This window comes from Papio anubis, chromosome 18 (genome assembly GCF_008728515.1).
Source record: "Papio anubis isolate 15944 chromosome 18, Panubis1.0, whole genome shotgun sequence".
Classification (NCBI taxonomy): Eukaryota; Metazoa; Chordata; class Mammalia; order Primates; family Cercopithecidae; genus Papio; species Papio anubis.
The window spans coordinates 45,911,048-45,980,911 of record NC_044993.1 but is presented as its reverse complement, the minus strand read 5'-3'; the positions used below and the strand labels follow the sequence as shown (position 1 = coordinate 45,980,911).

At 48.4% G+C, this 69,864-nt stretch overlaps 4 protein-coding genes across 7 annotated transcripts in view; all 4 read right to left on the bottom strand.

Annotated features, from left to right (window-relative positions):
• Positions 1-351, bottom strand: part of LOC116271303 (zinc finger protein 764) — a 9,085-nt gene extending 8,734 nt beyond the window's left edge. For 2 of the 3 annotated variants that reach the window (XR_004179809.1, XM_031658307.1), the window contains exon 1: positions 1-351. This exon is cut by the window's left edge and continues 163 nt beyond it. Coding sequence is in view for 2 of the 3 variants with exons in the window: in XM_031658307.1 (XP_031514167.1) it covers positions 1-33 (33 nt within the window). In the remaining variant the exon portion in view is untranslated. The other variant, XM_031658308.1, reaches the window with a different exon arrangement.
• A 12,224-nt stretch (positions 352-12,575) lies between these two features.
• On the bottom strand, positions 12,576-16,439 carry ZNF688 (zinc finger protein 688). Of its 2 annotated transcripts, XM_003916766.5 has the most exons (3): positions 15,081-16,439; positions 14,657-14,770; positions 12,576-13,337 (listed from the first exon to the last, which is right to left on the bottom strand). In XM_003916766.5, exons 1-3 carry the CDS (start codon positions 15,274-15,276, stop codon positions 12,817-12,819), a joined length of 831 nt encoding a protein of 276 aa, XP_003916815.2. In that variant the 5' UTR covers positions 15,277-16,439; the 3' UTR covers positions 12,576-12,816. The 2 variants fall into 2 exon arrangements, with proteins under 2 accessions (XP_003916815.2, XP_009194533.2); XM_009196269.4 differs by lacking the exon at positions 14,657-14,770.
• A 7,242-nt stretch (positions 16,440-23,681) lies between these two features.
• Positions 23,682-23,870, bottom strand: LOC110741980 (small integral membrane protein 30-like; the record flags this gene model as incomplete). Its single annotated transcript, XM_021931567.2, has 1 exon — positions 23,682-23,870. A coding segment is annotated over one exon (189 nt), but the record flags the coding sequence as incomplete, so codon positions are not given.
• Positions 23,871-35,994: 12,124 nt separating this feature from the next.
• Positions 35,995-44,910, bottom strand: ZNF689 (zinc finger protein 689). Its single transcript, XM_031658306.1, has 3 exons — positions 44,049-44,910; positions 43,737-43,850; positions 35,995-38,865 (listed from the first exon to the last, which is right to left on the bottom strand). The coding sequence occupies exons 1-3, from the start codon at positions 44,251-44,253 to the stop codon at positions 37,682-37,684; spliced, it is 1,503 nt and encodes a 500-aa protein (XP_031514166.1). The 5' UTR covers positions 44,254-44,910; the 3' UTR covers positions 35,995-37,681.
• Positions 44,911-69,864: the final 24,954 nt, after the last annotated feature.

Genomic DNA, 69,864 nt, shown 5'->3' with positions numbered 1-69,864 from the left:
CCGGGGAGGGAGCGGTGCCAGAGGCGGCACCATGGTGACTGTCAACCCCGACTAGGATCGGCTGCCTCCCCTTGGCCTGGCCTGGGCCTTCGGAACCTCCTGCGTCCGAGAAAGCCTACGCGGCCGGGCCCAAGGGAAGGAGGAAGGTCTCTAGGGCCCCCCGAGGGCGCACTAGAGAGCATGGAAACTAACGGTGCCGATGGCAGCGGGTGTATAATCAGAAATGGAATATGCCCTCATAAAAAATGGCGGCGGTGCGGGTACTCGACCTTTGCCCCTACGCAATCGTGCCCAAGACAACGCCCCCGGTATGTACAGGCCGCGTTCTCTCCCTACCCTCATCCAAAATGGCCGCGGTGGCTACAGGGGCCGGCCTTGAAAACTAGTCGCGTTTGTTTAGTCCCCCGCCCAGCGAGGCGGTGCAGCAGAGAGCTCCGCCCCGGTCTGCAAGAACAAGAAAGCGCCTCCTGGGAGGGAGCTGGCCTCTCGGCCTTACTGAACTCAGGCATTAGTTTTCGTCTCTAGACCGTTTTATAATTGGTCTCCAGCTCATTACTCTCTCGTTTTGTCCTTGTTATCTCAGAAACAGGGCGACAGCAGTCTCTTCCTAATGTTGAGTGTAAAAACCAATGGAGTGGGCGTGGCGCAGTGGCTCACGCTTGTAATCAGCAGTTTGGGAGGCCGAGGCCGGAGGAACTGAGGTCAGGACTTCGAGACCAGCCTCACCAACATGGTGAAACCCCGTCTCCACTAAATAATCCAAGTAACTGGGGAGGCTGAGGCAGGAGAATCGCTTGAACGCAGAAGGCGGAGTTTGCAGTGGGCCAAGATTGCGCCACGGCACTCCAGCCTGGGCGACAGAGCGAAACTCCGACTCAAAAATAGAAAAGAAAGAAACAAAGAAAAAGGAGTGGATACAGGAGAACCTCCTCTCTTGTAGGCTTCTTGGAGCCTGAAATTCTGGAATCTTCCTGATGGCAGAGGCAGTGGGGAAAGTACGGTAAGGTTGAGAAAGTCAGAGGGTCCTCTCTTCTAGGAGCCTCTCCCATTTACTGTGCAGGACGTCTCCCAGTTGCCGGTCTCCCTCTAGCTGCAGCCGGGCTCTCAGCTCCCCTCACATCCTGCCGCTGGGTGGATGGCCCAAGGCTCCTCTGCTCAAGCCCAACTCATCCCTTTCTTGCCCCAAACTGCTTCCCCTGGGGTCTTTATCTCAGTAAATGTTGCCAACTCTCCCCCAGACCACCCTCTCACTTCCTGATGACCTATTCTGTGCTCCATTTGACTTCATACATGTCCTGTTGTAGCAGGAGGAGCTGCAGACAAAACCCCTCAGACACCGAGTTGAAGAAGGAAGGGCTTTATTCGGCCAGGAGCATCAGCAAGACTCACATCTCAAAAACCAAGTTCCCCGAGTGTGCAATTCCTGTCCCTTTTAAGGGCTCACAACTCAAAGGGGGATCAGGGAACCAAGAAATGTAGCAGGATGAGCTGCAGACAAAACCCCTCAGACACTAAGTTAAAGAAGGAAGGGCTTTTTTTTTTTTTTTTTTTTTTTGAGATGGAGTGCAGTGGCCGGATCTCAGCTCACTGCAAGCTCCGCCTCCCGGGTTTAAGCCATTCTCCTGCCTCAGCCTCCCGAGTAGCTGAGACTACAGGCACCCGCCACCTCACCCGGCTAGTTTTTTTGTATTTTTTAGTAGAGACGGGGTTTCTACTAAACCCCGTGTTCGCCAGGATGGTCTAGATCTCCTGACCTCGTGATCCTCCCATCTCGGACTCCCAAAGTGCTGGGAGCCACCGCGTCCGGCCCAGAAGGCTTGAGCCACCGCGCCCGGCCCAGAAGGAAGGGCTTTATTCGGCCAGGAGCATCAGCAAGACTCAGGTATCAAAAACCAAGCTCCCTGAGTGAGCAATTCCTGTCCCTTTTAAGGGCTCACAACTCTAAGGGGGTCCCCGTGAGAAGGTCATGATCAATTGAGCAAGCAGTGGGTACATGACTGGGGGCTGCATGCACCGGTAATTAGAATGGAACAGAACAGGACAGGGATTTTCACAGTGCTTTTCTATACAATGTCTGTAATCTATAGATAACATAACCAATTAGATCAGGGGTCGATCTTTAACTGCCAGGCCCAGGGTCTGGTGCCGGGCTGTCTGCTTATGGATTTCATTTCTGCCTTTTAGTTTTTACTTCTTCATTCTTTGGAGGCAGAAATTGGGCATAAGACAGTATGAGGGGTGGTCTCCTCCCTCACTGTGTATGGGAGTAAGAGTCACCTCTAACTGCCTTTTAGCTCTTAGTGGGCTCTTTAGTTGAATCTAGGCCCAGATTGAGAATCGCTTGTAATCCTAGCTACTGGGAGGTAAAGGCAGGAGGATCCCTTGAGCCCAGGAGTATGAGATCAGCCTGGGCAAGTTAGTGAAACCCTATCTTCAAAAATAAATAAATAAATAATAAAGTAAAATAAGAAAAAATGAATTGACAGTGGACAAACGAGAAAATTATACAAATTGTATTAGTTTTACATGTACATGGGGATCTTCACAAGAGAGGGAAGTCAGAAAAAGTGCCCAAAGCCAGGTGCTTTTATGTTTCTTAGACAAAGAACAATAAAATTTAAGTGGGCAGATGTGGTGGCTCATGCCTGTAATCCCATCACTTTGGGAGGCCGAGGTGGGTGGATCACTTGAGGTCAGGAAACCCCGTGCTTACTAATAATAATTTTATTTATTTATTTATTTTTGAGACGGAGTCTCGCTCTGTCGCCCAGGCTGGAGTGCAGTGGCCGGATCTCAGCTCACTGCAAGCTCCTCCTCCCGGGTTTACACCATTCTCCTTTCTCAGCCTCCCGAGTAGCTGGGACTACAGGCGCCCGCCACCTTGCCCGGCTAGTTTTTTGTATTTTTTAGTAGAGGCGGGGTTTCACCGTGTTAGCCAGGATGGTCTCGATCTCCTGACCTCGTGATCCGCCCGTCTCGGCCTCCCAAAGTGCTGGGATTACAGGCTTGAGCCACCGCGCCCGGCCCTACTAATAATAATTTTAAAAAGGTTAGCTGGGGCGGGGGGCGGGGTGGGGGGGGGTGGGGGTGGTGGTGGGTGCCTGTAATCCCGGCTACTCGGGAGGCTGAGGCAGGAGACTCACTTGAACCTGGGCGGCAGAGGTGGCAGTGAGCCGAGATCACGCCACTACACTCCAGCCTGGGTGGGAGAGAGACTTCGTTTGAAAAAAAAGAAAAGAGGGCCAGCCCGGTGGCTCACACCTGTAATCCCGGCACTTTGGGAGGCGGAGGCGGGCGGATCATGAGTGGTCAAGAGATCGAGACCATCCTGGCCAACATGGTGAAACCCCATCTCTACTGAAAATACAAAAATTAGCCAGGCGTGGTGGCCCGTGCCTGTAGTCCCACCTACTTAGGAGGCTGAGGTAGAATAGCCTGAACCCAGCAGGCAGAGGTTGTAGTGAGCCGAGATCCTGCCACTGCACTCCAGCCTGGGCTACAGAGCCAGACTCCCTCTCAGAAGAAAGAAGGAATAAAAGGAAAAAAATAAATGACAGGACAAAGAAAATTTAGCTAGGGCAGTGAGTAGCTAGAATATGTATAGGGGGGTGTCAAGTAGGTGCAACATACAGACTACTTTGTTACGTATGTTTATTCTGGTCCCTTGTGGCCTCTGAAGTCTGTTTTCTTGCCCTGGTACAGAAGGATATTCCCCCAGAGTAAGGTTTCTGGCATGCTGCATGCAGAAGAAACAGGTCGGATTGCTCCGTCTGAAACTACAATTTCTCTGTTTTTAACTCAGAATATATCAGTATACCAGGCTGTGAACGTTTTACAGGAGGTCCGGGGGAGGCCCTGTGGAGGAGCCTGGAGGGATGGTGATCTGGCGGGGATCTCAAGAAACAGGTTAACCTGCCCCATAAGTGAGGAGAGCCACTTCTTTCCCTTTTCGGGGATCCGGGTGGGGCGGGCGCCGCTGAGCGCGGCATCGCATCCCGGATCAGGACGCAAACATCCCTATACCGCAGACACCGCCACTGCGCCAGGAAGAGGCAGTCGGCCGTTTCCGCAGAGCTCTCGGCCCGCAGACTCTTTCCCAGTCTCCGTCCCTTCCGCCTCCCCAGGTACATTGGCTTGGAGCCATGAGCGCGGCCAGTGACTGGGCGGTTCCTGGAGGGACACTGGGAATTTGCCCTGGGAGTGGGGTGCAGGGGGCTCCACGGACGCCTCGACGACCGGAAGTAGCTTCGGGTGGGGACTAGAGAGGACAGCGAGCAACTCCGTGGTTCCAGAGTCCAGAAAAATGAAGGCCCTCTTAGAAGAGATGGCTGTCGATAGTCCAGCTTCTCTTCATTTTAGAGAAAGGCATTGAATAGCTTGAATATCGATCTGGTGTTGCTGACCTGGTTTGTTCCTGCTGGAAACGTCTCCTCTTGCTGTTCCTCTCAGGCGGCCTTGGCAGAGCCTCTTGCCGTAGTTAAGATGGATGCAGCCGCTTCGACCTGGGCTCAGGCAGTTGTCAGCAAGGGCTGCAGGGGAGGGGAAACCGGTCCAAGATTCTCGACCAAGGGCTTGACGTCCCCTTCCCAGTCCCTTAGAGGAGGCCCTTCGAGGAGGCCCACTCAGTGACCCAGTCTTTATTTTATTATTGTGTTTTATTTATTATATTTTTAATTTTTTCTATTCTATTCTATTCCACTCTACACTCTCTCGCTCTCTTTTTTTCTTTTTCTTTTTTTTGAGACAGAGTTTAGCTCTTGTTGTCCAGGCTGGAGTGCAATGGCGCGATCTTGACTCACTGCAACCTCTGCCTCCCGGGTTCAAGCGATTCTTCTGCCTCAGCCTCTTGAGTAGCTGGGAATACGGCGCCTGCCGCCATGCCCGGCTAATTTTTTGTATCTTTAGTAGAGACAGGGTTTCACCATGTTGGCGAAGCTGGTCTCGAGCTCCTGACCTCAGGAGATCCACCTGCCTGGGCCTCCCAGAGTGCTGGGATTACAGGCATAAGCCACTGCACCTGGCCTCTACTCTCTACTCTTATTTTTATTATTATTATTTTTTTTTTGAGACGGAGTCTCGCTCTGTCACCCAGGCTGGAGTGCTGTGGCCGGATCTCAGCTCACTGCAAGCTCCGCCTCCCGGGTTCCCGCCATTCTCCTGCCTCAGCCTCCCGAGTAGCCGGGACTACAGGCGCCCGCCACCTCGCCTGGCTAGTTTTTTTTTGTATTTTTTAGTAGAGACGGGGTTTCACCGTGTTAGCCAGGATGGTCTAGATCTCCTGACCTCGTGATCCACCGGTCTGGGCCTCCCAAAGTGCTGGGATTACAGGCTTGAGCCACCGCGCCCGGCTACTCTCTATTCTTGAGAGAGAGTCTCGCTCTTGTCCCCCAGGCCAGAGTGCAATGGCGCGATCTCAGCTTACTGACCCCAGAAGCCAGGCTGGAATGCCTCAAATTATTGAAGGCAAAACCTCATCAACTAGAGAGGTAGGATTTTAGGGTAGGTTACCACACTGCCATATAAATGTACCGAGGATAAATGTACACTTTGAGAGGCCGAGGCAGGCAGATAACTTGAGGTCAGGAGTTTGAGACCAGCCTGACCAACATGATGAAACACTGTCTCTACTAAAAATACAAAAATTAGATGGGCATGGTGTCATGTGTCTGTAGTACCAGCTACTCAGGACACTGAGGCAGGAGAATCGCTTGACCCTGGGAGGCAGAGGTTGCAGTGAGCGGAGATTGCACACTGCACTCCAGCCTGGGCCACAGAGTGAGACTCCATCTCAAAAAACAATAATAATAAATAAGGCCAGTCACAGTGGGTCACACCTGTAATCCCAGCACTTTGGGAGGCCGAGGCCAGTGGATCACCTGAGGTTGGGAGTTTGAGACCAGCCTGAGGAATATGATGAAACCCCGTCTATACGAAAAATACGAAAATTTTTTTCGGACATTGTGACATACACCTGTTATCCCAGCCACTCAGGAGGCTGAGACAGGAGAATTGCTTGAACCTGGGAGGCGGAGGTTGCAGTGAGCCGAGATTGTGCCATTGCACTTCAGCCTGGTCAACAAGAGTGAAATTCAGTCTCTAAATAAATAAATAAATAAATGTAAAGAAGAAAAATATAAATGACAGATGATGGTAAGTACTAAACATAAGTAAGAAGGTTGTTTAGAGGTCATGTAATGGGGGGTCGTTCAGGTATCTAGGAAGTGTATGAAATTGTCCAGAATGGGTGACAGGCATTTCACAAACGGTTCCCTGTAGCATCTCTCACCGCTGTCCGCTCTTGCTCAGGCCCTTGCTGAGTTAGGCCGGGGGCCTCCTAGCTGCCCTGTGGGGCTCCAGCCTTTTGCCTTTGCCGTCCATCTGTCACTGCAGCCTGGTGTAGTGTAAACAGGAAGGGCAGTGCCTGGGAAATAGGATATTTGGGTTCCAGGTCTACTTCTGCCACTGACTCAGCTTCATGATCTTAATTATGTTCCTCCTTGGGTCAGGTGCTGTGGCTCATGCCTGTAATCCCAGCACTTTGGGAGACTGAGGTGGGTGGATCAAGGTCAGGAATTCAAGACCAGCCTGGCCAACACTGCACTCTGGCTAACCGTGTGTTTCACCGTGTGTTAGCCATGAGTGCAGTGATGGGGTTTAATAGAAACCCCGTCTCTACTAAAAATACAAAAATTAGCTGGGCGTGGTGCTGTGCGTTTGTAATCCCAGCTACTCTGAAGGCTGAGGCAGGATAATTGCTTAAATCTGGGAGGCAGAGGTTGCAGTGAGCCAAGATCATGCCACTGCACTCCAGCCTGGGTGACAGAGCAAGACTCTGTCTTGGGAAAAAAAAAAATTATGTCCCCTCATCTGTCTGGCTTCAGCATTCTCAGAGTGTATTCTGCAGAACAGTATTCCCATGAAACGCTCTATGGGGGAAAAAAAAAGCAGCATTCTCTATTCCCCTTGACGGTCCCCTTTGGCAAATTTAAGGTTCAGGGCAGCCTTCAATAAAGAAATGTAGGCCGGACGCGGTGGCTCAAGCCTGTAATCCCAGCACTTTGGGAGGCCGAGATGGGCGGATCACAAGGTCAGGAGATCGAGACCATCCTGGCGAACACGGGGTTTAGTAGAAACCCCGTCTCTACTAAAAAATCGAAAAACTAGCCAGGCGAGGTGGTGGGCGCCTGTAGTCCCAGCTACTCAGGAGGCTGAGGCAGGAGAATGGCGTGAACCCGGGAGGCGGAGCTTGCAGTGAGCTGAGATCCGGCCACTGCACACCCCCCTGGGTGACAGAGCGAGACTCCGTCTCAAAAAAAAAAAAAAAAAATGTAGTCCGCCTGGTGCGGTAGCGCATGTCTGTACCACATGTCTGTAGTCCTAGTGCTTTGGGAGGCTGAGGCAGGAGGATTGCCTGAGCCCAGGTGTTTGAGGCTGCAGTGAGCTACGATCATGCCATTGCACTCCAGCCTGGGTGACAGTGAGACCCCATCTCTAAAAAACTTTTTCACATTTAAAAAATCTTTCCGGGCCAGACAGTATCTCACGCCTGTAATCCCAGCACTTTGGGAGGCCGAGGCAGGTGGATCACAAGGTCAGGAGATGGAGACTAGCCTGGCCTACATGGTGAAACCTTGTCTCTACTAAAAATGCAAAAAATTAGCTGGGCATGGTGGCGAGCGCCTGTAATCCCAGCTACTCAGGAGGCTGAGGCAGGAGAATTGCTTGAACCCAGGAGGCAGAGGTTGCAGTGACCTGAGATGCCAACACTGTATTCCAGCCTAGGTGACAGAGTAAGACTCTTCTGTCTCAGAAAGAAAAAAAAATTGGAGATGAAGGGCTGTGATGGTTCTACAACAGTACTATTACACATTTTGCCACTGAACTGTACTGTATACTCAAAAATAGTCTAAAAGATATATATTTTTTTTGAGATGGAGTCTCACTCAGTCGCCCAGGCTGCAGTGCAGTGGCGTGATCTCAGCTCACTGCAAGCTCCGCCTCCCAGGTTCAAGCGATTGTCCTGCCTCAGCCTCCCAAGTAGCTGAGACTACAGGCACCCACCACCACACTCGGCTATTTTTTTTGTATTTTTAGTAGAGACAGGGTTTTACCATGTGTTTGCCAGGGTAGTCTCGATCTCCTGACCTCATGATCCGCCTACCTCAGCCTCCCAAAGTGCTGGGATTACAGGTGTGAGCCACCATGCCTGGCCAATAAATTTTATATTATGTATATTTGACCACAAAACAAAAACAAAGACAACCCAGTGATGTCCCAACATACTGAGAATCATGGAGCCGGGTGTGGTGGCTCACACCTGTAATCCCAGCACTTTGGGAGGCCGAGGCAGGGGGACTTCTTGAGCCCAGGAGTTTGAGACCAGCCTGGGCAACACAGTGAGACCCTGTCTGGAAAAAAAATTAGCTGAGTGCGGTGGTGTGCACCTGTAGTCCTAGCTACTTGGGAGGCTGAAGTGGGAGGATGACTTGAGCCTGGGAGATCAAGCCTGCAGTGAGCCATGATTGCACCATTGCACTCCAGCCCAGAAAACAGAGCGAGACCCTATCAGAAAGAAAGAAGATGTGGTGTGGGGTCAGGGGTTAGAAAGAGAAGAAAGTAAAGAAACTTAGCATCATGGGAAGCGAGAGGCCTTGTGGAAGCTCCTCCCTCTCCCTAAGCCCATCTGTCAATCTTCTCCACTTGGTGTCTCTGCACAGCCACAGATGTCCTATCTGCACCTTGAGGGAACTCATCCCTAGCTTGGAGCATCCCACTTGCTGTTTCCTCTCTTTGGAAACGTCTCTACCCCCTACTGTCCCCAACCCCAGCCCCAAGCCTCTGAACCCTGCCTTTCCCCACTCCCTGTCCCCTAACTTTGTTCCCTGTGGCTCTTTCTCAACATGGCGCAGCCTCAGCGTCCATCCGCAGCAGGCTTTTTCTGCACGTCGCTGTTCGGGTTCCTTCATACGCCTCAGTATTTGCATTTGCAGTCCCTTGTTTCCTTTGTGTTCTGGTTTATCACCTGTCTCTCCCTCCCAGAAAGTAAGCTCCAAGAGGGTTCCTGTGTCTGTCCCCTGCTGTGTTCTGGCATGGAGAATAACAGCTAGTGCATGGTAAATGCTTAGCAGCTATTTATAAATTTGTGCCAGTGAGAAAGAGAAATAGTAGACAGCACTTGCCCTGTGCCCAGCACCAGCGCTGGGACTGCCCGGTGCAGCTCTATGCTTGACACACTTCGCCTGGTTCTGCTCCTCCCTCACTGGCAGGGCCTCCTCTCTCCAGCTGCACCTTCTCCTTGGCCTCACTGCTCCCCAGAACGGGTCACCCTTGGCCTTCACCCTGATAGCCCCTTGGTGGGCACCGGAGCCCCCTGGCTCCGGCTCTCCATACTGGAACCTCTGAGTCTTACTGGCTCATATTGTCAGTCACTGAGCTGCAGATTCTATGTCAGAAGGCTCTCATGAGTATCTTTCTTCCTAATTCCGAGGTCACCACCTTGGTCCCAGCTCCTGATGACCCTCACTTAGGAAAAAATGCCCAACAGATCTCTAGTGTCTAGCTCTGTCCCCCAACCAGGTCACACCCACACTGCTTTGCAAAGATATTTTCTGATGGCACCTGGCAAACAGCACTGCACTTGCTCAAGAACTTTCTGTGGCTCCTCAGTGCTACAGAATGGATCTCAAGCTCCTCTGCTGGAATCTGTGGCCCTCCCATATTTGACCCCACTTCTCGGCTGCATCTGTCTCCCATTCTTTGTTTTTTTGTTTTGCTTTGTTTTCTTTTTGAGACAGAGTGTCTCACTCTGTTGCCCAGGCTGCAGTGCAGTGGCCCGATCTCAGCTCACTGCAACCTCCGCCTCCCGGTTTCAAGCGGTTCTCCTGCCTCAGCCTCCTGAGTAGGTGGGATTTATAGGTGCCCACCACCATGCCCAGATAATTTTTGTATTTTTAGTAGAGACAGGGTTTCACCATGTTAGCTGGGCTGGTCTTGAACTCCTGACCTCAAGTGATCCGCCTGCCTCAGCCTCCCAAAGTGTCTTTTGTTCTATAAAGCAAGATTTCTTTGCTGTTTCCTCTGCCTGAAAATCTCCCTTAACACCAATTTGTAGGCTATGGGAAGCACAGCCATCTCCTCCCAGGAGCATTTCTTGGCATATCACCAACCAGCCTGGGTGAGGTGGTGCCTCTGGGCTTCCTCTGTCATAGCTCCAGTTACTCTCTTCCCACATTGAATGTGGGCCCTGACACAGCTGTATCACTGGAGCCCAGCACAAAAACCCACAGAAGCCTGAAGAGGGTGTTTGCTGAATGAATGAATGAATGAATGAATGCGGTCAGCTTTCCTCATCTTGGAATTCTCTTATTACCTAGCACAGTCCCTTCAACAGAAGGCAGTCAGCACACAGTCACTAACTGCCAATTGTCCTTCTTTTTTTTTCTGTTTGTTTTGAGACAGAGTCTCACTCTGTCGCCCACGTTGGAGTGCAGTGGCGCAATCATGGGTCACTGCAGCCTCAGTCTCCCTGGCTCAAGTGATCCTCCTGCCATAGCCTCTCAAGTAGCTGGGGCTATAGGCACGTGCCACTACACCTGGCTGATTTTTGTTTTTGTAGAGATGGGGGCCTCACTATGTTGCCCAAACTGGTCTCAAACGCCTGAGCTCAAGAGATCCTCCCATCTCGGCCTCCCAAAGTGTTGGGATTACAGGCGTGAGCCACCACACCCAGCCTGACTGTGCCTTCTAAGTAAAAACTGGCCAGGCGAGGTGCCTCACACCTGTAATCCCAGCACTTTGGGAGGCCAAGGTGGGAGGATCGCTTGAACCCAGGAGGTCAAGGCTATAGAGAGCCATGTTAACACCACTGCACTCCAGCCTGGGTGACAGAGTGATACTCTATCTCAAGAAAAGAGAAGGACAGAGAAAAGGAAAGGACAAGAAAAGGGGCACTTGCTGGGACTCTCAGTTTTCTGCTCACACTCCCCCGACCAGGCTGGGCTGGGACCCACATCCTAAGTTCCCAGCCTGTTTTCTGTCAAAATCTGACTTCTCAGAGGAAGTGGTAGAGACATCTGGGCTCTGTTTTCATTTCCAGCCATGCTGCCATATGGCCGTGAAACCTTGAGACTACCACGTCATCTCTCTGAGTCTCAGTTTACTTATCTGCAAATATGGTTATTGATATCCATGCCCTGGCTCCTTGGCAGGCTCTTTACACTTTCTAAAGTGTAGACCATCCACAGTAATTCACTTTTCCAACAAATGTATATTGCACAATTACTATATCATACATCTTGTTAAAATGTCAGCCTCCACGGTAACCCTTTGAGGTAGATATTATTCATCCTCATTTTACAGAGGAGGCACTGAGACTCAGGGAGGTCACGTGTCTTACCAGCTGTGCCTGGGGGAAGTTGCAGAGACTAGTTTTTGTTTTGTTTTGTTTTGTTTTTTTGAGATGGAATCTCACTCAGCTGCCCAGGCTGGAGTGCAGTGGCACAATCTCGGCTCACTGCAACCACCAACTCCCGGGTTCAAGCAATTCTCCCATCTCAGCCTCCTGAGTAGCTAGGATTATAGGCACCCACCATCATGCCCAGCTAATTTTTGTATTTTAGTAGAGATGGGGTTTCACCATGTTGGCCAGGCTGGTCTTGAACTCCTGACCTCAGGTGATCTGCCCACCTCGGCCTCCCAAAGTGCTAGGATGACAGGCATGAGCCACCACGCCAGCTTTTTTTTTTTCTTTTCTTTTAAGAAATGGAGTCTTGACCAGGCGCAGTGGCATATGCCTGTAATCCCAGCACTTTGGAAGGCCAAGGCAGGTGGATCCCCTGAGGTCAGCAGTTTGAGACCAGCCTGGCTAACACGTGAAACCCCGTCTCTATTGAAAATACAAAAATTAGTCGGGCATGATGGCACGCACCTGTAATCCCAGCTACTCAGAAGGCTGAGGCAGGAGAATTGCTTGAACCCAGGAGGCAGAGGTTGCAGTGAGCTGAGATGGCACCACTGTACTCCACTCTGGGTGACAAAGTGAGACCCTGTCTCAAAAAAAAAAAAAAAAAAAGAAATGAAGTCTTACTCTGTTGCCCAGGCTGTAGTACAGTGGCACAATCATAGCTTACTGTAGCCTTGAACTCCTGGGCTCAAGCAGTCTTCCTGCCTCAGCCTCCCAAGTGGCTGGGACCACAGGCACGATGTGCCACTATGCCTGGTTCATTTTTTTTTTTTTTTCTAGAGATAGGATTTCACTATGTTGCTCAGGCTGGTCTGAACTCCTGGCCTCAAGCGATCCTCCCACCTTGGCCTCCCAACAAAGGCTGGACTTGTGCCACCTGCATTTATTCTATTCCCATCCACTCCAGTATCTGGGTCCCCTGCTGATGACAATTAGCCAGGGCTTGACAACGCCCTCCATGTAGGTCCCCTCCCCAGGTCTTGGTCCCCCCTCAGCATCTGCATTTGAAGTAGATAAGGAGTGGCTAGTTCCTGAGATGAGGGAAAGGTCTCTGTTGCACCTGATCTGATCTTCAGATAACACTTTGAAATGAGTCCAGGATCTCACTCTCTTCTTTTTTTTTTTTTTTTTTTTTTTTTTTTTTTTTTTACAAAAGACTGGGGAGAGGGGTGGCAAGTCTAATCTATCGAATCTTTACAGGCACTTTTCTTTTTACAAGTTGGAAACTTGAGGGATCCTTGAGGAAAGTCCAGGGCATGAATTTCAGTTTCGGAGTCCCCGACTCAGTGGCCCACCTCAGGGCTCCGTCAGTCCTTCGTGCCAAGGTCAGGCTCAACTCCAGCCTGCGGTGCTGCTCAGCTGCACTCCTCGAAGATGTCTGGGTAGTGCCGGAAGAGCACAGGCGGGTCCCGGTCACCTCGGACGGGGGCCCGAGGCACAGCCCGGATCCCAGGCCTCCGGCCCCGCCGCCCCCCAGAGCAGGAGCGGTGGATCCACTGGTGCGCTTCCACTGCGAACTTCCTCTTGAAGCGCATGCCACACTCGGGGCAGGGGAAGGGCCGCTCCCCGGAGTGCATGCGCCTGTGGCTGACCAGCAGCGAGGGATAGGTGAAGCGGCGGCCGCAGTCCGTGCACACATGGCGCCGCTGGCCAGCCTGAGCATCCACGCTGGGCATGGGTGCGGGGGGCTGTGCTCCTGTGGTCGGGTCCCAGGCAGCATTTTTGGGTGGCTGTGCCCGTGCCGGGGCAACGCTGATAGCTGGGTCAGGGTTGCATTCCACCAGCACTTCAGGAGTCTCCTTCACAGGAGCCTTTCTAGGCCCTTTGGCTCTTGGAACTTCCTCGGGTTCCTCTTCCTTCCTGTTTGGGGCATCTCCTGGGAAACCGGAATTAAGTTACACTTACAAACACTTCTGCACAGACTGTCTCAGGTTATAGAATGCTTTTCACTTAAGGCAGTGCCAGAGAAGTTCTGTCCAGTGATTAACACACAGGCTTTAGAACAAGGTAAACAGGATTCAGATCTCCTGAAAGTGACTTATCTGAGCCTTGGTTCCTTATGCATCAGATTGGAATAATAACGGCTTTTCACTTCACAGCATTGCTGGATTAGCTGAGTAGATGCATGTTAAGCACTTAGTAAGTGCTCAGGAAGCAGGGGCATTTATTTATTTATTTATTTATTTATTTTTGAGACAGAGTCTCACTCTGTCACCCAGGCTGCCTCAGCCTCCCAAGTAGCTGGGATTACAGGAGCTCACCACCACGCCCAGCTAATTTTTGTATTTTTAGTAAAGACAGAGTTTCACCATGTTGGCTAAGCTGCACTTGAACTCCTGACCTCAGGTGATTCACCCGCCTCAGCCTCCCAAAGTGCTGGGATTACAGGCATGACCCACCGCACCTGGCCAAGCAGAGGCTATTATTAGTGTGGTTTCTCCATTTTTTGTAAGGTAAGACTCTTTTATAGATGAGGAAACATTTGCTCAAGGTCACTCCACTGGGGGATGGTGAAGGGAGAAAAGCCAACTTGTCAATGACTGGGTATTTTTTCTCGTGCCACTTTGCCTCACTTGAGGAATGTGAAAGGTAGACCTGAAGGCACTTCCAATCTTGGGGAGTTTTAGTTATTCCTGAAAGAGAGAGAATGAGCTGGCCTGGCACAGTGGCTCAGGCCTTTAATCCCAGCACTTTGGGAGGCCGAGGCGGGCAGGTCACATGAGATCAGGAGTTCGAGACCACCCTGGCCAACATGGTGAAACCCCGTCTGTACTAAAAATACAAAAATTAGTCGCTCGTGGTGGCGTGTGCCTGTAATTCCAGCTACTCTGGAGGCTGAGGTGGGAGAATCGTTTGAACCCAGGGGACAGAGGTTGCCATGAGCCGAGATAGCACCACTGCACTTCAGCCTGGGCTACAGAGTGAGACTCCCTCTCAAAAAAAAAAAAAAAAAGAGAGAGAGAATGAGAGAAATCTGGAAGCACAAGCATGTTGGACTGGGCTCCCAGTCCCCACAGGACCGCTGTCCTATGTTCTGAAAACTTTGTACCAGGTCTGCCTTCTTTACTCCTCTAGTACCCAACACAGTTGAATTTCTTTAAGGATGCTGGAAGTGGGGGCCTGAAAGGAAACTCTGCTAGACAGGAAGCCTTGGAAAATCAAGTAGGGGGGGGCGGACCCGGGACTATCCCTCACCTCTCCGAGCTCCTCCCAGTCTTTCCCCCTTCTCAGGATCCTGGGCGGCGGGGCTCCAAGCCTCAGTCTCCTGTTCCATCCAAGAGATGAGGGCTGGTTTGGGGCCTGGGAATCCTGGGAGAGAACAGGGATCACAGCACGGGCCTGAGAGGCCATCGTGGGGAGTTGGCATTCCCCTCCAGGCTGAGGGCACCCCCTCGGAGCTTATACTCAACCTGGACCGGGGTGCAGTGCTGCTGCCTGAATGAAGTGGATGCGGGTGAAAACACTCCCGAGGGGGTACCTGAAGCCCTGGGAACGGGAGGTGGCTGCTGGTGTTGGCGCAAGAGTGCGGGGTTAGGGCTCACAGTTCTCTCGGCCCTTCCACATCATCTCCCCTGTGAACCCAGTGAAGGAGGAGGGGGCTCGGACCCGGGGCTCTCACCGAGCGCGCCCAGGTGGCCGTAGGTCTCCCGCATCACGTCCCGGTACAGAGCCCTCTGCGCGGGCCGCAGACAGCCCCACTCCTCCGGGGAGAAGTACACGGCCACGTCCGCGAAGCTCACAGCCCCGGGCTTCCTGCAACCAGGCCGGGTCTCCCCGGGCTTCCGCGCCAGGAGCGGGGCTGGGGGCGGCGCCATGGGGCCTTGCAGCCCCGATCGGCGGCCGCCAGGTCCCTGGGGCCGCCGTCTCCCCGCTCCCGGCCTCAGCTGTCGTTGTCCACAGGAAGGGCGGCCCCGCCCAGCCGTGGCGTCCGAACGCAGCCGAGGCAACCGAATTAGCAGGGACTGGCTGCTAGGGATTCGAGGATTCTGATAGGGACAAATATAATTCCTCAGTGTTTATTCACTTCATGGCCGCTTGGACATAGACACCCGGGTTAAGGGACCCGGAAGGTGCCTTCAGAAAATATGGCGACCACCTAGCTTCAATTGTCACAGGCTGCTCTTAAGGGCGCCATTCTTTTACCATATCAAATATGGAGCCTTTCTGACTTCTCTGGCCTCATCGTCCCACTTGCCCTTAAATAAACCTGCTTCGGATGCTTTTTGTGGTGGGCAAGGCAGGGTGTCTGGGAAGTAGAAGAGAGGCTTCTTGCCTTCAAGAAAGATGGACGGGCCCGAAGCTTCACTTACCCCTCTTTACCAGCAAGACGCAACGGCCGATGATTGGCGACGATCCCGGAAGAATCTGTGCAGTGATTGGACTGGGACTGGCGGGCGTTTGAAAGGACTTCGCGGTCCTGAAGCCTCTGTTGACAGACTGGAGCGCAGCGGGGACCTCGGTATCTGCGGTGCTCAGAATTGTGTCGCCTACGGGCTCTTACCGTGCCTCCCGATGGCAGGAGCTGGAATCTGGTCCCCAGATCCCTTGGGAAGACGCGCACACCCTGGCAAACCATGTGTACATCCGCGGTAGAAGCAGGTGTGTGTTTTACAATAGGAGTTTAGCTGCGGAGTCCACCCAGCCCCTGGCATCCGCAGCTCGGCTCGCTCAGGCTCTAGACCGAAGCTGCAGGCGAAAGAACGTGCTTGGTGAGGATGGAATCGGAATGGCGAAGTTTTAAATTACATTGTAGTTGTTGCTAACATACATAAATTTATTTTTTGTTTGTTTTGAGACAGGGTCTTGTTCTGTGGCCCAGGGTGGAATGCAGCAGTGCGATCCTAGCTCGCTGCAGACTCGACCTCCCGGGCTGAAGCGATCTTCTCACCTCAGCCTCCCGAGTAGCTGGGACCACAGGCGCACACCCCATGCTTGACTAATTTTAAATTTTTAAAACAGAGACAGGGTCTTGCTATGTTGCCCAGGCTGCTTTGGAATTCCTGGCCTCAAGCAATCCTTCTGCCTCGGCCTCCCAAAGTGCTGTGATTACAGGTATGAGCCACCGTTCTCGGCCATTTCTACTTTTTTCTTTTTCTTTTTCTTTTTTTTTTTTTGGGAAGGAGTTTTACTCTTGTTGCCCAGGAGTGCAATGGTGCAATCTCGGCTCACCGCAACCTCCGCCTCCCAGGTTCAAGCGATTCTCCTGCCTCAGCCTCCCAAGTAGCTGGGATTACAGGCATGAGCCACCATGCCCGTCTAATTTTGTATTTTTAGTAGAGACGGGGTTTCTCCATGTTGGTCAGGCTGGTCTTGAACTCCCGACCTCAGGTGATCCTCCCACCTCAGCCTCCCAAAGTGCTGGGATTACAGGCGTGACCCACCGCGCCCGGCCCGCCATTTCTACTTCTTTACGTTGTTCCAGATTACCAAAAATAGCATCAACTTTCGAATCCTAATTTTTTTTGGGAAACCTTCCTCCTTTAGCCTTCAGTCTCCTCTCTAAACTGGATTGGGCCTCAGTTCTTCTCATACGAAGTCTCCCCTTCCTGTTGTCCTGGGTTGTATCCTCTGCTTCCTAGATTTAAGGTATTTATTTTTCAGCCCAGATGGGTCATCGTCATGGCTAGTGGCGTTGGACTATAAGTACTAGTTGCCTTCATCCCCACATTTGGAATATACCTGCAATCACACAGGATGCAGAATACTGTTTGCTAAGCATGGGGCTGCTTGCTGGAGATAACAAGCAAGGCCTACCAGGTCCCTGCTGTCCTTCTGGCCCTGGATCTACTTGCTTGGCTCCCCTGCCCGCCCTAGTATATCAAGCCTTCCTTTTTATTCAATGGTGTTCTTTATTGCTGACTTTCCAGTCAAGATTTCTTTGTATTTTCTGGCTTACCCTTGCTGTTTTTCACCTGAAATACTTTTTTTGAGATCCTGCTGATCTCATATGCACAAATTAATTATTAATTGTTAATAATTAAATATTAATATGCTTATATTATTACTTTGAGTTCTGGAACTGCTTCACTGCACTCCATGTGGTGAATAGTGTAGAAATTGAATAAGGAAAAATATACCCTTAGAAATCAGTATTTTTTAAATTTTGAAAATATTCAATTTAGGCCCAGCCCAGTTGCTCACACCTGTAATCCAGCACTTTGGGAGGCTGAGGTGGGCAGATTGCTTGAGGCCAGAAGTTAGAAACCAGTGTGGCAACATGGTGAAACCCAATCTCTGCTAAAAATACAAACATTGGCCAGGTCTGGTGGTGCCAGCTGGTAGTCCCAGCTACTCAGAAGGCTGAGGCATAATAATTTCTTGAACCCAGGAAGCAAAGGTTGCAGTGAGCAAGATCATGCCACTGCACTCCAACCTGGGCGACAGAGCGAGACCCTGTCCCAAAAAGAAAAAAAAAATTGGGCCAGGCACAGTGACTCACGCCTGTAATCCCAACACTTTGGGAGGTCAAGGTGGGAGGATCACCTGAGGTCAGGAGTTCAAGACCAACCTGGCCAACATGGCAAAACCCCGTCTGTACTAAAAATACAAAAATTAGCTGGGTGTGGAGTTGGAAGCTTGTAATCCCAGCTACTCAGGAGGCTGAGGCACAAGAATGACTTGAACCTGGGAGGCAGAGGTTGCAGTGAGCCGAGATCGCGCCATTGCACTCCAGCCTGGGCGATAGAGCAAGACTCTGTCTCAAAAAAAAAAAGAAAAGAAAAGGAAAACAAAAATAATTAATGTATTGATACACAAAATTTTTACATATTTATGGAGTTCATGTGATGTTTTGCTTTGCTTCATACATAGAATGTACAGTAATCAAGTCAGGATATTTAAGGTATCAATCACCTTGAGTATTTAACATTTCTATGTGTTGGGAAAATTTCAAGTCCTCTCTTCTAGCTATGGAAATTTACAGTACTTTGTTAACTACAGTCACCCTACTCTGCTATTGAACATTACAAGTTATCCCTTCGCCGGGCGCGGTGGCTCAAGCCTGTAATCCCAGCACTTTGGGAGGCCGAGACGGGCGGATCACGAGGTCAGGAGATCGAGACCATCCTGGCTAACACGGTGAAACCCCGTCTCTACTAAAAAATACAAAAAACTAGCCGGGCGAGGTGGCGGGCGCCTGTGGTCCCAGCTACTCCGGAGGCTGAGGCAGGAGAATGGCGTAAACCCGGGAGGCGGAGCTTGCAGTGAGCTGAGATCCGGCCACTGCACTCCAGCCTGGGCGACAGAGCCAGACTCAGTCTCAAAAAAAAAAAAAACAAAAAAAAACAAGTTATCCCTTCTTCCTAAGTATATGTTTGTACCCATTACCCAACTTCTCTTCATCCACCTCTCCCACCCACATACACCCTTGCAATCTCTGATATCGTTCTACTCTCCACATCCGTGAGATCAGCTTTTCTAGCTCCCACATGTAAGTGAGGACATGTGATATTTGCCTTTCTGTGTCTGGCTTATTCACTTAACATAATGACCTCCAGTTCCATCCATGCTGTAAACATGATTTCATTTTTTTATGGCTGAATTCCACTGTGTATATGTATCATGTTTTCTTTATTCATTTGTCCACTGATCAACACTTAGGTTGATTCCATATATTTGCTATTGCAAACATGGCTCTACAGTAAACACGGAGATGCAGGTTATCTTTTTTATATACTGATTTCTTTTCCTTTGGATAAACTCCAGGTAGTGGGATTGCTGGATCACATGGTAGTTCTTTGTTTTTGTTTTTTTGTTTTTTTTTTTTTTTTTTGAGGCTGAGTTTTGCTTATGTTATCCAGGTTGGAGTGCAATGCCCGGGTCTCAGCTCACTGCAACCTCTGCCTCCCAGGTTCAAGTGATTCTCCTGCCTCAGCCTCTCGAGTAGGAACTACCATGTGGGCCTCACCCTCCATCAGGCCCAGCTAAATTTTATATTTTTAGTAGAGACGGGGTTTTACCATGTTGGCCAGGCTGATCGTGAACTTCTGGCCTCTGGTGATCCACCAGCCTCGGCCTCCCAAAGTGCTGGGATTACAGGTGTGAGCCACTGCCCAGCCCACATGGTAGTTCTATTGTAGTTCTATTTTTGGTTTTTTGAGACATCTCCATTTTTTTTTTTTTTTTTTGAGACGGAGTCTCGCTGTGTCTCCCAGGCTGGAGTGCAGTGGCGTGATCTCCTCACTGCAAGCTCCGCCTCCCGGGTTCACGCCATTCTCCCGCCTCAGCCTCCCAAGTAGCTGAGACTACAGGCGCCCGCCACCACGCCCGGCTAGTTTTTTGTATTTTTAGTAGAGACGGGGTTTCACCATGTTAGCCAGGATAGTCTCGATCTCCTGACCTCGTGATCCACCCGCCTCGGCCTCCCAAAGTGCTGGGATTACAGGCTTGAGCCACCGCGCCCGGCCTCCATATTGTTTTCAATAGTGGCTGTACTAACTTACATTCCCACCAACAGTGTGTAGGAGTTCCCTTCTCTCTTTTTTTTTTTTTTTTGAGAAGGAGTTTCACTCTTGTTGCCCAGGTTGCAATGGCACAATCTTGACTCACCGCAGACCCCGCCACCAGGGTTCAAGCGATTCTTCTGCCTTAGCCTCCTGAGTAGCTGGGATTACAGTCATGCACCACCACTCCTGGCTAATTTTGTATCTTTAGTAGAGATGGGGTTTCTCCATGTTGGTCAGGCTGGTCTCGAACTCCCGACCTCAGGTGATCCACCCACCTCAGCCTCCCAAAGTGCTGGGATTATAGGCGTGAGCCACCGCGCCCAATCAACAGTTGCCTTCTCTTAGCATCCTTGCCAATACCTGTCATGTTTTGTCTTCTTAATAACAGCCATTCTAGGCCAGGCGCGGTGGCTCACGCCTGTAATCCCAGCACTTTGGGAGGCCGAGGCGGGCGGATCACGAGGTCAGGAGATCGAGACCATCCTGGCTAACACGGTGAAACCCCGTCTCTACTAAAAATGCAAAAAATTAGCCGGGCGAGGCGGCGGGCGCCTGTAGTCCCAGCTACTCGGGAGGCTGAGGCAGGAGAATGGCGTGAACCCGGGAGGCGGAGCTTGCAGTGAGCCGAGATCGTGCCACTGCACTCCAGCCTGGGCGACTAAGGGAGACCTTGGTTCCAAAAAAAAAAAAAAAAAAAAAAAAACAGCCATTCTAACTAAGGTAAGATAATATCTCATTGTGTGGTTTTTTGTTTTTGAGTCAGAGTCTTGCTCTGTAGCCTAGGCTGGAGTGCAGTGGCACAACCTCAGCTCACTGCAACCTCCCCCTCCTGGGTTCAAGCGATTCTCCTGCCTCAGCTTCCCGAGTAGCTGGGATTACATGCGTGCACCATCATGCCCAGCTAATTTTTGTATTTTTAGTAGAGATGGAGTTTTGCCATGTTGAGAAGGCTGGTCTCAAACTCCTGACCTCAGGTGATCCGCCCACCTCAGCCTCCTAAACTGCTGGGATTACAGGCGTGAGCCACCATGCCAGCTTCCTTGTAGTTCTGATTTGCATTTCCCTGATGATTAGTGGTGTTGAGCAGTTTTTCATGTACCTGTTAACCATTTGCATGTTTTCTTTTGATTCTCCTTATATTATTATTATTATTAATTATCATTATTATTGAGACAGGTTCTCACTCTGTCACACAGGCTGGAGTGCAGTAGTATGATCACAGCTCACTGCAGCCTCAACCTCCCTGGGTTTAGGTGATCCTCCCACCTCAGCCTTTTAAGTCATTGGAACTAGAAGTGTGCAACACCATGCCTGACTAATTTTCATTTTTGTAGAGATGGGGTCTCTCCATGATGCCCAGGCTGGTCTGGAACTCCTGGGCTCAAGTGAGCCTCCCACCTCAGCCTCCCAAAGTGCTAGGATTACAGGTGTGGGCCACCATGCCCAGCCTATTATTGTTATTTTGAAACAGAGTCTCACTCTGTCACCCAGGTTGGGGTGCAGTGGCACGATCAAAGCTCACTGCAGCCTGGAACTCTAGGGCTCAAGTGATCTATACTCCCACCTCCGCCTCCTAAGTAACTAAGACTACAGGTGAGTGGCTATTTGGATTCTCCTTTTAAACAGAGCAGCAACTTGAACCAAAAATACTTTTGTTTCTTCAGATCCTATGTTGTAAATCACTTCTCTTTGAACTAAGTATGCAGCAGAAGACTTTAGAAGATGAAGCTGAACAATAAAAATGTTAACTAAACAGATTGAAAGAAACTTTTTTTTTTTTTTTTTTGAGATTGAGTCTTGCTTTGTCACCAGGCTGGAGTGCAGTAGCGCGATCTCGGCTCACTGCAACCTCCAATTCCCTGGTTCAAGTGATTCTCTTGCCTCAGCCTCCTGAGTAGCTGGGATTACAGGCACATGCCACCACACCCAGCTAGTTTTTGTATTTTTAGCAGAGACAGGGTTTCACCATGTTGGCCAGGATGCTCTTGATCTCCTGACCTTGTGATCCACCTGCCTCGGTCTCCCAAAGTGCTGGGATTACAGGCATGAGCCACCGCGCCTGGCCTGTTTGTTTGTTTTTTTTTTTTAGACAGTCTTACTCTGTGGCCAACGCTGGAGTGCACTGGTACAATCTTGGCTCACTGCAACCTCTGCCTCCTGAGTTCAAGCAATTCTCATGCCTGTCTCCCAAGTAGCTGGGAACACCACAGCCTACTAATTTTTGTATTTTTAGTAAAGATGGAGTTTTGCCATGTTGGCCAGGCTGGTCTCAAACTCCTGGCTTCAGATGATCCACCATCCTCGGCCTCCCAGAGTGCTGGGATTACAGGTATGAGCCATAGTGCCAGGCCTGAAACAAACTTTCAAGTAAGACTAAAACTGTTCCATCCCAAGTAGCTGATGTGTTGTTTTTCCTGCCATTCATTATAAAAATACAAAGATTGGCTGGGCACAGTGGCTGACACCTGTAATCCTACCCACTTTGGGAGGCGGAAGTAGACAGAACATTTGAACCCATGAATTCAAGACCATCCTGGGCAAAACCCCATCTGTACAAAAAATACAAAAATTAGCTGGGCATGGTGGCATGTGCCTATAGTCCCAGTTACTCAAGAGGCTGAGATGAGAAGGAGATACACCTGAGCCCAGGAGGCTGCGGCTACAGTGAGCTGTGACTGTGCCACTGCATTCCAGCCTAGGCTACAGTGAGACCGTGTCTCAAGAAACAACAACAACAAAAAAAACTGCTCTTGGTGTCTTTTTTTTTTTTTAATAACATAATGGGTTTATATTTAATATAGTACTTCTCATCAGGAGGATGTTACTCAGTTAATGTAAAGTTTTTTTCAAAACATTAAATCTCTTCCATGTCAATGTTTATAGTTTTTTTTTTTTAACATTAAATTTTTTCTGCATTTCAGTATTAGATATACTGAATACATTTTTCTAAATATTTTTTCCCCAGAGATAAAAGTTTTCCTTTTTGGCTGACTCTCTGATATCTAAATATAATATTAACTTGGGAGACAACAAAACAACAATCTAATACAAAAAAAAAAAAAGGAGAAAAGACTCCTCAACGATTCAGGAGGCAGTGATTATAACCGAACAGTGGTCATTTCCTAAGATTCTGGGCAAGAACTTCCTTCTTCCTATTTCACATGCTTTGAGAGAATTCTAAGATTATGAAATATTACTTATGTAAATTTCAGCCATTTTACTTCTTTTTTTTTTTTTTTTTTTTTTTTTTTTGAGACAGAGTCTCGCTCTGTCGCCCAGGCTGGAGTGCAGTGGCGCGATCTCGGCTCACTGCAAGCTCCGCCTCCCGGGTTCACGCCATTCTCCTGCCTCAGCCTCCCGAGTAGCTGGGACTACAGGCGCCCACAACCGCGCCCGGCTAATTTTTTGTATTTTTAGTAGAGACGGGGTTTCACCGTGGTCTCGATCTCCTGACCTTGTGATCCGCCTGCCTCGGCCTCCCAAAGTGCTGGGATTACAGGCATGAGCCACCGCGCCCGGCCCCATTTTACTTCTTTGACCTCCTTTCTAACTAGCAAATTATAGGCTGCATTTTTCTGTGCATTATTTGTTGTAAAGAAAACATTTTTTTTTTCCATTTGTAAATGTATGTTTGTTCCCATTTCACGGAAACAATGAAAAATGTGAAACTCCCTTATTTACTGATTCTTGGAACCTTTCACACACCAGAGCTCAAGTTTAGCCTCTACAGCACAAAGGTTTTCAAGGTGAAGTTTGACTCAGTAGGCCTTTCAAAATCACATTCGTCCATTTCTTTTTCGTGCATATACCCGCAAGCAGGCACAAATGCCTGTAATGCTGAGAACCACACCTAACAAAAGGGCGATTGCATCACTGGCTTCTACTGCTTCCACAACAGGCAGCACCAAAAGCAGTGACATGAGGACTAAGGGCAACTGTGTTGAAACTGAGGTAATGATGTTGGTCTCGAACTCCTGACCTCAGGTGATCTGCCTGCCTTGGCCTCCCAAAGTGCTGGGATTACAGGCGTGAACCAGTGCACCCGGCCCACCATCCTATTTTATTAAAGGGAAATTAAGGCACAAGGAAATACAGACCACGACTGGCAGGTTAGAGCCAGTAGATTTCTGTCTGCAGCCACAGATCTTCCTTCCCAGGCATCCACTGCCTGCAGCTAGAGAGTCTAGTTGTTGTGTTCCTCACAACACCATTATCAGGTGGGGTCCCTCAGATGGTGAGATGCACAAGCCACTGGCATGTCACTTAGACTCTGCCCAATTTGGACAAATTTTATCAAACTCTGGTTGTGTTTCATTTGCTGGTTTATTATAAGGATATCACAAAGGATACAGATGAAGAGATGTTGTGGGTGAGATATGGGGGAAGCGGAGCAGAGATTCCATGCCCTCCTTGGGTATGCATGCTACCCCTCCAGGAACCTTCACATGTTCACCTATCTGGAAGCTTTTTTTTTTTTCTTTTCAGATGGAGTTTCGCTCTTGTTGCCCCGGCTAGAGTGCAATGGCACAATCTCGGTTCACCACAACCTCCACCTCCTGGGTTCAATCAATTCTCGTGCCTCAGCCTCCCAAGTAGCTGGGATTACAGGCACACGCCACCATGCCCAGCTAATTTTTGTACTTTTAGTAGAGACAGGGTTTCACCATGTTGGCCAGGCTGGTCTTGAACTCCTGACTTCAGGTGATCCACCCTCCTCAGCCTCCCAAAGTGCTGGGATTACAGGCATGAGCCACCGCGCCCAGCCAGGATGGCCTTTTAAAGTTATTTTGATGTTGGACAATGCCCTTGGCCACTCAGAACCCCATGAGTTCAACACCTTTGGTGTTGAAGTGGCCTACTTACCCCCAAACACAACACTTCCAATTCAGCCTATAGATCAGGTTGTCATAAAGATCTTTAAGACTCATTGCACATGGTGCTCTATGGAAAGGATGGTCAACCCTACGGAAAAGAACCCCATCATGAAAGTCTGGAAGGATTACACCATTGAAGACACCATCATTGTTATAGAAAAAGCTGTGAAAGCCATTAAACCTGAAACAAATTCCTACAGGGGAAAACTATATCCAATAGTGTGACTACTAGAGAAAACTATACCCAGATATTATGCATTACTTCATAGGAAATGATGACAAGAGTCAATCAAGGAAATCACGAAAGAGACTGTGGATATGGAAAAAAAAAAAAAAAAGGCAGAGAGTGAAGGGTTTCAAGACATGGATTTTGGAGAAATTGAAGAGCTAACAGACACCATACCAGAGGAATTAGAATACAACTTGGTAGGGATGAGTGCTTCTGAACCAGTGTCAGATGATGAGGAAGATGGAAAAGGGGCAGTGCCAGAAAACAAATGGACATTAGACAATCTGGCAGGAGGGTTTCCATCATTTGAGACTGCTTTTGACTTCTTTTATGACTTACAGCCTTCTATGATATGGGCACTGAAACTAAAGTAAACAGTAGAAGAAGGATCGGTACTGTATAGAAATGTCTAGAGAAATGAAAAAGCAGCAAAAAAATCAGACAGAAACTATGATGTATTTCCATAAAGTTGTACCAGTGTGCCTGCCTCTTCTGCTCCCCTTCCCCCTTCTCCACCTCTTCTGCCTCTGCCACTCTTGAAACAGCACGACCAACCCTTCCTCCTCTTCCTCCTCAGCCTGCTCAACATGAAGGTGATGAAGAATTTTATGATGATCCATTTCCACTTAATGAATAGTAAATATATTTTCTCTTCCTTATGATTTTCTTAGTAACATTTTCTTTTCTCTAGCTTACTTTATGATGAGAATACACTATATAAGCCAGGCATGGTGGATGCGCCTGTAGTCCTGGCTACTCAGGAGGCTGAGGCAGGAAGATCCCTTGAGCTGAGTTTCAGGCTGCAGTTGAGCTATGGTCACGTCACTGCACTCCAACCTTCGTGACAGAGCAAGACCCATCTCTAAAAAAAAAAAGCAGGGGGAGGAAGGGGAGAGAGTACAGTATATGATGTATATGACATACAAAATATGTTTTTGTTTTTTTCTTTTTGAGACAGGGTCTGGCTCTGTCACCCAGGCTGGAGTGCAGTGGCTACCATCTTGGCAACCTCCACCTCCTGAACTCAAGCCTTCCTCCTACATTAACCTCCCAAATAGCTGGGAATACAGGTACACGCCACCATGCTTGGCTAATTGTTTAATTTTTTGTAGAAACGGGGTTTCACCTTGTTTTCCAGGCTGGTCTTGAACTCCTGAGCTCAAGAAATCCTCTTACCTCAGCCTCCCAAAGTGCTGGGATTACAGGTATGGGCCCCAAAATATATATATATATATATATATTTAAATATTTACTATCTGTTTTTTTTTTTTTTTTTTTCAGAACAGGATCTGACTCTGTCATCCAGGCTGGAGTGCAGTGGTGAGATCTCGGCTCACTGCAACCTCCACCTCCCAAGCTCAAGCAATCCTCCTGCCTCAGCCTTAGCTGGGATTACAGGCATGCGCCATGGTACCCAACCCCAAAATATGTTTTAATTCACTATTGATGTTATTGGTAAGGCTTCCAGTAAACAGTAGACTATTAGTAGTTAAGTTTTGGGGAGTCAAAAGTTAGTGAAGGCCTGGTGTGGTGGCTAATGCCTGTAATCCTAGCACTTTGGGAGGCTGAGGTGGGTGGATCACCTGAGGTCAGGAATTCGAGACCAGCCTGGCCAATATGGTGAAACCCTGTCTCTACTAAAAATACAAAAATTAGCCAGGCGTGGTGGCACATGCCTATAATTCCAGCTACTCAGCCGGCTGAGGCACAAGAATCGCCTGAACCCAGGTGTTGGAGATTGCAGTGAGCCGAGATTGTGCCAGTTCACTCCAGCCAGGGACAAAGAGCAAAACTCCATCTCAAAAAAAAAAAAAAAAAAAAAAAAAAAAAGGCAGAACAAATGCTACCAGAGGCTAGAAAGGGAAGGGTAGGGGCAAGGGTGGGATAGGGAAAAATTTGTTAATGGACACAAAATTATTAGCTCTATTGGAGGAATACGTTCTAGAGTTTTACAGCACTGTAGAATGACTATAGTTAACAATAATACACTATATATTTTCAAATAACTAGAAGAGAAGATATTGAATGTTCCTAACACAAAGAATGATAAATGTTTTAGATGATGGATGCCCCAATTTGACCAGTACACATCGTATGTATAGAAACATCACCATATACCCCATATTTATGTACAGTTATTATGTATGAATTAAGAATAATGGACCCCAAACATTTCATGTCCTAATCTGCAAAACCTGTGATTGTGTTACCTTATATTAGCAAATAGGACTTTGCAGATGTGATTAAACTAAGGATTTTGAGTTAAGAACACTATCCTGTTGAGTCTAGTGTAATCACAATGGTCCTTATAAAAGGGAGGCAAGAAGGTCAAGGTCCGAGAAGGAGATGTGACAACAAAAGCAGAGGTGGGAGTGATGCAGTTGCTGGAGAGGGGCCACTAGCCAAGGAATGTAGGCAGCCTCTAGAAGCTGGAAAAGGCAAGAAACAGATTCTCCCTAGAGCTCTAGAGAGGGAATGTAGCCCTGCCAACACCTTGATTGTCCCATAAGACCTATTTTCAGACTTTAGACCTGAAGAACTATAAGATGATAAATTTGTGTTGTTTTCAGCCACCAGTGTGTAGTAATTTCTTACAGTAACAAATGAACACAGGTAACATTGTTGAGGAGCTATTTCTGAGCTTTGTCAACTACTCTATTGATGTGGGAGCAGTCTCCCAGCTCTGAACTCAAGAAAGTCTAAAAAGAAGCAGGACTCAAAGACATTATGCTGAATAAAAGAAGCTTTAGACAAAAAAAATACACACTGTATGATTCCAATTATATGAAGTTTTATAACAAGAAACACTAATTAGAATAGTAGTTGTCTCTGGTGGAACGGGGATGGGAATTGACTAGGAAGGAGCATGAGGCAATTTTCTTTCTTTTTTTTTTTATTTTTTGAGACAGAATCTTACTCTGTTGCCAGGCTGGAGTACAGTGGCACGATCTTGGCTCACTGCAATCTCCAACTCCCTGATTCAAGTGATTCTTCTGCCTCAGCCTCCCAAGTAGCTGGGATTACAGGTATGTACCACCATGCCCAGCTAATTTTTGTATTTTTAGTAGAGATGGCGTTTCACCATATTGGCCAGGATGGTCTCGAACTCCTGACTTCGTGATCTGCCCACCTCGGCCTCCCAAAGTGCTGGGATAACAGGCGTGAGCCACCGCACCCAGCCACATGAGTGAACTTTCTGGGATGATGGTAATGTTATATATTTTGATAGGGGCTTGAGTTACAGATGTATACATCTTTGTCAACATTCAGCAAATACACACTTAAAGTTTGTCCATTTTATGTACTTTTAACTCAAAAAACATGTAAAATAAATGTGGAGCTCTAATTAATAACATGCATGTTGAAATGTTTACAGGTGAAGTGTACTGATTTCAGCAATTTTTTTTACATGCACCCAGAAACAAAGTATACTGGTAGAGAAACTGATAGTTACATGATAAAGCAGATATACTAAATGTTAATTGTAGAATATAGGTGGTGAGTATATGTGTGTTCTCTGTAAAAGTCCTTTAACTTTACTGTATCTTTCAAAACTTTTAAAATGGATTGTGGCCGGGCGCAGTGGCTCACACCTGTACTCCTAGCACTTTGGGAGGCTGAGGCGGGCGGATCACCTAAGGTCGGGAGTTTGAGACCAACCTGGCCAACATGGTGAAACCCCATCTCTACTAAAATACAGAAATCAGCTGGGCATGGTAGCTTATGCCTGTAATCCCAGCTACTCTGGAGGCTGAGGCCCGAGAATCGCTTGAACCCAGGAAGTGGAGGTTGTAGTGAGCCGAGATCGCACCACTGCACTCCAGCCTGAGCAACAGAGTGAGACTCCATCTCAAAAGATAAAAAACAAAAAAAAAAAAAAAAAAACCACTATTGAGAATGAAAAGACACCCACAGAATGGGAGGAAATATTTGTAAATCATGTGTCTAATAAGGGATTAATATTCAGAATTTATAAAGAACTCCTGTAACTCAACAACCACTAAAAAATAAAAATCCCAATTTAAAAGCAGGCAAAGAGGCTGGGCACGGTGGCTCACACTGTAATCCCAGCACTTTGGGAGGCCAAGATGGGCAGATCACTTGAGGCCAGGAATTCAAGACCAGCCTAACCAACAGAGATGGTGAAACTCCATTTCTGTTAAAAATACAAAAATTAGCCAGGCACTGTGGCACGGACCTGTAATCCCAGCTACTCAGGAGGCTGAGGCAAGAAAATCACTTGAGCCTGGGAGGCGGAGGTTGCAGTGAGCCGAAACGGCGCCACTGCACTCCAGCCTGGGTGACAGAGCAAGACTCCGCTCAAAAAAAAAAAAAAGAATTAAAAAAAAAAAAGATAAAAGCAGACAAAGGCAAAGGACTTATATAGACATTTCTCCAAAGAAGATATACAGATGAGCTGGGTGTGGTGACTCATGCCTGTAATCCCAGCACTCTGGGAGGCTGAGGCAGGTGAATCACCTGAGATCAGGAGTTCAAGACCAGCCTGGCCAACATGGCGAAACCCCATCTCTACTAAAAATACAAAAAAAAAAAAAAAAAAATCAGCTGGGCATGGTGGCGCACGCCTGTAATCCTAGCTACTTGGGAGGCTGAGGCAGAAGAATTGCTTGAACCCAGGAGACAGAGATTGCAGTGAGCTGAGATCTTGCCATTGCACTCCAGTCTGAGTGACAGAGTGAGACTCTATCTCAAAAATAAATAAATAAATGAATAAACAAACAAATGATAAATAATTATCACTTTTCTGCATTTTCCCAATTTCTTTACTGATTATTCTTGGGATTTGGAAAAAACATAAGGCCAGGCGAGGTGGCCCACACCTGTAATCCCAGCACTCTAGGAAGCCAAGGCAGGAGGATTAAAGGGCTTGAGCCCAGGAGTTCAAGACCAGCCTGGGCAACGTGGAGAAGCCTCATCTCTACAAAGAATACAAAAAAATTAGCTGGGTGTAGTGGCGCATGCCTGTGGTCCCAACTACTCAAGAGGCTGAAGTGGGTGGATCACTTGAGCTCAGGGAAGTCGAGGCTGCCGTGAGCCATGATCGCACGACCGCATTCCAGCCTGGGCCACAGAGAAAGACTCATTCTTGCTGGGAAGGAATTCTCACATGTACACACTAGCAGAAGCCACAAGAGGCACCAGGAAGACTAGAAGAATGTGGGGCATGAAAGCTAAGTTAGAAGAGAGTTTAAGTAGGAAAACTCAGGTATATAAGATAAAAACTGAAGCACTGATTTGTTAGGTAGGTAATCAGTTATCTTAAAGGACAGTCTTAGAATAAAACATTGCATAGCAGCTGACTTTACAGTCATCCAGATATGTGATCCTGGACAAGTTATTTATTTATTTATTTTTTAATTTTTTGAGACGGAGTTTCGCTCTTGTTGCCCAGACTGGAGTGCAATGGCACAATCTCAGCTCATTGCAACCTCTGCCACCCGGGTTCAAGCAATTCTCCTGCCTCAGCCTCCCAAGTAGTTGAGATTACAGGTATGTGCCACCATGCCCAGCTAATTTTTTGCATTTAGTAGAGATGGGATTTCACTATGTTGATCAGACCGGTCTTGAACTCCTGACCTCAGGTGATCCACCCACCTCGGCCTCCCAAAGTGCTGGGATTATAGGCCTGCACCCCTGTGCCCAGTCGACAAGCTATTTAATGTCACTGTGCCTGTTTCCTCATCTGGTCAAGGAAAACAATACATACTGTCAGATCTGGAATTTGAGGCTGCCCTACTTATAGGTTAATAAATGGGTCTGTTCATGGATGCTGTCAGAAAACAGAGACGAAAGACCTTACTGTTCAGGGCACAACAGGCAGCATGAGCATGCCTGCATTGGTTCCTTTCTGCCCCCTGCAGGGGCAACGTGAGATGTACCCAGATAGATGCTAGACACATAGTGAGTTGCATCAAAGGGGAGGAACAAGAAGCTCCTGCTGTTTTTTTCCTTTTTAAAGATGGGGTTGGGCTGGGAGCAGTGGCTCACGCTTGTAATCCCAGCACTTTGGGAGGCCAAGGTGGGCAGATCACCTGAGATCAGGAGTTCGAGACCAGCATGACCAACATAGTGAAACCCCATCTCTACAAAAATACAAAAATTAGCTGGGCATGGTGGCAGTGCCTATAATCCCAGCTACTTGGGAGGCTGAGGCAGGAAAGTTGCTTGAAAACCCAGGAGGTGGAGGTTGCAGTGAGCCAAGATCGCGCCACTGCACTCCAGCCTGAGCGACGAGTGATACTCCTTCAATCAATCAATCAAACAATCAATCAATCAATCAATCAATAACATGGGTTCTTGCTATGTTGGCCAGGGTAGTCTCAAACTCCTGGCCTCAAGCAATCCTCCTGCCTTGGCCTCCCAAAATTCTGGGATTACAGGTGTGAGCCACCATGCCCAGCCATCTGCTGTTTTTTTGTTTTGTTTTGTTTTTTGTTTTTGTTTTTGTTTTTTGAGACAATCTCGCTCTGTCGCCCAGGCTGGAGTGCAGTGGCCGGATCTCAGCTCACTGCAAGCTCCGCCTCCCGGGTTCACGCCATTCTCCTGCCTCAGCCTCCGGAGTAGCTGGGACCACAGGCGCCCGCCACCTCGCCCGGCTAGTTTTTTGTATTTTTTAGTAGAGACGGGGTTTCACCGGGTTAGCCAGGATGGTCTCGATCTCCTGACCTTGTGATCCGCCCGTCTCAGCCTCCCAAAGTGCTGGGATTACAGGCTTGAGCCACCGCACCCGGCCCCATCTGCTGTTTTATAGTAAGCAGTGAGGAAGCTGCTCTTTGCCCTGGAAGCAGACATTACCTCTCCCTCAAGGTTGGCTTGCTGCAAACACTGTCCTGAGAAATGTTCTGGATAATGAGTGGCAAGGGCTTTGCTTATTTATTTTTATTTATTGGTTATACTTGCATTTATGGTTTATTAAAGCAAAAGGATACAGATTAAAATCATCAAAGGGATAAGGTACATGGGACAAAATCCAGATGCAACCAGGCACAAACTTTCAGGCGTCTACTCCCAGTGAGGCATCACGGGGATGTCCTTTTTCCTTCCTGCAATGATTTCTGGCAACAGGTGCTGATTGTTCTCAAACAGAGAAGTTCACACAAACTTTAGGGTGCAGGTTTTATTTTGTTTGTTTTTTTAGATAGAGTCTTACTTTTGTCACCCAGGCTGGAGTGCAATGGTGCGATCTCAGCTTACTGCAACCTCCGCCTCCCAGGTTCAAGCGATTCTCCTGCCTCAGCCTCCCAAGTAGCTGGAATTGCAGGTGTGTGCCACCACCTGGCTAATTTTGTATTTTTAGTAGAGACGGGGTTTCACCATGTTGGCCAGGCTGGTCTCAAACTCCTGACCTCAGGTGATCCACCCACCTCGGCCTCCCAAAGTGCTGGGATTATAGGCGTGAGCCACTGCGTCGGCCATGTGCAGGGTTTTTATTGGGGGTCAGTCACATAAGCTTGGAATGTCCACACTACTGATCTCTACTACTCAGACCCCAGAGCAAAAAACAAGGTTCACTATAAATCACACTTAGGATAAACTTATTTGTTCAGACTGGTACAGCATGATGGCATGGCCCAAGACCTCTGGCATACAAAAACACTAATCAAATAAAATATTCCACGGGCTCAGAAGTTATTTCCCAGGAGCAGACCAAATGCCCATTCTGAAGATGAGCTTTCTTTGGAATGTGCAGGGTTTGAACAACCTACACCTCCTGAGTTAATCCATTCCTGCACAAACCTGATCCCATGAGTCCACTGTACCTGGTAAACTACATTTTGAATCTCCTAGAATTAAAATTAGTTTAGGTCCAATGTCCACAAATCTCTGGACACTCTAGTTACTTCCCCTTCTCTGATGCCCACAGTAGCCGTAGTCTACATTCACTGAACCCACTTGTTTATTCTTTGGCCCACTGCAGTATTAATAGACACGTGACTGAGCTTTCGTGATATTAATAGACACGTGACTGAGCTTTCGAGTTAAGCACTGTGTATACATTCCAATCTAATGTGCTTGCTAAATGGCTGCAGGTACACTTGGAAAATGCTAGAAGGTTTACAGCATGTTTTTGTCAGTGTAGAACAGTCCTTCATCAAGGGTACCCAGCCTCCCCTTCATTCAGGAGACTCTAGGTATGTGAATAGGATCAAGTCTGAGAATTTGTTGAAGGCAGGGACTTGCGATTTTTGCCAACTCAGCAAGATGTGAAGGCAGGACTTGCTGAGATGGATTGGAAGTAAATATGAGTGGGCACACTGGTCACTTTGGAGTCACAGCAGGGAGACACATGGAGGAATATCTCCTAATACCTACTTTATAGAGTTCTTGTAAATGTTAAATTGAAATGTATATAGGCCGGGCGCGGTGGATCAAGCCTGTAATCCCAGCACTTTGGGAGGCTGAGACGGGCAGATCACGAGGTCAGGAGATCGAGACCATCCTGGCTAACATGGTGAAACCCCGTCTCTACTAAAAAAATATACAAAAAACTAGCCAGGCGAGGTGGCGGGCGCCTGTAGTCCCAGCTACTTGGGAGGCTGAGGCAGGAGAATGGCATGAACCCAGGAGGCGGAGCTTGCAGTGAGCTGAGATCCGGCCACTGCACTCCAGCCTGGGTGACAGAGCGAGACTCTGTCTCAAAAAAAAAAAAAAAAAAAAAAAAAAAAAGAAATGTATATAAAGTGCTTAACACAGTACATGGCACATCATAAAAGCTCAGTCAAGTGGCTATTAATATTGCACTAGGCCAAAGAATAAACAGAAATGGATTCAGGCCAGGTGCAGTGGCTCACACCTGTAATCCCAGCAGTTTGGGAAGCCGAGGCGGGCAGATCCCTTGAGGTCAGGAGTTTGAGACCAGCCTGGCCAACATGGTGAAACCCCATCTCTACTACAAATACAAAAATTAGCTGGGTGTAGTGGCGGACACCTGTAGTCTCAGCTACTCAGAAGGCTGAGGCACAGAATCGCTTGAACCTGAGAGGAGGAGGCTGCAGTGAGCCGAGATTGCGCCACCGCACTCCAGCCTGGGCGACGGAGTGAGGCTCCGTCTCAAAAAAAGAAAGAAAAGAAAGAAGTGGATTCCGTGAATGTAGGCTACTGCTTCAAGGCATTTAGCTGAAAATAATAGGGATAGAGAGAAAAGTTATTTTATATTGTTTTAAAGGCAGATCTTAGCATGCTTATAGGCTGGAGTGTCTTTGGGACAAGAAAGGGAATCTGAAACCATAAAACTAGGAGAGGAGAAAGTAGGAATAATAGAGCAAAGTCCCTAAAGGGCAGAAGGGGATGAAACCCAGGCCCAGCTGTGTTGCTGAACATTATACATGCAGGACTTGCCGAGATGGATCGGAAGTAAATCTGGAGTCATGGCAGGCAGTGGAATGTTAAAGAAGCTCCTATTTGACCCCTTGTATTTTCCTAGTGAAAGAGGAGGTATTTACTGGTTAAGAATATATGGAATGGGCTGGGCGCGGTGGCTCACGCCTGTAATCCCAGCACTTTGGGAGGCCGAGGCAGGTGGATCACGAGGTCAGGAGATCGAGACCATCCTGGCTAACACGGTGAAACCCTATCTCTACTAAAAATACAAAAAATTAGCCGGGCGTGGTGGCACACACCTGTAGTCCCAGCCACCAGGGAGGCTGAGGCAGGAGAATCGCTTGAACACAGGAGGCGGAAGTTGTAGTGAGCCGAGATTGTGCCACTGCATTCCAGCCTGGGTGACAGAGCGAGACTCCATCTCAAAAAAAAAAAAAGAATATATGGAATGCTACTCTGGGCACACTGCCTATAGGGTGGTCGTGCTCTGGACTACCACAGTATTTATGTTTATTTATATTTATACATTTGTATATAAACTATTAGTTTATATCTAACTTTAATTCTATATATATATGGAAGACATAATATTGTCTTGTTATTGTTGTTGTTTTTTAAGTCTTGCTATGTTCCCCGGGCTGGTCTCGAACTCCCAGGTCAGTCCTCCCGCCTTGGCCTCCCAAAGTGCTGGGATTACAGGCATGAACCACTGTGCCCAGTCCAGAAGACGTAATATTGAATGTTCTACTGAGGTTGAAGGTCAGGAAAGGTATCGTGGGCCCTGTCAGCAGCAATGCAGTGTTTTTTTTCACAGCTCATATTTAGGCATGGAGGCAGATGGGAGATTAATCCAGACTGAGGCTATGTATTTGTTCATTCTTTTGATTGCAAACAACAGAAACTCAAACCACCTTAAGCAGAAAGGGGAAGTTATTGGAAGGATGCTAGGATCTCTCACTGAATAAAGAGCCAGGATCCCAGCTCGGGTGGATTGAAGTGCTTCAGGGAACCTAGGAAGTTGTCTCCCATCTCTGCTTTCCGCAGACCACATAATGGAAGTTAGCCACCAGTGGCTCCCAAGTTTTTTTTTTTTTTTTTTTTTTGAGATGGAGCTTGCTCTGTCACCCAGGCTGGACTGCAGTGGCGTGATCTCAGCTCACTGCAGGCTCCACCTCCCAGGTTCACGCTATTCTCCTGCCTCAGCCTCCTGAGTAGCTGGGACTACAGGCGCCCGCTACCACGCCCAGCTAATTTTTTGTATTTTTAGTAGAGACGGGGTTTCACCGTGTTAGCCAGGATGGTCTCGATCTCCTGACCTGGTGATCTGCCCGCCTCGGCCTCCCAAAGTGCTGGGATTACAGGCGTGAGCCACTCCACCTGGCCCCAAGTTTTATGAATTACCATCCAGTCCCAAAGAAAGTTATACAATTCCTAGCTGAGGAAATCCTTGCGTTCCGGTGGCAAAGGGTAGGGGAAAGAGCTGGCTCTACCAGGGGGCTGGGTAGACCTGGTAACAGGGCTCTGCTGGGCAGGGCAGGTCTCCTGGTCTGAAAGTCTGGCTCTCCCATCAGAACAGCAAAAATTGCTACTGAATCAAGGAACTAGATTGACATTTTGTAAAAAGTAATTCCAGGAGGAACAGAATTCATTCATCAGACATTTTAATGAGACCCAATCTGATATGACCCCTTCTTGGGGGCAGCTCACCATCCAAGGAGAAACAAATAGTTACAATGTTACAATGCAACTTGCTAAAGATTGAACAGAGGTAATTACATAAAGCTGTGTTCCCCAGCTGCTCCCCTGCTTGGGCCCAGATCAGGAGAGCTGTAGTAAGGCGCCACAGGGGTAAAGATGACCCACTCCAGCTGTTGGAATGAGTCACATCTGGAAATTCTAATTTGGTGCAGCTGCCCAAGGCAAAGTGGTAGGCCTTGTTCACATTTAACGCGGTAAAGCTTTATGAAGCACCTACCCGGCGGGTGCCATGGAGGTGGATCAGATTGAGACACACTGCTGCCACCTCTCTGGAGGGAGGCTGGCATGGACACAACTTGATGACTATAGACTCTTTCTCTCTGGGTTCAATTCCCTCTTTCTAGCCTCCTTGAATGGCCTCACCTCATTTTGTGAAAAAATGCTGACTGAGGCCTCATGGAAGTTCTGTGCCGATTATGTGCCTGTGATTCATCTGTGCCTGATGAGAATCCGGGTCGAGTATGGCCCAATTCTCCAGGCTTTTCCAGGCACTGGCCGCCTGAAGCCAATCCAGGTCTGCCAGGTAGAGCACAAGCCAGTCCCATTTGCATTTCCTAAACCACAGGTCCCTGCTTTTCCTTAAGACCAATCTTCTCCCAGAGCTGACTGCGCTTATGTCTCATACGCAGCTTGAACCAATTTTCCAAACACAAGATGAAGACTTAGCTTTTTTTTTTTTAAGTTTAGGGCATTTATATATCTGCATCCCAATAAACTGCTGGTACCGTGCAGCTCCCCCAAATTCAGTGCAACCAAAGCTGCTGAAACAAGTCCAGCCCCAGAAGGTGTAGTGGCACTGTGGGTGCTGCCTTATTTTTACCTGACCCTTCAAAAAGGACACTGAAAACCCAGAGCCTGTTTGCAGAGATCATGTGTGGAAATTGAAACCCTGTCTTTAAGGAATGACCAAATTCATGCTACTTAACCTGAAAATTTGGGGGCAAATTGGTTGTGATTAAGTTATCTGAAGGGCTGCCAAGTAGAAGTATTAAACATGTCGTAGGCAAGGTTTACAGATGAGAATGTGGTACTTAACTTTTTCTATAGATCCCACAATGAAATGACCTGCCTTGTGAGGTAGTGAGCTCCCTGTCAAGGGAGATTTTCAAGCAAGGGGTAGAGACCACTTGGCAGGAGTGTTGTAAAAAGTGGGCTAAACCAGACTTTTCCAACCTAGTATGGAGGAAGAGGCAGAGTAGGGGAAGGTCCTGCACCTATAAATGAGATTCTCCTGATTGCATGCAAGATGACAGGTAATCCCTGTGTGCACAGACTAGAAAAGCAGACAGCCCCTAAAATAGATGGGGAGAACTTTTAGCCCTGATATCCAGACAAACTATTTAAGGATAGGGTAGCTTGAAAAACTTTAACCAAATGATGTCACCTCTCCTAATGGGACTGTTCCAGACACGCACAGGGAGGCAGTCAGTGCAGTGCAAGATACTAAAGTTCAGCTCTGTCCAGCAGGAGACCTGGGTTTAGTTCTGACTCTGCCCTGTATGACCTGGGGCTCCTCCTTCCCTTTTCTGGGTCCTTCCATAAAATGAAATGAACGTAGGCAGTCCTTCCCCTTCTAATGGGCATTGCCCCTCTGACTGGAGCCCCCGAGAGCAGATCTAGGGCTACAGTTTGGGGCCTTGGGGCTACACTTGTGGACAGCCAGAGACCACCTCTGGCGGAAGCACCGGCCACACTCGAGGCAGGGGAAAGGCTTCTCCCCCGTGTGCAGCAGCTGGTGCTGGGCCAGGTGGCTCCACTGAGCAAAGCGCTTAGAGCAAAGGTCGCAGGCATAGGGCCGCTCGCCCGAGTGCACGCGCCGGTGGCTGGCCAGCAGTGAGGGGTAGGCAAAGCGCCGGCCACAGTCGTCGCAGGCATGCAGTTTCTCCTCAGTGTGCGTGCTGCGATGGATGGCCAGGGAGCCGCTCCGCCGGAAGGCACGCCCACAGTCTGGGCAGGGGTAGGGCTTCTCTCCCGTGTGCAAGAGCTGGTGCTGGAGCAGTGTGCTGCGCTGGGAGAAGCGGGCCTCACAGTGCTCGCAGGCATAGGGACGCTCCCCAGAGTGCACACGCCGGTGACTGACTAGGCGAGAGGAGGAGGAGAAGCGCCGCTCGCAGTCCGGGCACGGGTAGGGCTTCTCGCCCGTGTGGATGCGCTGGTGGATAACGAGGGCGGTGCGCTGGCGGAAGCGGCGGTTGCACTCGAGGCAGGTGTAGGGCTTCTCTCCCGTGTGTGTACGCTGGTGAATGGCTAGCAGGGAGGGGTAGGCGAAGCGACGTCCGCAGCTAGGGCACTGGTGGGGTTTTTCGCCTGTGTGTGTGGTCCGGTGATTGGCCAAGGACCGGCTCCTCCGGAAACAGCGACCACAGTCAGGGCAGTGGTAGGGCTTCTCGCCTGTATGGATGACCTGGTGCTGGGAGAGGTTCTTGCGCTGGGAGAAACGTTTGCCACACTGGTCACAAACATAGGGGCACTCGCCGGAGTGTGCCCGCCGGTGACTGACCAGCAGGGATGGATAGGAAAAGCGGCGCCCACAGTCTGGGCAAGGGTAAGGCTTTTTTAGATTCTGGGCGCACTTGTGGCTCTCCAGGGCCTGATGATCAGGGAAGGTACAGCCGCAGTCAGGGCAGATGGGGCCCCCGGACGTCTGCCTGGGAATCAGTCGGGGTTTACTGGGCCTCCGGCCTCGCTTCCCCTTTCGGGGTGCCTCCTTAGGCGGGAATACTTCCTTTTCCCCATTCTTCTTTCTGGTTCTGCTTTCTATAGGAATACAGAAGAATTAATTTAACAAATACTGGGATCCTGCTGTTGTAAATTACATTATAGGTTACAAGACCAATAGACTCACCCCCTGGCCTCAATGCCTAGTGCCACAGACAGCTAAGTGTGACATACTATCATGCAAATATGGTGTGCATTACAGGAGCTTCTAACCCAGCTTGGAGACGTCTAGGAAGATTTCTTGGAGATTAAGCTAACTTTAAAAATTGAGGCTGGGCGTGGTGGATCACACTTGTAATCCAAGCACTTTGGGAGGCCGAGGTGGGCAGATGACAACGTCAGGAGTCTGAGAGCAGCCTGACCAACCTGGTGAAACCCCATCTCTACTAAAAATACAAAAATTAGCCGGGCGTGGTGGCATGCACCGGTAATCCCAGCTACCCAGGAGTCTGAGGCAGGAGAATCGCTTGAACCGGGGGAGGTAGAGGTTGCAGTGAGCCGAGATCGTGCCACTGCACTCCAGCCTAGGTGAGACAGCGAGACTCCGACTCAAAAAAAGAAAAGAAAAGGGAATGATTTTTAAGAGGTAAGCTTACATCATTCAAAAGTCAACATATCAACCAGGCATGGTAGCTCATGCCTGTAATCCCAGCACTTTGGGAGCCCAAGGCCAAGAGGGTCACTTGAACCCGGGAGTTCAAGATCAGCCTGGGCAACATCGTGAAACCCCATCTCTACAAAAAATACAAATATTAGCCTGGCATGCGCACCTGCCTGTAGCCCCAGCTACTTGGAAGGCTGAGGTAGAGGATTACTTGAGCCCAGGAGTTCAAGGTTACTGTGAACCATGATGGCACCAGTGTACTATAGCCTGGGCAACAGAGCAAGACCCTATCTCAAAAAACAAAAAAGTCAAAATATTACTAAAGGAATACAGAGAAGTCTTGCTGCCACCTTTTTCCCATCTACCTTGTAGAAACCATATTAGTTTCTTCCCATTTTTTTGATGCAATACAAATGTCATCTTCTCCATCTTTCTTTCATAAGAGATTGCATACACATGCTTTACTGCATATGTTCTCTTCCCCCACCTTTCTTTTTATTTTTATTATTATTATTATTTTGAGACAGAGTCACGTTCTGTCACCCAGGCTGGAGTGCAATGGCATGATCTCAGCTCACTGAAACCTCCGCCTCCCAGGTTCAAGCGATTCTCCCTGCCTCAGCCTCCCAAGTAGCTGAGATTACAGGCACACACCACTATGCCCGGCTAATTTTTTGTATTTTTAGTAGAGACGGGGTTTCACCATGTTGGCCAGGTTGGTCTCAAATTCCTGACCTCAGGTTATCTGCCCACCTCCATCTTCCAAAGTGCTGGGATTACAGGCATGAGCCACCATGCCCAGCTCAACTTTCTTATATAAAATACAACATATACACACCTTATACACACTTTACTGTGCCTTCATTTTTTCACTTAATATATTCTAAAGATCATTTTATGTCAGCACATCCTTTTTCTATTTTACAGTTGCACAGAATTCCATTGTGGATGAGCCATGGTTTATTTGACTTAGCTGATTCTTTAAAAAATGTGGCTAGGCGCGGTGGCTCATGCCTGTAATCCTAGCATTTTGGGAGGCCGAGGCAGGTGGATCACCTGAGGTCAGGAGTTCAAGACCAGCCTGGCCAACATGGTAAAACCCCGTATCTACAAAAATACAAAAATTAGCTGGGCACGATAGCGGGTGCCTGTAATCCCAGCTACTCGGGAGGCTGAGGTGGAAGAATTGCTTGATCCCGGGAGGCAGAGGTTGCAGTGAGCTGAGATCCTGCCTTTGCACTCCAGCCTGCACGACAGAGCGAGACTCCATCTCAAAAAATAAAAAAGAATTAAAATTATGCAGGGTTAGAAATGTAAGTCCCAGCCAAGCGCGGCGGCTCATGCCTATAATCCCAGCACTTTGGGAGGCCAAGGTGGGCGGATTGCAAGGTCAGGAGTTCGAGACCAGCCTGGCCAACATGGTGAAACCCCATCTCTACTAAAAATACAAAAATTATCCCGGCATGGTGGCGGGCGCCTGTAATCCCAGCTACTCGGGAGACGGAGGCAAGATAATTGCTTCAAACTGGAAGGCAAAGGTTGCAGTGAGCCAAGATCACACCACTGCACTCCAGCCTGGGTAGAAAAACGAAACTCCGTCTCAAAAAAAAAAAAAAAGAAAAGAAACGTAAGTCCCAAAGCTCAGCGTACAGTGTACACAGGCCCTAAGATCTTCTTAGGCACAAACTGTAATAAAGCAAGACAGGCCGGGCGCAGCGGCTTACACCTGCAATCTCAGCACTTTGGAAGGCCAAGGTAGGCGGATCACCTGAGGTCAGGAGTTTGAGACCAGCCTGACCAACATGGAGAAACCCCGTCTCTACTAAAAATTAGCCAGGCATGGTGGTGGGCACCTATAGTCCCAGCTACTCGGGAGGCTGAGACAGGAGAATTGCTTGAACCTGGGAGGCAGAGATTGCAGTGAGCTGAGATCGTGCCACTACACTCCCGCCTGGGTGACAGAGCAAGACTCCGTCTGACAAAAATGAAGAGTGTAAGGCAAGACATGGAAACCTGTAAGGTATGAGCTAGCAGTAACTGGGTCAAAAGGCCCTCTAAGCCAATGGTTCTCAAACTTCACTGTGATCAGAATCATTTGGAGGATTTACTGAAACAGACTGCCAGGCCCTAGTGCCCGTTTTGGATCCAGCAGGTCTGAGGTAGGGTCCCAAAATTTGCATTTCTTTTGTTTTTTTTTTTTTTTTGAGACGGAGTCTCGCTCTGTCGCCCAGGCTGGATTGCAGTGGCCCGATCTCGGCTCACTGCAAGCTCCGCCTCCCAGGTTCACGCCATTCTCCTGCCTCAGCCTCCGGAGTAGCTGGGACTACAGGCGCCCGCCACCACGCCCGGCTAGTTTTTTGTATCTTTTAGTAGAGACGGGGTTTCATCGTGTTAGCCAGGATGGTCTCGATCGCCTGACCTCGTGATCCGCCCGTCTCGGCCTCCCAAAGTGCTGGGATTACAGGCTTGAGCCACCGCGCCCGGCCCAGAATTTGCATTTCTAACAAGTTCCCAAGGAATGCTGCTTCTAGTCTGAGACCATGCTTTGAGAACCATTGCTGATAGCATTGTTAAGGACCTTGGACTGTATTTTACCCAGTGGTTTTCTTTTCTTTTTTTTTTTTTTTGAGATAGAGTCTTGCTCTGTCACCCCGGCTGGAGTGCAGTGGTGCGATCTCGGCTCACTGTAACCTCTGCCTACAGGTTCAAGTGATTCTCCTGCCTCAGCCTCCCAAGTAGCTGGGATTACAGGCGCCCGCCACCACGCCCAGCTAATTACCCAGTGGTTTTCTTTTCTTTTTTTCTTGCTGTGTCACCCAGGCTGGAGTGCAGTGGGGTGATCTCTGGCTCACTGCAACTTCCGCCTCCCGGGATCAAGCAATTCTCCCTGCCTCAGCCTCCTGAGTAGCTGGGATTACAGGCGCCCACCACCACGCCCAGCTAATTTTTGTATTTTTTAGTAGAGACGGGGTTTCACGATGTTGGCCAGGCTGGTCTTGAACTCCGGACCTCAAGTGATCCACCCGCCTTGGCCTCCCAAGGTTTTCAAACCTAGATACACATCTGAATCAGATGAGGCTAATTAAAAAATTGCAAGTTCCGGCCGGGCGCAGTGGCTCAAGCCTGTAATCCCAGCACTTTGGGAGGCCGAGACAGGAGGATCACGAGGTCAGGAGATCGAGACCATCCTGGCTAACACGGTGAAACCCCGTCTCTACTAAAAAATACAAAAAAAAACTAGCCGGGCGAGGTGGCGGGCGCCTGTAGTCCCAGCTACTCCGGAGGCTGAGGCAGGAGAATGGCGTAAACCCGGGAGGTGGAGCTTGCAGTGAGCTGAGATCCGGCCACTGCACTCCAGCCTGGGCGACAGAGCGAGGCTCCATCTCAAAAAAAAAAAATTGCAAGTTCCTAAACATTCACACGAGTGAATGAATAGCTCTGGGATGGGGTCCTGGAACCTGCATTTTTACCAAGTTCCCCAAATGACTCAGATATAACCAATGGCCATTTGACAACCTTGGCAAAAATTAACTGAAAAGTTTTAAGCAAGGTAATATCATGGTCAGATCTGAATCTTAGACAGCTATCCCTCGTCTTGGAGAATCTGGCTCTGAAATTCCAGCCCAGACAGCTGCATCTTCTACTATGGGTGGATCTGGGACCCTTCTACCTGAATGGAGTTAAGCAGAGCCTTGTTGGATTCTGGGGAGACTGCAGTAGCTCCTTCGCTGATAAGGGTCATCCTGCTGTAAGAGCAGAAAGAGGACCCTGCATCCCAGGCAGCTGTTCCCCATGAGCTCCCTTCAACCAAAACCCAGAAAACTCTGAGAAGTTTAGGATCTCTTTGGTCCAATTCAAAGGTGGCTAGAGGCAGAGATCCTGGAAAGGAGGCAGAGGGTAACACCGTTAAAAGCTCACTGATTCTGGCTGGCTGCAATGGCTCACGCCAGTAACCCCAGGATTTTGGGAGGCCAAGACAGGAGGATCGCTTGAGGCCAGAAGTTCAAGACCAAACTGGGCAACATAGCAAGACAATGTCTCTACAAAAAAAAAAAAAAAAAAAAAAAAGACGAAGAAGCCCACTGATTCATTCACACAATGGAAAACTGCAGCTTGCAGACTGACATGGGAATCTCTGTGTGGTGGACGGGCCCCACACCACCAGACACAAGACGCCGAGGTTAGGAAGATGAATACACTAAACACGCAGCACCCACCCCTAGCCAAACCACAACTCTGGACGGAGCCGTTAGAGGTAGAACGTTATAGGAGGGCTGCAGGCTCTGCGTGGTTATTTAGCACTCACTTCTCTGGACTGTCAGCCCTCTCGGGTACTCCTGCGGATCTAGAGCAGCCGGTTCCCAGTCATCAGTGTTTCGTTCCAACCAGGAGATGAGGGCTGGTTTGGGACCTGCGCACCCTGGGGAAGGAGAACAAATCAGAAGGCCAGTTTCTAGATCACGCCGAGTAATGTCTCCCCGACGGCACCTCCCGCTAAGCCCCTGACCACCTACCCTGACAACCTGGTCGCCTGCCAGGACCGTGGCCTCCCTGCCTCCCCCCGCCCCGGCTCCTGCATCCCTTCGCGCCCCGCGGCAGCGGATGGGGCCGGCCTCACCGAGCGCGCCCAGGTGGCCGTAGGTCTCCCGCATCACGTCCCGGTACAGGGCCCTCTGCGCGGGCCGCAGACAGCCCCACTCCTCCGGGGAGAAGTACACGGCCACGTCCACGAACTTCAGAGCCCTCGGCCTCCTGCCCCTTTTCCGACTGGGTCTGGCCTCTCCTGGTCCCTGCGCCCGGAGCGGAGCCGAAGGCGGCGCCATGGGACCCGAGGAGCCGGCGCCACGGCCTTCCCCGTCCAGGCCTCGGCCCTCGGGCGCTGGCGGCCCCTGGGATCGAGGAGCCCCCGCCGCACCAGGGCTGAGCGTGGCCAGGGAGGCCCGGAGGGAATTGGAATCGGCCGCCCGCAGGGCTAACGGAAACCTTTTGCTGTTATTCAGGAAACTCCTGCCCGAACTTGGGTGAAAGGCACCGGAAGATGCCTTCGGGGAAAATGGCGGCGCTGCTACCGCACCGCCTTTGCCTGGAACACAGGCAGCTTCCAGCTATCGATTTTATTGACCGGAGCGCCATGCCGGCTTCCTAACCTCTTTGCCCTCAAGTGTAATGGCGCTGCGATTGGGCTTCACACTCTCTTTTTTCCCCTCCCCATTACGCGCGTTCATTGGACAACAACCGAAGATCGAGCGTTCTGACTGGGTGCTGGCAAAGGCGGTCCGTTTGAACGAAGCCAAGAGTTGCATAAGGGCAGGAAGCTGGACCACTAGGGTCAGGCGACTACAAGGAGCTGTGAAGCCACTTACACCGACCTAGGGGCAGCAAGAGGCCCCGGGACTGCTTTCCGCTGTTCGACTCTGGCAGGCTCAGCCAATCACTGAAGGAGGGAACGATTTGAGCGTTGGAACCACTCTGGCCAAGCTAGAGTTGAGATTATCCTGAGTTCCTTTTAGTGGCATTCTCAGAGCATCGTTGACTTTGGAGAACGGTTATCTTCTTTGTTTGCCCTTTAGGGCAGGGAATTATTGTTATCATTTCCTGGGGGCAGGCGCCATGCCCAGCATATTACATATTTCATCTTTATTATTTATTATTTTTATTTATTTATTTATTTTTGAGACAGAGTCGTGCTCTGTCGCCCAGGCTGGAATGCAGCGGCAAAATCTCGGCTCACTGCAACTTCCGCCTCCCACGTTCAAGCGATTCTTCTACCTCAGCCTCCCGAGTAACTGAGATTACAGGTGCGTTCCACCACACCCGACTAATATTCGTATTTTTTAGTAGAGACGGGGTTTCACCATGTTAGCTAGGCTGGTCTCGAACTTCTGACCGCAAGTGATCCACCCACCTCGGCCCCACGAAGTGCTAGGATTACAGGTGTGAACCACTGTGCCTAGCCTTATTTTTATTTTTTTGAGATAAGGTCTCACTCTGTCACCCAGGCTGGAGGGAATGCAGTAGTGCAATCTCAGCTCACTGCAGCCTCTGACTCCTGGGCTCTACAATCGTCCCGCCTCGGCCTTCAGAGTAACTGGGACTACTGCTGTGCAGTACCACGCCTGGCTAATTTTTTATATTATTTGTTGAGTCAGGGTTTCCCTGCGTTGCCCAGGCTGGTCTCGAACCCCTTGGCTAAGTGATCCTCCTGCCTCGTCCTCCCAAAGTGCTGGGATTACAGGTATGAGCCACAGCACCGGGGCCATTAGTTACTCCTTTTTTTTTTTTTTTTTCTTTTTCCCGAAGTCTCGCTGTGTCTCCCAGGCTGGGGTGCAGTGGTGCAATCTCAGCTCACTGAAAGCTCTGTCTCCCAGGTTTAGGCCATTCTCCTGCCTCAGCCTCCTGAGTAGCTGGGACTACAGGCGCCCAACACCATGCCCAGCTAATTTTTTGTATTTTTTAGTAGAGACAGGGTTTCACCGTGTTAGCCAGGATGGTCTCGATCTCCTGACCTCGTGATCTGCCCACCTCCATCTCCTAAAGTGCTGGGATTACAGGCATGAGCCACTGCACCCAACCCTAATTTTTTTTTTTTTTTTTTTTTTTTTTTTGAGACTGGGTCTCATTCCATTGCCCAGGCTGGAGTGAAGGCACACAGCACAGTGCTCTGCTAACTTTTTGTATTTTTTGGTAGAGACAGGATTTCACCATGTTTCCCAGGCTGGTCTCCAACTCCTGAGCTCAAGCAATCCGCCCACCTCCATCTCCCTAAGTGCTGGAATTACAGGTGTGAGCCACCACACCCAGCCCATTATTAATTCTTTACTAGCATTTTGTGCACCAATGGTTATCATCCTGGTTCTACTAATGAAGAAATGATCTCAGAGGGATTCCATGAGTTTCCAGGGCCATACTGCTAGTAAGAAGGAGGAACAAAGATTTAATCCTGGGGCAGACAGAGCCTTTATTCATACCACTGATAGGCACCCTTCCTTCACAGTATCCTAATTTGCTTGCTAAACCAGGAATCCACCTGAGCTCTTCTTCTCAAGTTCAATATTCTGCATAATCTCCCTATATTATTTTCACGTGACATTTGTTCGGTTACAAAGCATAGTGCTAGGCAACTGGGAAAGCCTACAGAAATAAGTCATAGGCCATGCTTTGAATGGAGCTTACAGTCTAGTAAGGCATATAAATTCACAATGAATCATAACTGAATGATACAAGCATGTATGTGAAAGGCACTAAACTGAAAATTGCTGATGGAACAAGCCAGCACCCACCCCATTAGCCCCCACTTCTTGTTTTTTTTTTTTTTTTTTTTTTTTTTTGAGACGGAGTCTTGCTCTGTCACCCAGGCTAGAGTGCAGTGGTGTGAACTCAGCTCACTGCAACCTCCGCCTCCCGGGTTCAAGCGATTCTCCTGCCTCAGCCTCCCGAGTAGCTGAGATTACAGGCATCGCCACCGTGTCTGGCTAATTTTTGTATTTTTAGTAGAGATGGGGTTTCACCATCTTGGCCAGGCTGGTCTCGAACTCCTGACCTCATGATCCACCTGCCTCTGTCTCCTAAAGTGTTGGATTACAGGCATGAGCCACCACACCTGGCCTAGCCCCCACTTCTGTGTATGTGTCATACTGCAGAGTTTCACCAGCTCAATGCCACCCCCAAGGGTCCTGCGGGCAGGAGAATATACCATTTGCCACATCTCTTAGCTAGCGACATGCACATCTATCTCTTTAATCAATATTGTAAAGCACATACTATGGGCAAAACACTAACCTCAAAGCTTTCAAGGAATAAAGACAATGTGGCAGGAAAAGTCACAAAATTAGAAAACAGTGAGGCCAGGAGCAGTGGCTCACACCTGTAATCCCAGTTGTTTGGGGGGCCAAGGCAGGTAGATCACACGTAAGGCCAGGAGTTCAAGACCAGCCTGGCCAACATGGCAAAACCCTGTCTCTACTAAAAATACAAAAATTAGCCAGGCATGGTAGCACATGCCTATAGTCCCGGCTACTTGGGATGTTGAGGCATGAGAATTGTTTTTTGTTTTGTTTTGAGGTGGAGGTTTGCTCTTGTCCCCCAGGCTGGAGTGCAATGGCATGATCTTGGTTCACCGCAACCTCCGCCTCCCGGGTTAAAGCGATTCTCCTGCCTCAGCCTCCCAAATAGCTGGGATTACAGGCATGTGCCACCACACCGGCTAATTTTTTATTTTTAGTAGAGATGGGGTTTCTCCATGTTGGTCAGGCTGGTCTCGAACTCCTGGCCTCGGGTGATCTGCCTGCCTCGACCTCCCAAAGTGCTGGGATTACAGGCATGAGCCACCGAGCCCAGCCGAAGAGAACTGTTTGAACCTGGAAGGCTGAGATTGCAGTGATCCAAGATGGTGTTACTGCACTCCAGTCTGGGTAACAGAGTAAGACTAAATCTCAAAAAAGAAAAAAGAAAAAAAAAGAAAAGGAAGGAGAAGAAAGAAGAAGGAGGAGGGCCGGGCGCGGTGGCTCAAGCCTGTAATCCCAGCACTTTGGGAGGCCGAGGCGGGTGGATCACGAGGTCAGGAGATCGAGACCATCCTGGCTAACATGGTGAAACCCCGTCTCTACTAAAAATACAAAAAAAAACTAGCCGGGCGTGGTGGCGGGCGCCTGTAGTCCCAGCTACTCGGAGGCTGAGGCGGGAGATTGGCGTGAACCCGGGAGGCGGAGCTTGCAGTGAGCCGAGATCGCGCCACTGCACTCCAGCCTGGGCGACACAGCGAGACTCCGTCTCAAAAAAAAAAAAAAAAAAAGAAGAAGGAGGAGGAGGAGGAGGCAACAGTGAGATATTCAGAGGAAGGAGATGTTTGAACAGAGGTGGTGGAAAAAAACTACAGTTACAGGCTAGGTGTGGTGGCTAACGACTATAATCCCAGCACTTTGGGAGGCCGAGGTGGGGGGATTGCTTGAGCCCAGGAGTTCAAGACGACTCTGGGCAACATGGCGAAACCCTGTCTCTACAAAAAAATACAAAAACTAGCTAGGCATGGTATTGGACACCTATAGTCCCAGCTACTTGGGAAGCTGAGGTGGGAGGATCGCTTGAGACCTGGGAGGTCAAGGCTACAGTAAGCCAAGATTGCACCACTGCACTCCAGCCTGGGTGAAAGAATGAGACTCTGTCTCAGAAAAAAAAAAAAAAAAAAGGCGGGGGCTTTAGCCTCCTAATTGTGGCTGGGTGTGTGGGCATGGTGGCTCATGCCTGTAGCCCCAGCCCTTTGGGAGGCTAAGGCGAGAGGATGGCTTGATCCTAGGAGTTCAAGGCTGCAGTGAACTATGATTATTACACCACTGTGCTCCAGCGTGGTCAACAGAGTGAGCCCCTGTGCTTAAATAAATAAACAAAAACAAAAACAAACAAACAAACAAAACTGGGCCACGTGAATCTGTTAAGAAAAGTCAGGCCGGCCAGGCATGGTGGCTCACACCGGTAATCCATCCCAGCACTTCAGGAGGCCAAGGCGGGTGGATCACCTGAGGTCAGGAGTTCAAGACCAGCTTGACCCACGTCGTGAAACCCTGTCTCTACTAAATACAAAAAATTAGCTGGGAGTGGTGGTGCATGCCTGTAATCCCAGCTACTTGGAAGACTGAGGCAGGAGAATCGCTTGAACCGGGGAGGCTGAGGTTGCAGTGAGCCGAGATTGCACCATTGCACTCCAGCCTGGGCAACAAGAGTGAAACTCCGTCTCAAAAAAGAAAAGAAAAGTCAGGCCAGACACGGTGGTTCGTGCCTATAATCCCAGCACTTTGGGAGGCCAAGGAGGGCGAATCATCTGAGGTCAGGAATTCAAGACCAGTCTGACTAACATGGTGAAACCCTGTCTCTACTAAATACAAAAAATTAGGCGGGCATGATGGCACGTGCCTGTAATCCCAGCTACTTGTTTGAACCCGGGAGGCAGAGGTTGCAGTGAGCTGAGATCACACCATTGCAAACCAGCCTAGGGGATAAAGCGAGACTCCATCTAAAAAAGGAAAAGCCAAGCTTTTATTTATTTTCTTCTTCTTTTTTTAAGCAGGAGAAGCAGATGCCACACTCTGAGCAGGACTGAGGCTTCTCACCTGTATGTGTGTGCCTATGAATGGCCAAGGGAGCCTCTTTGGTGCATGCGCCACACGCAGTCAAAGCACCAGTAGGGCTTCTCTCCTGTGTGGATAAGCTGGTGCTGGAGCAAGTTTCCCAGTCAGCAAGGGGAGTGCCACACTGTAGGCAGTGGTGGCAGTGTTCACCCAAGTGCATGTGCCTGGTGGTCGCCACAAGGAAGAGGAATGCAAACTGGCACCCACATCTGTGCACACATCCGCATATGCGCATGGACAGCGCCCTCCTCAGGTGGAAGAGGTGGTTGCAGTCAGAGACTGCAGAGCTCGTCCCCTGTGTGGGGACAGCTGGTGCTGGACCAGGTGAACTCTCTGGGAGAATTAGACACTGCATGACCCACAGATGTGGCTGTCGGTGCGGGACTGAATGAAGGAGGATGAACGCAGAAATGAAGACAAAGAAAAGGATCTGTTTTAAAGAAGGAGTCGGGGGCTTCCTCCTTCTAGGGAATAAGGGCCCTGAGCTTCTACAGCCCTTCATATTTATTAGGTAGAATCAACAGGGAGGAAGAGGTAATGGTTGGTCAGCTGCTTGATTTATCACAGGCTCACATAATTGCTTTCTTTATACAACAGGCTCCAGATGTTCCTATAGATAACTACAAGGAACACTGCACCTGGTGCGTGACTGTCCTCAGCATTCCTTCTGGTGGCAGACATAGCTGTCAGCTTGCCAACATCCTACATATATGAGAACAGTTTGCTGTTTGCTCATATAGACTCCAGTGGTATACTGAGTTGGTCACAACCCTCATTCTTTCAGCCTTCAACATCTCCCCCTTTCTGTTTTTGCATTAATTGAATAAAGGTAATTGCAGGCTGTGCAGCTCTTAATTGCCAGCTGGTGGTCCAGCTGATTTTACAGACTATGAACAAAAAACAGAAACATAACATTTTTCTGATAATTACAAAAAAGACATTGAGGTGCTGTTTGAAGTAGGTCCAAGGATTAAGGCTCTCTAAACCTTGCTGGAATTCTGCCCAGGATTTTAAAGAGGGCTGAAATGCTTGAGTTTGCTTATTCAAGTTAAGGATTCTACTTTGTAAATCATTTATATCAAAAGTAACATTGGATGTAAAAGCTCCCTGTAAATGGGCCTTTACAAGGTTCCACGGATATTTACTTTGATTGTATTTCAAATTGGTTACACAAATATGAGTATGGTTAAAATGACAACGCAATTGCTGCTGCAACTGCAAGCTTTGTACTTGTTCTCCTAGCCACAGAACAGTAGTCTTTAACATTGCCACTTCTGTCTGTATCTCAGTGTTAATTTTATTTTGAAGCATCCATGCCTGGTCGGCTATATGCGTCCAATTTTCTACATATTGAGCTGTTTAAATGGAGCTGTGCAGCACTACTGAGGACACCACAACAGAGGTTATTAATGTAACTAAGGAGACTATAGCAAAAATTATCATGCCTAAGGCTCTCCGAGCATGATGAGTAAGCTGAGTAAGAAGGAGTTTTACAAAATATAAAGCGAGGGCCCAAGGCTTGGACAGATTTACAGGAATCCATAATCCGGGAATGAGACCTAGAATTATTAGGGTGGATATGCTGTGTGTTTGCATTGTGCTATGATTAAGGCAATGATAGGGTTGACAGGAATCACAAGTCAATTAGGCATCTTTACCTGGAGTTGGTCCTTTTTTGCTGCTAGAAAGACATAGGGATTAAAAACACAAATTGTAAATTGAGTGGTAACATTTTCTACAAAGGTAACATTAAAACTGCGTTGAGCACTATTACTATTATTGGATAGTGTCCCAACCCAAATGCTACCATTCATAAATGGGAGTGTTGCCTTCCATATTGTCTCCTGAATTGGACGTCTCTTCCCTTGATAATGCCATTGAGGCAAAGGTGGGCTAAAGCCCGTTCCGTGCCAAGCAAGTTGCAAGGCAGATTGGGATTGAATCTCAGTGTGTTGTAGCGAAGGGATGTTAAAGTTTCGCCACCAGTGCCAGTGAAGTTTATGCCATGAGGTCTGATTCGCATCTCTCCCATCTAAATGACCACGGAGACCCCAGTCAATAATGTTTCCCATTAACATGGACTATTGTCTAGCTAAGGGACCAAGCTACTGGGTCCAAGGAGGGGGGTGAGAATTATCAAAGGGAGCCCATTCTGTATAATCAGTACAATTTGGGCAATGGGGCTGGGAGTGATTAGTAACTACACCAGTAATATTAATAGAGCTAAGGCCTAATAGGTATGTAATTTTTCCAAGGTAACTCAGCCATGCTTGGGATTGAATTGCAAAGCAACTGCAGTTGAGTGATGTATCCTGGGTGAGGCATAAAGGAGCAGATAAAGGAGTGGTATAATTGCTACCATTGTTCTGAGAGTCTAATTGCTCTGTGTCAGGGGGAGTTAGAGGTCCTGGTGCCTGTGCTCCTCAATCATGATGTGTCTCAGGAGGAGTGTCACTCCAGAGTACCGGTCGCACTAGCAGTGGGTTAGGAACATATGCCCAATACGTTTTTACCTCTGCACAGGGAAAACAAACCTCACAGAATATTACAGCTAGCATGGCCATAAACATGGAGTTTATGAGAAACCATAAACATGGGTTTTGCCTGACCTTGGCGCTCCAGCAGTTTCTCAGCTTCCTGTGTGGTTTTCTTGATCTGTCCCCATGTTATGGGGGTTGATGTCAGTGTGACTCCAGTCGGCCCTCGTTCCATCTTCGCATTCAGATTCCACTGGCTCATGGCTCATACTGGGGGAACCAGACGCATAGTTGGGATCCACGGATCCCTCCAGTCTCCCATTCCATGGCTGCACACACCTAGAGGGCACCCACACAGTTTTTGTCCATCTCCTGTAAAAACACAAGCATACCCTCGTCCCCACATCAGTAAATCTACTGGGCCTTTCCATTGTCCTTCTTCTGGGGAGTTCCATAATACTTTTGGGTAAACTTTCCTCTTTCCCTCTAATATTTGCCAACGTCATTCTGCCAGAGTCTTACTATCTGTACCAGGAGTCAAAAAATTTAAAGTAAATAAGGCCAAATGTAATTTTGTTTGAGGTGGTTAATTGGTCTTCTATTCCCCCTTTGTTTTTTCAACATACGTTGTAATGTTTGATGTGCCTGCTCTATGATTCCTTGTCCTGAAAGGTTATGAGGAATTCCTGTTTTATGAGTGATTGCCCATAACTGTAAAAATTTTGAAAAGCATGACTAACATAAGCAGATCCATTGTCAGTTTTTAATTGTTTAGGAACCCCCATATGGGCGAATAATGACAAACAATGTTGTCGGACATGGCCAGCTGTTTCCCCTGTTTGACATGTGGCATGTAACATATGAGACTTTGTATCTATAGTCACATGAGCATAGCTGAGTTTGCCAAAGGCTACTATATGTGTAACATCTATCTGCCAGATTTCATTCAGAGCCAAGCCTCATGGGTTACATCCTTCCACGGGTGCAACACCAGGGACATGCTGGCAAGTAGGGCAGGCTTGCACAATAGCTGGAGGCTGGCTGCGAGGCAGATGAAACATACGAGTAAGGGCAGAAGTGTTTTGATGCAGTAACGCATGAGGGGCTTGGGCTTTTTGAAATACAGAGCTAATCAGTTTATCTGCTCTATCATTACCTAGAGATCGTGGTCTAGGGATATTAGAAATACGAAAAGGAACAGTACAAGAGAGAATAGCTTGTTGAAGTCTTAGAAATAAGTTAAACACGCCGGGCGTGGTGGCTCAAGCCTGTAATCCCAGCACTTTGGGAGGCCGAGACGGGCGGATCACGAGGTCAGGAGATCGAGACCATCCTGGCTAACACGGTGAAACCCCGTCTCTACTAAAAAATACAAAAAATTAGCCGGGCAAGGTGGCGGGCGCCTGTAGTCCCAGCTACTCGGGAGGCTGAGGCAGGAGAGTGGCATGAACCCGGGAGGTGGAGCTTGCAGTGAGCTGAGATCCGGCCACTGCACTCCAGCCTGGGTGACAGAGCGGGACTCCGTCTCAAAAAAAAAAAAAAAAAAAGGTTAAACAGCTCTGGTTCTAGGGTGCTTTTAATAGTGGCAGTTTCCATGCAACTGGCTACATTCATAACATAGGCAATGTTAATAGGAGGTGAAGCGGTGAGCTGCAAAGCCTGAATAACTACCATTAGTTCTGAGCATTGAGCTGAAACTTCAGAGGTCTTTATTGTTTGAGTATGCTTAGGTCCATAAATAGCTGCTCGGCCTTTGGAAAAGTCATCAGTGAAATAAGTCTGTCCGCCTGGAATAGGCTTGTGACGAGTAATCACAGGAAGGATAAAAGGGTGAACTTTCTCAAATTGCAAAATTTTGTCTGATAGATAATGGTTAACTATTATTTCTACAAAATCTGTGAGAGCGATTTCCCATGCAGTCAACATTTCCCATGCTGCTGCCTGTTGTTGGGAATCCAAGGGAACAATAATTTTGTCTGGATCATATCCCGTAAGTATTTTTGATCTGTGCCTTCCTATTGTTATAAGTTGAGTAATGAAAGAAAGATAAACTTGCAAAGATTTCACTGTCTGATTGGAGCTTTTAAAAAGCCATTATAATACTACTACAGCTTTGTCTATGAATTGGCCTAAAAGTGTTGTTGGAGAATGGGGGGTAGGAAGAATAAACAGAAGCAAAGCCCTTTGCAGCTGTAGCCAGGAGGCATGTCGTTGCTGAAGCATCTGCTCTGCAAGCTGTAACTCAGCTTCTGCCTCCTTAGTAAGTTGCAGAGGAGAGTTTAATGGAGAATCTCCTTGGAGGGTCTGATAAGGGTGTTTGAGTTAATAAGTAGCAATACCTAGCATTGGGCGCAACCAGTTAATATCCCCTAATAATTGTTGGAAATCTTTCAGAGTTTGTAATCTGTCCTTACGGAGAGCTACTTTTTGAGGTCAAACACTTCTTTCAGTAACAATAGTGCCTAAGTACTGGTACGGGGAGGTTGTTTGCATCTTTTCTGGAGCTATTTTGAGATTCCATGTAGTCAAAGCTCATTTTATTTCTCTGAATAACTGATGTAAAATTTTGATCTGTAGGAGCAGCCAAAAGAATATCATCCATATAATGAATGACGTAAGCAGTGGGAAACATATTCCGAGGCTCCTTTAATGCCTGTCCTGCAAAATGCTGACATAACATAGGACTGTTGAACATGCCTTGGGGTAAAACTTTCCATTGAAAATGAGAGACCGGCTCTTTGTGATTAACGGAAGTCACAGAGGCAGGGCATAGTGGCTCATGCCTGTAATCCAGCACTTTGGGAGGCCGAGGCGGGCGGATCACGAGGTCAGGAGATCGCGACCATCCTGGCTAACATGGTGAAACCCCGTTTCTACTAAAAATATAAAAAATTAGCCGGACGTGGTGGCGGGCACCTGTAGTCCCAGCTACTCGGGAGGCTGAGGCAGGAGAATGGTGTGAACCCGGGAGGCGGAGCTTGCAGTGAGCGGAGATAGCGCCACTGCACTCCAGCCTGGGCGACAGAGCAAGATTCTGTCTAAAAAAAAAAAAAAAAAGAAACCCTGTCTCTACTAAAAATACAAAAAATCAGCCGGGCGCGGTGGTGGGCGCCTGTAGTCCCAGCTACTCGGGAGGCTGAGGCAGGAGCATGGCGTGAACCCGGGAGGCGGAGCTTGCAGTGAGCCGAGATAGCGCCACTGCGGTCCCGCCTGGGGGAAAGAGCGAGACTCTGTCTCAAAAAAAACAAAAAAACAAAAATCAGAAGGCACAGAGAAGGCAAATCAAGGCCTATCCTGCTCGTATAATAGTATAATAATAATAATAATAGTAATAATAATAATAATAATAAACAGTCTTTAAGATCCATTACTACAAGAGGCCAGTCTCTTGGAATGACTGCCGGGGATGGCAGACCTTGCTGTAATGCATCCATTGGTTTAATCTGTGCATTAATAGCTCTCAAATCGTGTAGCAGTCGCCATTTTCCTTTTTTGGAATTACAAATACTGATGAATTCCTGGGGCTAACTGACTCTTCAATATGTCCTGCATCCAATTGCTCTTTTACTAGCGGATGGAGTTGAGTTAGTTTCTCATGTGATAGGCGCCATTGATCCACCCATACATGTTTGTCAGTCAGCCACTCTAGCGGCAAAGCAGTGCGTGGAGGAGAAATATCAATGACCCCTGTCAGAAATCCTGACGGACCTAGCCCTCTTCTGTTTGCCCAGTTATTGATATAGGATCAGGGTTTCCTTGTAGGGACTTTCCTAAGCCTTTTCCATTCTGATATCCCATTTTCTTTAACATTTTAAATCCTGGATTGTCAATAGTTTCATTTGTAAGTCTCATATCCCATGCTGTAAGTAAATCTCAGCCCCATAGGTTAACAGCTATATTTGCAACATAAGGTTGAAAAGCACATGACTGTCCATCTGGTCCCAGACAGGGTAAAAATCTCAGCACTCTGCTGAACACTTTGAGCTGTTCCTACTCCCGCTAAGGATTAGAAGTTAATTGCAGGGGCCAGGATGGGGGCCAATCGTTTTTAGATATTACTGACACGTCAGCTCCCATATCCAAAAGCCCATAGAACTTCTTTCCTTTAATTTGCACTGTACAGGTGGGTCTATTAGAAGCTGTGGGTTGGGATAGGTAAATTTCCCACCTAGTTATACTCCCAAATCCTTGATTCCCTCGTTTCTGCTTATGTGGAGAAGGATGTAATTTGCAGGGAATAAGCAGTAGTTGAGTAATATATTCTCCTGGTTCAAAAACCCACAGATCTTGTGAGAATACCACTACTTGAATTTCTCCTTCATGAGCAGAGTCAACAATTCCTGGGACTATAGTAATGCCCTGTAAGCTGAGACGGCTTCTACCCAAAATTAATCCCATATATCCTATTGGCAAAGGTCCCCAAATGCCAGTGGGAATTTTAGTGGGTTTGTCTCCTCTGACTAACGTAACCCATTCTCTGACTGGGAGATCCAATCCTGTGCTTCCGGGTGTTCCTGGGGAGAGGGAATCAATGTTCCTCCAAAGACCCACCCCTGAATCGGGGTTGTGGCCTGAACCGGGAATGCCCTCATTGTTTGAGGGGCCTGGGTCCAGGCCCCCTTCTTATTTTCCAATGGGGGGGTGCCATTCCGATGAAATTGTGAATGGCATTTATTAGCCCAGTGATTTCCTTTACTGTGATGAGCGCAAAGTCCTGGCATTTTTTCTGTTGGGGGTGGGGTACTGCATTATAAGAGCCCTTCTGCCCAGAGGTCTGACGGCATTCCTTTCTGAAAGGTCTGATTCTTCCACAATTATAACATTTTTTCCTTTTAGAGTTTGACCCTTGGCCCTTTGCAGATTTGTCCACTACTAAATTAGCCATTGCTTGAGCTAACATTGTAGAGCGATGAAGCTCAGTTCCCACATCTTGACAGGCTTTGAGAAAATTTCCTAAGTTTTGCATACATCTCACAGGAGCCAGTGCACATTTACAATCCGTGTTTGCATTCTCTAAAGTTAACGTTAGCATCTCTGCAGCCGCAGTATGAGGAATCTGACACCTCACTGCCTCTTGTAATCATGCAAGAAAATGTGCATAGGGCTCCTGCAACCCTTGCATGACATGTAAAAAAGATTGTATTGGGACCCCCTTCCTCTGGAATTGTGGCCCAGGTGCGTTTAGCGGCCAGTGCACGCTGCTAATAAGCAGCGTCTAGGAGTGCCATTTGATGTTCCAGGTCTGAATAAGAGCCATTACCCAACAGCATATCCTCTGTAATGTCCCTGTGTCCAGCAGCACGATTCTGTCTAGCCTGGTCTGCACACAGTTCTTGCCAATTTAAATTCCTTGTCAGGTATGAACTAGCAGACAAACAAGTGTGGGCCAAATGCTTTACATCAAAGGGTGGAAGGTGCATAGCGCCAAATCCAGATTCTAGCAATCCTAAAGTGAATGGGCTCTGTACTCCACTATTCACTACACGAGCATTTAATTCCTTCAACAACTTAAACTCTAGTGGGGTGTGTTCATGAATAAACTGCTGTGGATTATTTGGATCCAGACTTATGGAAATAGGAAAAGCACAAGATCCTAACAGCTATGGCAGCGGAGCATAGAGTTTGTTGTATTGGGGTTTCTATTTCTACTGAAGGAGATGATACAGGTGTTTCCACCACTGGATGGGGCGGTAGAGGCCAATTTTCATCCTCCCTCTCCTGTTTATTATTTCAGTGGGCACTGTGGGTGGGACAAAAGATTCTTTCGAAATTTGAGATTCAGAGCATGGCTCCTGCTGTCCGGCAGAATAAGAAGGAGACAATGGCAAGAGGACAGTACGGAATAAAGTCAAAACAAAAGGATCAACTTTAAGACCTTTTTGATAAGATCCATTTTAATCCTTCCCCTACTCCGTCCCAATTTTCTGCATCAAGAGTGCCTGTCTGTGGAAACCATGGGTTATGCGTAATAACCTCCTGCAGCAGCTTAGTGTTTGAGAACTAACCTGAGCACCAGATTGTTTAAGTAAAACTTTAAGCAACTGCACATAATGTTGCTTCTCAAAAGACAAATTCTGCCCCACATTACCCTGATTCAGAAACGTCCCACTCCCAGTATCTCTTTAGCTCACTGACCTTATATCCTCTGCAGGCAGATTTGTCCAGGGGTTTCTCGTTCGTCTGGTCAGTTTCACTTTCTCTGCTCCAGCAGACCTTCTTCCTTCATGTCCCTGATCCGGAGCCACTTGTGGCTGTTGGTTCGGGACTGAACGAAAGCGGACGAACGCAGAAATGAAGACAAAGACAAAAGGATCTGTTTTAAGGAAGGGGTCCGGGGGCTCCTTGCTTCTGGGGAATAAGGGCCCTGAACTTCTACAGCCCTTCGTATTTATTAGGTAGAATCAACAGAGAGGAAGAGGTAATGGTTGGTCAGCTGCTTGATTTATCACAGGCTCACATAATTGCTTTCTTTATACAACAGACTCCAGATGTTCCTATAGATAACCACAAGGAACACTTCACCTGCGGCGTGACTGTCCTCAGCATTCCTTCTGGTGGCAGATGCAGTTGTCAGCTTGCCAACATCCTGCATTCATGAGAACAGTTTGCTGTTTGCTCATATACCTCCAGTGGTATACTGAGTTGGTCATGAACCTCATTCTTTTGGCCTCCAACACACAAACAAGGGGACGGTCACCAGAGTGGATTTCCTGGTATCAGACCAACAGTGAGGTGGAGGCAAAGAGCTGCCCATGATCAAGACATGCCTAGGGCTTCTCCCTCATGTGTTTGCCTGTGGGTGGCCGGAGCCCCACTTGTTCGAACGCAGTGGCCACTCTGGGGGCAGCAGCAGGGTGTCTCGCCTGTGTGGACGAATGAGCAGATGCTGGAGCAGACCCTTACCCTGAGGGGGTGGGCAGTTACAGGGAAGAGCTGCTCCAGTAAGTAGATTTGGAGGGGCTGCCCAGGAAGGGGAGGGAACCAAAGCTGCTGGAGCCTGAATGCACTGTCACCCCATGGCTGAGGAGCCCCCAGGCCATGTCTGGCCACAGGCCCTGCAGAGAGGGCCCTTGGCTTCTCCAGGGGTCCTGCCACCCATGACATGCTGGCCACTTCCTCGCACAGGCCACATTCAGTTTCTTGACCCCCATTTCTTTATTATTTGTTTGTTTGCTATTTCTATTTTTTCTTTGCATTTTTTTATTTTTTAATTCTCTTCTTTTTTCTTGTTTTGCTTTTGACCATCATTTCTTCTTTCTCTTCTTTCTTATTCTTGTTTTGCAGAGACAAGAGAATTGGAACTAAGAATTATAAGGTGGTCGGCCGGGCGCGGTGGCTCACGCCTGTAATCCCAGCACTTTGGGAGGCCGAGGCGGGCGGATCACAAGGTCAGGAGATCGAGACCACGGTGAAACCCCGTCTCTACTAAAAATACAAAAAATTAGCCGGGCGCGGTTGTGGGCGCCTGTAGTCCCAGCTACTCGGGAGGCTGAGGCAGGAGAATGGCGGGAACCCGGGAGGCGGAGCTTGCAGTGAGCCGAGATCGCGCCACTGCACTCCAGCCTGGGCGACAGAGCGAGACTCTGTCTAAAAAAAAAAAAAAAAAAAAAAAAAAAAAAAAAAAAGAATTATAAGGTGGTCTGGACATGGCAGTTCAACTTACTGGAGCCCTGGAATTGGAGACCATCCTGGCCAACATGGTGAAACCCCATCTCTACTAAAAATATGAAAATCAGCCCAGCATGGTGGCAGGCACCTATAATCCCAGTTACTTGGGAGGCTGAGGCAGGAGAATCCCTTGAACGCAGGAGATGGAAGTTGCAGTGAGCCAAGCTCGAGCCACTGCACTTCAGCCTGGGTGACAGCAAGACTCTGTCTCAAAAAAAAAAAAAAGGACCAGGTGTGGTGGCTCACGCCTGTATTCCTAGCACTTTGCGAGGCTGAGGCGGGTGAATCACCTGAAGTCAGGAGTTCGAGACCAGCTTGGCCAACATGGTGAAACCCCATCTCTACTAAAAATACAAAAAAATTAGCAGGGCTTGGTGGCTCATGCCTGTAATCCCAACTACTCAGGAGGCTGAGGAAGGAGAGTTGCTTGAACCCAGGAGGTGGAGGTTGCAGTGAGCTGAGATGGCACCACTGTACTCCAGCCTCTGCAACAGGAGTGAGTCTCCATCCCCACCCCCCAAAAAAAAGGCCGGACGCAGTGGCTTATGCCTGTAATCCCAGCACTTTGGGAGGCCAAGGCAGGCGGATCACAAGGTCAAGAGTTAAGACCAGCCTGACCGCCGGGCGCGGTGGCTCAAGCCTGTAATCCCAGCACTTTGGGAGGCTGAGACGGGCGGATCACAAGGTCAGGAGATCGAGACCATCCTGGCTAACACGGTGAAACCCCGTCTCTACTAAAAAATACAAAAAACTAGCCGGGCGAGGTGGCGGGCGCCTGTGGTCCCAGCTACTCCGGAGGCTGAGGCAGGAGAATGGCGTAAACCCGGGAGGCGGAGCTTGCAGTGAGCTGAGATCTGGCCACTGCACTCCAGCCTGGGCGACAGAGCCAGACTCAGTCTCAAAAAAAAAAAAAAAAAAAAAAAAAAAAAAGACCAGCCTGACCAACATGGTGAAACCCTGCCTCTACTAAAATTACAAAAAAATTAGCGGGGCATGGTGGTGTGCACCTGTAATCCCAGCTACTCAGGAGGCTGAGGCAGAAGAATCTCTTGAACCCAGGAGGCAGAGGTTGCAGTGAGCCGAGATTGCACCACTGCACTCCAGTCAAGGCGACAGAGTGAAACTCCAGTCTCAAAAAACAAACAAACAAACAAACGAAAACTTAAATGTGGGCATTTTCATGGAAACAGATTTCTCAGAAAACTGACATCTCAACAGAACACCAGAAGCACCTGTTTCCACCCTAAGTGCCAAGTCACCAAATTATTTACATACAGAAAGTTCTGGAAAGCTTCTAATGTCAAGCTACGCCACGAGAAACAAGGGCAGGCCCACAAACCTGGCTGGGTGAACTCTGGCCCCTCTGAGGCCAGCCAGGAGGAGCACACAGATCTTCTAAGCTTAGGGTATTGAAAGCCAAAATTTAGGTTGGGCGCGGTGGCTCACACCTTAATCCCAGTACTTTGGGAGGCTGAGGCAGTGGATTGCTTGAGGCCAGGGGTTCAAGACCAGCCTGGCCAACATGGTGAAATCCCATGTCTACTAAAAATATAAAAATTAGCCAGGTGTGGTGGCACAGGTCTGTAATTCCAGCTACTCAGGAGGCTGAGGCAGGAGAATCGCATGAGCCTGGGACACAAAGGTTGCAGTGAGCCGAGATGGTGCCACTGCACTTCCATGCCCACTCCAGCTTGGGTGTCTCATAAAAAAAAAAAAAAAAAAAGAAAGAAAGAAAGAAAGAAAGAAAGAAAGAAAGAAAGAAAGAAAGAAAGAGAAAGAAAGAAAGAAAGAAAGAAAGAAAGAAGGAAAAAAAAAGAATAAGGCCTACTTTGAAAGATACCAAGTGAAATTTAGAAGACATCAAGTGGGTAAAACCGCATTACTATGCTCAGAAATGCTTGGTGATAAAGGATAAAAATAAATACAACACATCCAAATACAGGATGATAGTGTGTGCAACAAACAGAGATATCATTTGTCAGATTGCTTATGCCTGTATAGAAGGGAATATGATAGGCTGGGCATGGTGGCTCACGCCTGTAATCCCAACACTTTGGGAGGCCAAGGTGGGCGATCACGAGGTCAGGAGTTTGAGACTAGCCTGACCAACATGGTGAAACCCCCGTTTCTGCTAAAAATATAAAAATTAGCCAGGCATGGTGGCGTGTGTCTGTAATCCCAGCTACTCAGGAGGCTGAGGCAGGAGAGAATCACTTGAACCTGGGAGGCAGAGGTTGCAGTGAGCCGAGATTGCTGCACTGCACTCCAGCCTGGGCGACAGAGCAAGACTCCATCTCAAAAAAATAAAATAAAATAAAAAATAAAGCAATAGGGCACGGTGGTGTGCGCCTGTATTCCCAGTTACTCGGGAGGCTGAGAGGGATCACTTGAGCCCAGAGGTTCAAGGATACAATGGGCTATGATTGTGCCACTGCACTCCAGCCTGGGCAAATAAGGGAGACCCTGTCTCTCAAATAAAACAAACAAACAAATAAATAAAGTGATTGTTTTCCACAGGGATGATTAAGGTGAGGCTGTCATCAATATTCAAAAATATATGCTTTCCTCATCTTCATTATAATGGCAACTATTAGAAACATCAGGCCAGGTGCCATCGCTCATGCCTGTAATCGCAACACTTTGGGAGGCCGAGGCAGGTGGATCACGAGGTCAGGAGTTTGAGACTGGCCTGGCCAACATGGTGAAACCCTGTCTCTACTAAAAATACAAAAATTAGCCGGGCGTGGTGGCAGGCACCTGTAATCCCAGCTACTCAGGAGGCTGAGGCAGGAGAATTGCTTGAACCCGGGAAGCAGAAGTTGCAGTGAGCCGAGATCATGCCACTGCACTCCAGCCTGGGCGACAGAGCAAGACTCCACCTTGAAATAAAAAAAAAAAAAGAAAAGAAACATTAACACTTAGAAAATAAGTGCTGATGATAATGTGGAGAAATTGAAACTCTTGTGCACTGTTGATGGCAATGCAAAAACGGTACACCTATTATGGAAAACAATATGGTAGTTTCTCAAAAAAGTAAAAGCAGAAACATAGAATTCCGATATAATCCGGCAATTCCAGGTACTAGACAAAAGAAAGTAGAGTCTCAGCCGGGTGCGGTGGCTCATGCCTGTAATCCCATCACTTTGGGAGGCTGAGGCAGGAGGATCGTGAGGTCAGGAGTTCGAGACCAGCCTGACCAACATGGTGAAACCCCGTCTCTACTAGAAATACAAAAATTAGCCTGGCATGGTGGTGTGTGCCTGTATTCCCAGCTACTCAGGAGGCTGAGGCAGGAGAATCGCTTGAACCCGGGAGGCAGAGGTTGCCGTGAGCCGAGATCACCCCACTGCACTCCAGCCTGGGCCACAGAGTGAGACTCTGTCTCAAAACAACAACAACAACAAAAAAAAAAGAAAGTAGAGTCTCAAAGGGATTTGTACACCCATGTTCATAGCAGCATTGTTTAAAAGAGCTAAAAGGTAGAAGCAACCCAAGGGTGCATCACCAGGTGTGGTGGCTCACGCCTGTAATCTGAGCACTTTGGGAGGCCAAGGTGGGTGGACCACTTGAGGTCAGCAGTTTGAGACCAGCCTGGCCGGTCTCATGGTGAAACCCCGTCTCTATTAAGAAATACAAAAATTAGGCGGTAGCGGTGGCTCGCCTGTAATCCCAGCACTTTGGGAGGCGGCGAGTGGATCACGAGGTCAGGAGATCCAGAGACTATCTAGCAGCTAACATGGTGAAACCTAAGCCTCTACTAAAATACAAAAAAAATTAGCCCGAGTGGTGGCGGGCGCAAATCCCAGCACTTTGGGAGGCGAGAGGCTAGTAGATCCGAGGTCAGGAGATCGAGACCATCCTGGCTAACACGGTGAAACCCGTCTCTAAAAATACAAAAAAAATTAGCCCGAGGCGTGGTGGCCCGAGGCGCCTGTAGTCAGCCTTCTCGTGGGCTGAGGCAGGAGGGAATGCGTGAACCCGAGGCAGAGCTGCAGTGAGCCAAGATTGTGCCACTGCACTCCAGCCTGGGGAGACAAGAAGCTGAGACTCATCTCAAAAAAGAAAGAAAAAAATTAGCTAGGCATGGTGGTGAGCTACCTGTAGTCCCAGCTACTCGGAGGCTGAGGCAGGAGGCTCCTTGAACCTGGGAGGTGGGAGTTGCAGTGAGCAATCAGACCCTGCCTCAAGCCTCTGGGCAGAGCTCAAATTATAATAAAAAGAAAAAGAAAACGATTGTCTTGCCGGGCGCGGTGGCTCACGCCTGTAATCCCAGCACTTTGGGAGGCCGAGGCGGGCGGATCACAAGGTCAGGAGATCGAGACCACAGTGAAACCCCGTCTGTACTAAAAATACAAAAAATTAGCCGGGCGCGGTGGCGGGCGCCTGTAGTCCCAGCTGCTCAGGAGGCTGAGGCAGGAGAATGGCGTGAACCCAGGAGGCGGAGCTTGCAGTGAGCCGAGATCGCGCCACTGCACTCCAGTCTGGGCGACAGCGTGAGACTCTGTCTCAAAAAAAAAAAAAATTTGTAAAGAAAACGATTGTCTTTGCTTTCCTCTTTCCCCTGTGCTTCTCCTCCACCCAAAGGAACAGATTGTCTCTTTACTCCTAAAGGCGTACAGCGGACCCTCATTCCATAATTCACCCCCTTTACAGGCTATGAGTCACAGGAAATGCAATAGGTTCATTCACAGTTCAGAGGGACGACATCAGGCCTTGGAATCAGGGGAACCTCCTTTGAACCCTGGCTCCACCTGGCGGCAGCTGTTGGAAGTAAGCAAGTTGGGGGGTTCTTCATCTGTGAAGCTGGGTTCTTGCTACCTATTTCACAGAAATGTCATATGAGATTTAAATTCATTACCTGTGTAAAGTATAGGGTCTATGGTAGGCAGTTATTTCCAAAGGGTTATCTGAGGGAGATAGAGCTTGGCCAACAGGAAGGATGCTTCCTAGTATGTTCTGCTATCTCTAAGCAGCGAGACACATCACAGTATATATTCTTGGAGAAGCCCTGAAGGTTGATGATCATGTTCTCGGGATGCAGCGACTGTGGTGACCAGCACAATAAGCCTCAGCATTCACATTGTGATTGAGCTCATTCAAGCAAAGTTATTTTCACTAGGTGTGCTCTCCCTTCTAGACAGCATGCACATTTTCATTTTACCAGTCCTCAAACTGATCCTTTCCTCATATTATAGTAGTAAAAACACACCCCTGGGTGGAGATTTAAGATGCTGAATGAGGAGGTATGAACAAGCATATACAGCTACTGCGCATGTGCACCCAGAGGAACACCCAGAACAAGCTTACTAGTGACACTTCTTCCCATCCCCTTATGAATAATCGTGTGAGACTCCCATGAAGGGACTCTGTGTCAGTCTTTGCTGTCTAATCCTTACCAGCAGCCCGCCCTGAATCCTCACACTCTTAGGGTGTCCTGTCTATTCTACACCTAACTTTTTTTTCTTTAAGACAGTGTCTCACTCTGTCACCTAGGCTGGAGTGCAGAGATGCGATTTCGCCTCACTACAACCTCTGCATTCCGGGCTCAAGCAATCCTCCCACCTCAGCCTCCTGAATAGCTGGGACTACAGGTGTGCGCCACCACACACAGCTAATTTTTCTATTCTTAGTAGAAACAGGTTGCCCAGGCTGTGGCATCTAACTTATGAAATATTTTTTCTTTTGCAATAAATTACTCTATGCTACACTTTTTTTGGTTGTGTCTCTTGTTTAAATTCTTTTAAACCAAGAAGAACCGAGATATCACAACAGCCGTCAACAGAAGTACAGTCGGCTTTAGTGTTCCATCCTTTGGCTACTAGGGTATCTCCCGTTTCCATCAGTCTCTCAGGCTGATTCATTTAGACTTCTGGAAGATATCACCCTCAATCTGGATAAAAGAACTGAGATCCCAACTCACTCCATTGCCCAGGCTGCAGTGTAGTGGTGCAATCACAGTTGACTGCAGCCTTGACTTCTTAGGCTCAAGTGATCCTCCCACCTCAGCCTACCAAGAAGCTGGGACTACAGGCATGCACCACCACACCCAGCTAATTTTTGCATTTTTTGTAGGGACCTGGTTTCATCATGTTGCCCAGGCTGGTCTCGAACTTCGGAGTTCAAGTGATCCTCCTGCCTCGGCCTCCCAATCCCTGGGATTACAGGCATGAGCCACCGTGCCCGGCCCATTCTAATCTTTTTTAATGACTGGCCCAGGAAACACTGATCTTCACCTTGGAGGGATTCCAGGTGTGGACTGACCTTCACAACCAAAAGCAATGTACCTAAAGCTTCAAACACTTAAGTTATCTTTGGGCCCCTTTCCGAAGAGCTTATGTTTCCTTGAGAATTCCCATTTACAAAGCAAACTTAACCTCTGCTCCTCACTGGCAAGAGACTTAACTTTTCTGCTTTAAGTTCCAAGGATAATAATTTCTCTCTCTAAGAGCTGTCACGAAGATTAAGTGTGATAATTAAAGGGACCCTCTTTAAAAAGAATGTGGTACATAGCCGTGACTGGTGGCTCACGCCTGTAATCCCAGCAATTTGGGAGGCCGAGGCGGGCGGATCACGAGGTCAGGAAATCGAGACCATCCTGGCTAACACAGTGAAACCCCGTCTCTACTAAAAATACAAAAAAATTAGCCAGGCGTGGTGGCGGGCACCTGTAGTCCCAGCTACTTGGGAGGCTGAGGCAGGGGAATGGCGTGAACCCGGGAGGCAGAGCTTGCAGTGAGCCGAGATCGCGCCACTGCACTCCAGCCTGGGCTACAGAGCAAGACCCCGTCTCAAAAAAAAAGAATGTGGTACAAGACCTGAGTTCAGTTACATACTAAACAAAATGTAGCTGGCCAGGCGCGGTGGCTCAAACCTGTAATCCAGGACTTTGGGAGGCCGAGACAGGCGGATCACGAGGTCTGGCTAATCCGGTGAAACCCCGTCTCTACTAAAAAATACAAAAAAACTAGCCGGGCGAGGTGGCGGGCACCTGTAGTCCCAGCTACTCAGGAGGCTGAGGCAGGAGGATGGCGTAAACCCGAGAGGCAGAGCTTGCAGTGAGCTGAGATCCCACCACTGCATTCCAGCCTGGGCAACAGAGCCAGACTCCGTCTAAAAACAACAACAACAACAAAAAAAAACAAAAGCAAAAATTAGTCAAGCGGGGTAGCACGTGCCTGTAATCCCAGCTACACAGGAAGCTGAGGCAGGAGAAAATACAAAAATTAGCCAGATGTGGTGGTGTTCATCTGTAGAAAAAAGTAAAAATTAAATAAATGTAGTTTTCCTCCCTACCCGTACATTGCAGCCCTCTCTCTCTGTATCATTCACAGGGAAAGGGGCGAGTGGAGAAAAGATTTAGTCGTGTTACATTTATTTATTTACTTATTTATTTAGAGACAGAATCTCACTCTGTCACCCAGGCTGGAGTACAGTGGCAGGATCCCGGCCCACTGCAACCTCCACCTCCCAGGTTCAAGCAATTCTCCTGTGTCAGCCTCCTGAGTAGCTGGAACTGCAGGTGCATGCCAACACGCCCAGCTAATTTTTGTATTTTTAGTAGAGATGAGGTTTCACCATGTTGGTCAGGCTGGTCTCGAACTCCTAACCTCAGGTGATCTGCCCATCTCAGCCTCCCAAAGTGCTGAGATTACAGGCATGAGTCACCGTGCCTGGCCAGTTGTGTTACTTTTAGAAACCCATTGATATACAAATAAATAAACAAAAAAAAAAAAAAAAAAGAAGAAGAAGAAGAAGAAGGAAATAGAAACCCATTGTTATATTCCTCAAGCCTGGAAGCAGCCTGGTGCACCTGGAATCTAAGAGAAAGGAAATGCCTAGCAAAGGTACTGAAATTGCCCCAGACAGTTTCTCTAGTGGGAGATCTTTGCAAGTGATGGGCCCTGAGAAGTCTGACCAAGGGTTCTCTTGTCTCAACAGGATCTTTTGGAACCTTCCTTCCCTTGGGATCCCCAACTTCGGATACCACAGATCTCAGCTTTTTTTGTCCCACCTAAGAGACAAGGTGGTTGGCCAGGCGTGGTAGCTCACACCTGTAATCCCAGCACTTTGAGAAGCTGAGGCAGGCGGATCACAAGGTCAGTGATTTGAGACCAGCCTGGCCAATATGGTGAAACCCTGTCTCTACTAAAAATACAAAAATTAGCTGGGTGTGGTGGAGGGAGCCTGTAGTCTCAGCTACTCAGGAGGCTGAGGCAGGAGAATCGCTTAAACCTAGGAGGTGGAGGTTGCAGTGAGCCAAGATCGCCCCATTGCACTCCAGCCTGGGTGACTGAGCAAGACTCTGTCTCAAAAAAAAATTTTTTTTTAATTTAAAAAGTGGTTTGGACTTCTTAGATCCTGAGGGAGAAGAAATTAGGCAGAGCAGGTGTAGGAGACCCAGTGGAAGTCCCCAGTGGAGAAGGAGAACAACTCTGACAGGTCCTCAACTAGGTGTCATCAGAACTTTTTTTTCCTTCTTAAGAGCCTGGGTTTCACTCTATTGCCCAGGCTGAAGTGCAATGGCATGATCATAGCTCTCTGTAACCTCAAATTCCTGGGCTTCTGCCATTCTCCTATCTTGGCTTCCCAAAGTGCAAGGATTACAGGCCCGAGCCAACACACCCAGTCAAAACTCTAAAATTTAAACCTTTATTTTAGCCTCAAGCAAATATTCTGAACCCAGAGACATTGAATTGAAAGAAAACCTTCATTAGGAACTACCCTCATTACCTTGCCTTATGTGTTATTTTTCTCTTATATTGTGAGTAGAATAATTATATTGTATTACTCTGTTAAAAGTATCAGTTTCTTAAATGCAAACACTAAAGATATATAACTATTTTTGTATTCCTCTTTTGCTTTTGTTTTGTGTGGAGATGGGGTCTCGTCGTGTCACTCAGGCTGGGGTGCAGTGGTGCAATCACAGCTCACTACAGCCTCAAACTCCTGGGCTCAAGAGATCCTCTCATTTCAGCCTCCTGAGGAGCTAGGACCACAGGCGCGCACCACCACGCCCAGCTAATTTTTTTTTTTTTTTTTTCATTTTTGTTTTGTGTTTTGAGATGGAGTCTCGCTCTGTCGCCTAGGCTGGAGTGCAGTGGCGCGATCTTCCACTGCAACTTCCACCTCCCAGGTTCAAGCAATTCTTCCGCCTCAGTCTTCCAAGTAGCTGGGATTACAGGATCCCACCATCATGCCTGGCTAAGTTTTGTATTTTTAGTAGAAACAGGGTTTCACCATGTTGGCCAGGCTGGTCTCCAACTCCTGGTCTCAAGTGATCTGCCTGCCTGAGCCTCCCAAAGGCCTGGGATGACAGGCATGAGCCACCATGCCCGGCCTTGTTTGGTTATTTATTTTTTTAAATGTTTGGGTCTTTTTTTTTTTTTGAGACGGAGTCTCGCTCTGTCACCCAGGCTGGAGTGCAATGGCACGATCTCAGCTCACTGCAACCTCCACCTCCCGGGTTCAAGGGATTCTCCTGTCTCAGCCTCCAAAGTAGCTGGGATTACAGGCATCCACCGCCACACTGGGCTAATTTTTTGTATTTTCAGTAGAAACAAGGTTTCACCATGTTGGCCAGGCTGGTTTCAAACTAATGACCTCAATTGATCCACCCGCCTTTGCCTTCCAAAGTGCTGGGATTACAGGCATGAGCCACTGTGTCCGGCAATGTTTTTTGTTTTTTTTTTTCTTTGAGACAGAGTTTCACTCTTGTTGCTCCAGCTGTAGTGCAATGGTGCTATCTCTGTTCGCTGCAACCTCCGCCTCCGGGGTTCAAGCGATTCTCCTGACTCAGCCTCCTGAATCGCTGGTATTACAGGAGCCCGCCACCACGCCCAGCTGATTTTTGTTATTTTTAGTAGAGACGGGATTTCGCCATGTTGGCCACGCTGGTCTCGAACTCCTGACTTCAGGTGATCCACCTGCCTCGGCCTCCCAAAGCGCTGGGATTACAGGCGTGAGCGACTGCGCCAGCGTCTTTGGGTTTTTTATTCTGGGCCGTAAGTCATGGTTCACGCTTGTAATCGCACACAGAGGCTGAGGTGGGAGGCTCCCTTGAGTCCCGGAGTTCGAAACTCCGTCGCTACAAAAAAATATATATAGATAGATAGATATAAAATATGTATTATATATTATATATATAAATATATTATATAAAGAAGAAGAA

Coding starts and splice junctions, on each gene's coding strand:
- ZNF688 (XM_003916766.5), bottom strand. CDS start 15,276: ATGGCGCCGCCCCCAGCCCCGCTCCTGGCGCGGAAGCCCGGGGAGACC. Junction 14,771..15,080: donor CGGCCACCTGGGCGCGCTCG/GTGAGAGCCCCG, acceptor GTTCTCTCCCAG/GATTCCCAGGCCCCAAACCA. Junction 13,338..14,656: donor ACTGGGAGGAGCTCGGAGAG/GTGAGGGATAGT, acceptor CCGGTTTCCCAG/GAGATGCCCCAAACAGGAAG.
- ZNF689 (XM_031658306.1), bottom strand. CDS start 44,253: ATGGCGCCGCCTTCGGCTCCGCTCCGGGCGCAGGGACCAGGAGAGGCC. Junction 43,851..44,048: donor CGGCCACCTGGGCGCGCTCG/GTGAGGCCGGCC, acceptor CTCCTTCCCCAG/GGTGCGCAGGTCCCAAACCA. Junction 38,866..43,736: donor AGGGCTGACAGTCCAGAGAA/GTGAGTGCTAAA, acceptor GTATTCCTATAG/AAAGCAGAACCAGAAAGAAG.